The 60,948-nt window shown below is 36.4% G+C and overlaps 1 protein-coding gene across 2 annotated transcripts; it reads right to left on the reverse strand.

Moving 5' to 3' along the window:
- Positions 1 to 45,285: 45,285 nt before the first annotated feature.
- Positions 45,286 to 60,743, reverse strand: LOC145673125 (uncharacterized). Of its 2 annotated transcripts, XR_014128722.1 has the most exons (7): positions 60,212 to 60,742; positions 56,478 to 56,712; positions 54,888 to 55,112; positions 53,287 to 53,517; positions 50,507 to 50,748; positions 48,918 to 49,049; positions 45,292 to 47,089 (listed from the first exon to the last, which is right to left on the reverse strand). XR_014128722.1 is itself a non-coding variant. In XM_081742510.1 (6 exons), the coding sequence occupies exons 1-6, from the start codon at positions 60,299 to 60,301 to the stop codon at positions 47,021 to 47,023; spliced, it is 1,092 nt and encodes a 363-aa protein (XP_081598636.1). In that variant the 5' UTR covers positions 60,302 to 60,743; the 3' UTR covers positions 45,286 to 47,020. The 2 variants fall into 2 exon arrangements, 1 of the variants encoding a protein (XP_081598636.1); XM_081742510.1 differs by lacking the exon at positions 48,918 to 49,049 and having other exon boundaries at positions 45,286 to 47,089; positions 60,212 to 60,743.
- Positions 60,744 to 60,948: the final 205 nt, after the last annotated feature.

Below are 60,948 nucleotides of genomic sequence, written 5' to 3' on the forward strand. Positions count from 1 at the left end.
CTTTCACCCTGGCTACATGACTTGGCCACCTGAGCCTCCTCGACTTGATGACACTAACAATGTGTAGTTCTTCGTTATAAAGTTTCCACCATTCTCTATTCCCGTTCCTCTTGGGTCCGAATATTCGTCTCAGGATCTTGTTCTTAAATACTTTCAGTCTACGTTTTCCCTTCAAAGTAAATGACCATGTTTCGCAACAATACAAAACAACAGGCCTGGTTATCGTTTTATATATTTTAAGCGTATTATATATCTTTACCACACTGAGACTGAAGATGATTGACATCGGCAAGGCTCAGATATGGACAAAAACAGGCAGGGGCAGGATGTCCTGTATAGCTGTTTCACTGCGAGGTGGAAGGACCTGGTACACCACCACTTTACTCAGTCCCTAGAGAACAACATCGAAAATTTCCATGTTGCTCACTAATTTATGGTTGAGGTGAACAAGAATAAGACCCTAATAATAATAATAATAATAATAATAATAATAATAATAATAATAATAATAATAATAATAATAATAATAATAATAATAATAATAATAATATAACATTTTAGGAGATCAACCACAGCTTCAATCGTGCTATTTCCTGCATCTGTATCTGACTTCGGCATTCCATTTTATCTCTCTGTCCTCGCATCCCTTTGCTGTTCTATCTGGAGTACATCCTCTGTTCAGTATGTGCAGTGGCGGCGATTGGACGTTAAAAGTGGGGGGGGCAAGACTTGACGGAAGGTTGTATAACTAATAGGTTAGTATCTTTTTGGTTAAAATACCGTATATCGTATTTCATATTTTATTAAGTAAATTGACAAGAGCAACGCAAGTAGATACTAGCCCTTTGTACTCTTAAACAACAAAGGTGTAAGAAGAGATTTGATTCCTTGCTCACGAACATCTTAAAATTCAAAGCGGCTGATTAATATATTGAATCCTTGTAAGAAGTGAAAGTATGCTGGAATTCTTGTGTTCCAATAGGTTAATTTTGGGGTTATTTTCCGTGGCAATTAAAACGCAATTTCTGCAGCTTTCTTAACTCTACGGGAGGATAACCATCACGTACTCACGCAACGGCGAATGTTATATGGCACCATTTTTTTCTATGAACCAGTAACACATACAAAAAGCTTACATTTCCAAATGAAACTATATACATTAATTGGTTACAAAAAAGTGGGGGGCAACTGCCCCCTAATCGCCGCCCATGAGTATGTGTCTTCGGCGTGGGAAGACGCGGGCTCAATTCCCGGTGGAAGTTCATATGGTTTATATCCCACGTTAAGCTATAGGTCTACCTGGATGTTAAATGGATTGCTGAACTCCAAATCAACTAACTACTGTTTAGCAACCAACTCTTTTAGTCCTTATTGTAGAGTAAATTTTCGTATTTGTACTTTATTTTCTCAATTTTAAATTTTATAATTTTGTACTTTCATTTTATTTATTTTTAATACGATACTTTTCCCATATTATATTTTTACATTTCATGTCTTCGTTTTATAGATGCAAAAAACTTGACGCGTTTTTTTCGGGACGGAGGGTTTTTTTATAAGTATTTTTTTAAAAAACTGAATTTTCGTACTTTTGACTTATGATTTTTCTTATTTAATCTAGTACCATATTTTTTTTCCTGTGGTGGATTCTAGAATATAAAAAAGTACTTTTACAACATTCATTACTTATGTGATGTGTGTGCGAGGGCTGACTATCTTTATTGATTTTCGAACTGGTATTTCATTGCTGTCCAGCAAGTGTAAGGTATACAACCCAACATACCACAACTTCATGTTAAAGTTATACATCTTGATATACCATGTATGTTTTACCGATTGCCTAAACTCAAACGACAGACAAGAAAAAAATGATCATAAACCAAAGAAACAGTTGCTGACTCATGTTTGTTTTGCTATAGAATATGGCTTACGTCTCGTTCTCCGTTCGGAAAACACTTTATTGTGGAGTTCAAATATTATATTAGATCCTTATATCAGTTCAGTTTAAAATATTATGGCTCCATGAAGCATAGTAATAGCTTTTTCAGGCCAGCCAACTTGATTGAGGTTTTCCTCATTCATACTAGACAAATGGAGGATGATACCCAATATACAAGTCCCAGGCCGCTTCCTTCTCCCTTCCCTGGATATTGTGCTCGCCGAGGGACGTCATTTCTGATTTGTGACGAATTTAAGTCCATAGACACCGGTAATTCCCAGAAATATGTATGAATAAATAAGTAAAGGTTACAGTAATGAAGCCATAAATGGCGATGGCTTAGGTATGCTGTTAGTTTAACGATAGTAAAAGTACATTATTTATAGAATGTGCTTTGGTTATACGAAAACTGATGCAAATATCGCTGCCATTAACAGAATAATGCAAGAATAGTGGATTGCCAGAGCAAGTGAATCATGAACTTATACCTGGTGCTGTTACTTGTCAAAGTTCATAGTTCTCGAGAAATTCACATTGGCCCTTATTATGGTAATTTACCTTATCAAATGAATGATTATCTTTGATTCGTTAAACTTCTCAGACTTTTCCCTTCAGATTACAGTTATTATATGTTTTCTCGAGTTATAATAAGAAAAGAAAGGTAGAATGCGCTGTTATTTCTTCAGTAAAGTTCAACTGTTCAAAAAAAGCCCAAAATTTCGCAGGCTAAAAAGCTGTAGAAAAAACTTAAAAAAAAAAAAAAGAGTTTGTTTTTCCGAACCCTTGCATCTATACTTCCTTTTGCTAAGAATTTGTTGAGAGACCAGTCCTCAGATAAGCTTAATCTTTTAAACTAAAACAATTTAATTTAAAAAGCTAATTAAATATATATATATATATATATATTTGACATTCTGACATTCAACTTTTACTTTCTTTCTTTGAGGCTATATGCTCTCTGTATTCAGCCTTAGTTGTAATGACTTTTATATGTGTTCGAAAGAAAAATTCTAGTTAACATATTTAAAAGTAAATGAAATTCCTGCAGCATGAAAATTTGTGTGCCTAACAGTATATTAACTAACTCTATGGTCTATAGAAACTAGAGGTTCAGCAATGCTGTGTTCACAAAACCTCTTCATTGACTTCTGTCCTTAGCCAACTGGATCCAATTTCTACTATGTATTCCACGCCCACCCCTATATATATATATATATATATATATATATATATATATATATATATATATATATATATATATATATATATATATATATATATGTGTGTGTGTGTGTGTGTGTGTGTATGTGTGTGTGTGTGTGTGTGTAGCCTGTATACGTTTTCTCGAAACTACAAATTCTGACGTCCTTAAAGTGCTTCCGACCGGATGTTAGAAATTTCCTGAAAAGTCCACTTCAGTGTTTGCAATTTCCTTCTTTGGATCCACTGATAATGGGTTTTGCATTAATGTTTATGGAAATTCATCGTAGCCTTGACTTTGTTGAATTCCTGCCTGCCATGTGACAAGCCGGACAATGTCACGTTAAGGTAAATATGTTGATGACAGGAAATGCTTTTACTCGTTTACCAAGTCAACATGTACGTAGTAGTGCGTAGTAATATATATATATATATATATATATATATATATATATATATATATATATATATATATATATATATATATATATATATATATATATATATATATATATATATATATATATATATATATATATATATATATATAAAGGAAGAAAGAAAAATTCGATATTCATTTAGCCATTCAACAATTATTTGTAGGAAATCATTACCAAATTTTGTTTTAAAAGAAAGAGGAAGTTACAAATCCGTAAACTGAGATGAATATATGAAAAATAGCCCAAGTAATATATGATATATGAACTTAACTGAAACAAATAGCTGAATAATGTAAAATGTAAAAATTTTATATTCAGTTTTAATGGGAAAATTTTATGTTCAATTTTGATGTCGAATGTCACAATTCAATTTTATTTATTTTCATTTTAGAGGGGAAAAAACTATAAACTGAAAATAAAATTAGTCTGTATGGGAATATTGCTTTGCTTCCAACGATCGTTACATTAATTACTCTATTATCCCTCTCAGAGTTATTAGACTTTTATGTTTCTTTTCATGAATGAAAAAGTCAACGATCACTGTAATTGCTAACATACGGGGTGGCGCATGAAAAACCGGCCCGGTATGCCACGAGCATATACAAAAATGCATACAAAGCGCAAAAGATTTGGTTACTGAAATTCACTTACTTGACTTACTTACTTACTTTATTTATTGAAATGACCTTGTGATTTTTTTTAACAGTAAATGCTGAAAATGACCACCTTCTGTTTCAATGCATTTTTGTGCGCGCACTAACATGTTATTGTACACTTTGCGCAACTCTGCATCAACATTCAAGTCTTCTAATGTTTTTGGATTATTTGCTTACATTTTTCCCTTTAGATCATCCCACAGATAAAAGTCACAAGTGGTCAGATCTGGCGAACGCGGCGGCTACAATCCTTTGCTGACAGCTCTTTCTTCTGTGAATCTTTCATAAATTCGTGGTAGTGACTCGCGTGAAGTGTGACTTAGCTCCATCCTGTTGAAAGAAGGCATAGGAACGTTCATAGGGTGCCAACTGCACGTAAAATTACTCAAACATTTGCATATACACATCACTATTTACTGTTGTTTCAACAAATTTGGGATAAACAATCCGACTTCCTGACACAGCATACCAGACTCCTATTTTCTGATCGTTAAGAGGTTCCTCATGAAACTTATGGAGATTGGTTGTTAACCAGTATCTGCTGCTTTGAATGTTTACATGTTCTGTCAGATGAAACCAGGAGTCATCACTCATGAAATACAGCATTGGGTCCATTATGAACCATTTCAAGTAACCACATGCAGTAATTCACACGTTTTTGCTTATCTCCCTCCTTCAGTTTTTTGACACATGTTACTTTGTACGGCTTCATCCATAGATCTTTTAAGACACGTTGACAAGACCTACGTGAAATGTTCACTTGTTGCGACAATTTTCGTGTCGACATCTTTGTACTGTGGATCATTCGTGCATGAATATCCGCAATCACAGCAGGTGTATGAACAGACGGAGCTGGATTTTTTTTTTTGTTCCACAGTGTACCTGAAGTACACCACTTCCTCACCAAATCCTGTATACTGCTCTTTGCCGGTACGAAAATGTCAGGAAATTTGCTTGCTAAAATGTTCTGTTTCCTTAAATGAAACGGTAGATACGTACGTACGCCTCCGCTATTGCGATTATTTCTTGTAGAGGATATACCTCGCTGAGATTTACTTCATACGTCTCAACAAAGTCTTCACTGCTTTCGTACTGAAAACTGACAACACACTACACAAACTTTGTCGAAACAATAGACGATAAAAAAAAAAAAAAAAGTTGCAGCAACGATAGACGATAATGCACAGTCTGCCTGTCTGCTGCGGGACAAGTTTTCGTGCGCTACCCGGTATAATGTGCTAATGTATCCCTGAGGATGCTTGTGCAATAACTAGCGAAGCGATCATCGAGAACGAAAACAAAATATATCGTGATTTTCATAGTTTCTTTATGAAGAAAAAAGAGTTAACATATGATCGTCATGATTGTATCATCAAATACTTAAAGAGATAAACAGTGCAATGCTTACGTATTATTATTATTATTATTATTATTATTATTATTATTATTATTAATAATAATAATAATAATAATAATAATAATAATAATAATAATAATAATAATAATAATAATTTCTCCTACATGAGAAGAAAAAGCGGTAGAAAAAGGAAAAGGTGGGATACAAAATGAAATGAAATTAAATGAAATATTTGTTTTAAGTCCCATGGTTATGCCGGCTAGGCTAAAGGAGACGTTGATGATGATAAATGAATGAAATGGTAGAATGAAAAAAGTGGGAGGAAACGGGAGAACCACGAGGAAACCCATGCACACGGTGTTTGTCCACCACAAGGCTCACTTGTTGCCCTGGGATCGAACCAAGGACCAGAGGTAAACATTCTACCACTGAGCCACAGCGACACAGTTATTATGAGTATGCAAAACAAAATCTTCATTTCTTAACGAGAACTACGGTATTATTTATTTCTTTTGTCTTACTATTGTTATTTCAGATAGTTGTTAGTGACAAGGTTGTACCTAATGAAAGTGGATACCTAAACGATATCGGAACAGATCGGAAAGATCAGCAGAAATAAGGTGCGGTGCTATCATGAACGTAGATAAATATGCAATAAATATGCGATAATTGATAAAACTGGGTCCATCAGTGACAGTCGGGCAGAAGAATTGATGAATTGGCGGCAGGCCCGTATCCAAGGGGGTCTAGAGGGGCCCTAAATTCTGGCTGCCCCCTAAAATTTTCACGGTAGACTGGCAAATGAACTATAATATGGTTGCATCGCCTCCCCCTAACTTCAGCCGGGCACCCCCTACATTTTTGGGCTGGCTACAGGCCTGATTGGCAGCAATTGTATGATGTGACTTTGAGTGAAGAGAAAAAAAAAGACAATGACAATGGAAGAATTACATGTACCAATAAAGCTACATAATTAAAATATTAAACACTATCTTAACTATATATAAACTACATGAGCTGACATAAATTATTGAGCACTTCCTGTAGGGCTACAATGATTAAATTTGGCATGATTGTAGCTTTCCGTAACTAACCCACAGGAAAATTGCCAAAAGTGAATATTTTTAATTCTTAGGAGGTCTAAAGAGGAGATGAAAAATTTCCCCATGTTATTTAAATGGGCTTTTTTTTTTTTTTTTTACCTATAATCTCATGTTTTAGGTACTTAGAATTGGAATAAAAACTTGAAATTCGGTATGCTTGTACGTTATCGTTATCACTACCTAAGTAAATCAGTAAAAAAAAATATCCAACTTTAGAGTGGTTTTATGAGGAGCTAAAAAATCTTTCCCATGTTATTTATATGGAACACTTTTTACACTCCCAAAATGTTTAGGCACTTCCGGCAGGATTAGAATGATGAAATTTGGCATGATTGTAGCCTTCCAGGACAAACCGACAGGAAAATTGCCAAAAGTGAATATTTTTAATTTTTAAGATGTCTAAAGGAGGATGAAGAAATTTCCATGCTGTTTAAATGGGTGTTTTCTTGGAATACAAAATCTTATCTTTTAGATAGTTGAAATAGGAAAAGAAACGATAATTGTGGGTTCAAGGGGTGCGAGGCCGTAGGCCCAGCAAAGACAGTGTGTGGGGGAGAAGTCCCCGGATGGGCAGATTCGGGAAATGTGAAGAGTAAGTTCACGAAATTCACTAATGATGCAAAGGCCGATAGATAAGAAATGAGCAGACCCAGGGATCTGGGGGCGGAGCCCCCAGCTAGCCAAAGGCTAGTCAACTGCTACAAAACGCATAATATATGTATGTATCCATTATTACACAAAAACATCAATGTTACGATAGAAGACCAGCTTGAATCTGCAAGAAATTACAGTTTGAGTGGCTTTTCCGTAGTTGTGTCATTTTCCACCCTCATACAAGTGCTATTCATAAACTGTATCTTAATATACTGAGAAGCACTTTTACTATAATCGAAGACGTAACATAATAATCATGACTTTTCTTTCAACAAGACGGAGTTTCTCCACACTACGCCCAGCTATATGAGATTTTTTGGGGTACTAACAATTAGCTAGGAGTTGGACTGATTGACGACAAACAGGAAGTGACCATCACTATCACCTGACCTCACAAAACGTGTAGTATTGTTCGAGAAAAACTTGCCCCACACTTTTCTTTGGAAATACCTATATTGTTAATCACAGGTAGAATTAAATAAAAATTATACTTTTAATTAGCAGCAAGCAGTGTAGCAAACAGTCTGCAAGATTGAAAATAATGAAAATCGGCAATTTGAGCACGTGTAAGGCAGTATGAGTACACTACTGTGGTATGATATTGATTTCAATCATGAACTTGAAGGATTTACTGTATTTGGGAAGTTTTGGGAGTTCTGTGTGTCTTTATACAATAAATTGTAAACATATTTTCACTTTATTATTATTATTATTATTATTATTATTATTATTATTATTATTATTATTATTATTCAAATTACAGTATTTGGAAAGTCTTGAAAATGAACTACTACCAATGGCGGAGCATAGGGGGTCCAGGTTCTTAGGCGAAACTTGTCCTTTTCGCAGCAACTCTGAGTGGTGGTCATGTTACTACTAAATAAAATATTGAATTACGTAATTCAGGTCGATAGATACTTTGTGCTATCAAACACTGAAAACTATTTTTTAATGCATAGCAACTATTTCTAATGTTTGAAATACCAACCGTTGAGTTAACAGAAAAGACGGAAGAGTGATGTTCGATCATTCCTTTCCAGTTTGTAGAAAATGAAGTAAAGGCAACGATTGTTTCAGATTTTACATTTCGAAAGAAAAAAAAACTGACCTTGTGTAATGGAACTTAGCTATTTAACCTGAAAACCAAGCCTCAATCAGTATTATGGCCGGATATCAAACCGACAACCTTCCTGATGTTAGGAACCATGTGTACAAACTGAATCACGACTGCTCGATATATACATATATAGTATCAAGTTATTTTTCATTTTTTCTCATATGTGTTAAACACAAATGTCTCTCTCATTGCCCCTTTAAAAATCCCAGCTACGCTACTGACTGCTGGGGCCGCGGTGGCTTAGTGATAGAGCGCAAAGCTCTGGTACCTGGAGTCCCTGGTTCCATCCCAGCCCGTGCCAAGTGGTCTTCAGGGTGAACAAACATCTTGTGCGTAGGTTTTCTCGGATTCTCCCGTTTACTCTCATTTTTTCATTACACCATTATCACTCATCTCATCACCATCGTCTCGCTCAGTGTGGACCATAATCGTGGAATATTAAACTTTAAAAAAAAAAAAAAAAAAAAAAACTGAGAACTAAGTTAATATGTAAGTACAATGTTGCAGTTGGTAACATTGCTGATTCAAGATGCAGAGTGGAGAATATGAGATAATGTGGGCGTAGTCACGTGAGAGAGGTCAAGCTCAACCTCACCCATGTCCTATATTCTCAGACAACTACTACATATTTGGTTCTTCATCATCTTTTTTTCTTCCTCTTTGATTTACAGGAAACGATGATAAATACAGTATCTCTGTGTAGTGTGTTAATACGTTAATACGCTGTTAAATGTACGGAATAATGTACAGGGCGTGTATGAACTCGACTGATGAATTTTAGGTGAGATAGTACGAACACAAGAATGATTTTTTAAAATTTTTAAGTAATAAAAATGGGTCGGAAACGCTTCTTGTACGATATAAATTACTGAAAATTTTGCAAAAGTACATTTAAATATATCTTGGAATCTATTAGGTCTAGCAAAACTGATTTAATAAATTAGATGTAAATGTTCTATCTAAATAGTTTCCGTTTCAGAATAAGGCGTTATCATCATTGTTTCTTTCACGGGGGACCAGGGGTATTACCCTCCATACTTCGAGATTTACCCTTCCCCCCCCCCAGAAAAGTGTTAAGGTCTTGGATAAAAGTAAATACTTTCCAAAATAAGAATGAATAATTTGCATATAAATTTTATATACGCTTATAAAACATTTGTATTTTAATGCGATATAGTTATTTCATTCGTTTTATTCATTTCGTTAGCAATAGTTCTCTACCACATGCACTCCGCGAATGATGAAGAAAGTACTTTTCCGTTCTCGCATTCGCCGTTCCTGACCTAAATGCAGTTTTCTTCTCTCTCTCTCTCTCTCTCTCTCTCGTTGTGTAGAATGTTCTAGTTTGAATTTGCAAAGAAAAACTCCCTCTCAATTGTGTGTTCTTCCTTAGGGATGCGCACGAGACGAGTCGAGACAGGATTTTCCTGACAAAATTCGAGTCGAGACACGGCTCTTCCAATAGAAAAATATACATTTTTCGAGTCGAGACTAGGGATGGCCACATTTTTCGGAAAAACGGAAAACGGAAAATATTTTTTCCGGAAACCGGAAAATTGAAAACGGAAAACGGAAAATTTTCCGGAAAATCGGAAAACGGAAATTTTTCCGGAAAACGGAAAACGGAAAATGTGATTTCCGGAAATCGGAAAACTCTTTTTCCGGAAATGGCCATCCCTAGTCGAGACATCACTTTTACAGCACATTTTCGAGACGAGACAGCCAGAAATCTTGTCTCGTGCGCATTTCTATTCTTCATGGTGCACTTTCATGCAACCTCATTCCTGACTATATGTGTACCCTAGCCTGTTTGCTGGACGTGCAAGGATTTTGGGATGTTAGATTCATAACGTTAGTCTATTCATACATTTTGTATCTGAGGTGAGTTTCCGACCAGACATTTCATTCGCACTAACTTAATGCAAACGTTTCACCAATTTCCAAAATGATAAAACACTTTGCAAGATATTTAAAAATAAAATAATAATTACAAGGTCTTACATTGAAAATTCCAGAGTCGACAAATATACGTTGGCTAAGTCATTATAGCACCATTTCTGTCATTAAGAAAGGTTATGGGTCAATAATGATGACTTGTGTGAATTTACATTAGGATGACGCGGATATATATTCATTAGCTAGTGAAGTTGTCCTTGAAATGCAAAAGGCTACTTTCTTTTAACCTTTTGCCTAATGGTTGGGACAGAGCAACGAAACAAGAAACAAGTGTTCTTACCGAAAATTACAAAGGTTTTAAAAAAAATAAAGTACTGATCCAAGATTATTATAATAAAAGACCGTGTAGAAGAAGGAAGTATTTGGAAATACGGTTAACTACCGAATATCCGACCTTTTTTTTTTTTTTTTTTTTTTTTTTTTTAATCTTTGCAAGAAAATCGATCTTCTCGACTTTTAATTCCTTCATAAAAAGGAAGTAAGTATCTATCAAGCACTTTTTCAAACACTAAATACTAAACACTAGTGACTCTTTTATCTTAAGCCTACCTTTTCACGTTTGTATAATAATTTATGAATAAACAATAAGTTAAAAAAAAACTAGGTATACGTTTTGGGTTAATGCTTTGTTTATTATAAATTGGATCCGTTCATATTGTACAATGTTTTTCCTGTACTTAAGTAAGATGTTATAAGATGTATTTTAAATGTGACAATATTGTTATTCTTCGGATTTTTTTTTAATAAGTAGAAACAGAAATACTAAAAAATGTAACTTTCTTTATCTGTAATATTTTATGGAGTTTCAGTAAAATGAAACTCTCCTCTCAACTTCATTATATAAAGAAACTCAGTAACACAAACTCAGTAACTCAGTAACTTAAGGAAAATAAACTCACAAGTAAACCTTACGTTTGGGTGAATCGAGTTGCTGACTGAGACACATATGAGAAAGTAGTACTAAATGTGGTCAGTATTTCAGTGAAGTTGTAGGTGCGAAGCTCCAGGGGTTTAGGAGATACAGCTACCAGAACATCACAAGGAAGTACAGAATAGTCTTCATACAGTTGGAGGTAAAAAGCTCTGTAAGACCTGTTGTAACGACAAAAGGTGAATAACAAATATATGGGTATATATTAGTACTAGGGGGAAGTCATACAGTAAGGGTATACCTGACGGCGGCCATCTTGAAATCAGCCATTTTGAATTAAAGTTAAGTTTTTAAAATAGGAATAGGGTCATGTAATACATGATTTAAGGCTCAAATTTAATCAGAAGAACAATGGTGACGTTAGTTTTGATTTACGCGCAATTGGTAAAAAGTTACAGGGAAATTAAATATTTTTACAGCATATGTATTAGTCCTTTACCCCACCTTGTAAATTTTGTGTTAATGATAATAATTAAATAAAAAGCAGGCGTATAAATATTAGGTCTATGGTAAGAGTTGCCTTGATGGCGGCCATGTTCAAATCCGCCATTTTGAATCAGACATTTTTTTTAAAATGCATAACATTGACACGTTATAAATAGCAAATTTTACTATAAATCCAACGTGTCACTGTTATGTGTTTTGTTTAAAACTTTTGTAAAATGGCGGATTTGAACATGGCCGCCATCAAGGCAACTCTTACCATAGACCTAATATTTATACACCTGCTTTTTATTTAATTATTATCATTAACACAAAATTTACAAGGTGGGGTAAAGGACTAATACATATGCTGCAACAATATTAAATTTCCCTGTAACTTTTTACCAATTGCGCGTAAATCAAAATTAACGTCACCATTGTTCTTCTGATTAAATTTGCGCCTTAAATCATGTATCACATGACCCTATTCCTATTTTAAAAACTTAACCTTAATTTAAAATGGCTGATTTCAAGATGGCCGCCGTCAGGTATACCCTTACTATATGACTTCCCCCTAGTACTAATATATACCCATATATTTGTTATTCACCTTTTGTCGTTACAAGAGGTCTTACAGAGCTTTTTACCTCCAACTGTATGAAGACTATTCTGTACTTCCATGTGATGTTCTGGTAGCTGTATCTCCTAAACCCCTGAAGCTTCGCACCTACAACTTCACTGAAATACTGACCACATTTAGTACTTCTTTCTCATATGTGTCTCAGTCAGCAACTCGATTCACCCAAACGTAAGGTTTACTTGTCAGTAACTCATAGATTAAATTACATGAACTTCAGATTTTTTTTCTGTTTCTTGTCTAATTGAAGAGTGTTTCAAAATACTTTGGCCAAGCCTTTCCAAAGACACGGAGTCCTATTCCAGCGGTGTACGGACAAAATCTCGCGGCCGAAACATCGCCGCCCAAAATCTCGCCGGCCAAAACCTCGCGGGACAAAATCTCGCCGGGCCAAAACATCGCGTGGCCAAAACCTCGCCGCCCAAAACCTCGCGGGACAAAATCTCGCCGGGCCAAAACCTCGCCTGGCCAAAACCTCGCCTCCCAAAACCTCGCGGCCCAAAATCTCGCCAGACCGAAACCTCGCCTGGCCAAAACCTCGCCGCCCAAAACCGCGAGGTTTTGTCCCGCGAGGTTTTGGGCGGCGAGGTTTTGGCCAGGCGAGGTTTTGGGCGGCGAGGTTTTGGCCACGCGAGGTTTTGGGCGGCGAGGTTTTGGCCACGCGAGGTTTTGGCCCGACGAGATTTTGTCCTGCGAGGTTTTGGGCGGCGAGGTTTTGGCCAGGCGAGATTTTGGTCCGCGAGGTTGTCGCCGCGAGGTTCTGGCCGCGAGGTTTTGTACCCAAACCATTCCAGCTCACGGTTAAGTTAAAGAATGTATTAGTTGACTCTTTATTCTAACATCAGTTCTGACTCTTCCACTTTACTCAACTTCAACATGACAATACTTTCTGACTTTTAAAGCTCACTCATCCTTCTGATCTTCCATAACTTACCTCAACATTAGTAACATCATAACTTGCAAACTTTACTCACTCTCACGTCAAGCCATTGACACAGACCTCACTCAATCTGAATATAATACCAACTCATGATTCCAGAACCTCATTCAAAAAACCTCTCTATGCTAGTCTAGTGGCTAGCGCATGTGGCTAGATTTATTTTCCGGCGAGGGTGGTTCAGATTCCACTTTAAACTCTAGATCTACGTCCCATATAGCCTCTGATGGAGAAACTTCAACAAGGAAACAAACAACAAACCTTACTCAATCTTAGCCCATGTATGTGATCCTTATAAATGATTATGGTTGAAGTCAAACTTCATTATGACTACCTTGTCTCAGAGGCCTTGCGACACACATCTACTTCCATGCGTCAATGAGAGAATGGATTATCTAAATTTTCATAATTTATTGCTAATTGTTATGGGTTGTAACTTTAACCTGAGACGTTTCAGGACAAGGAGCTTAATATAAAATGTTAAAAGGTATTCCTGAAAGTCGCCTAGAAATATCACACATAAACAGTGAATAGGGAAGTAGTAAAGTGATTTGCATTCCTGCCATTGGCATGCGAGATCCGAATTTAATTTTTAGTGAAAGTCAATATGAATCGAATTTCATTTTAAGCAGTATAATCTTTTTGCTGAATAAATTATAAAAAATTTCAGATAAATAAGCAAAACAATCTATATGCGAGTCCAATGCGAGGGACATTATACAAACCATTTATCATATAACCAACACATGAAATATTTCTTAAAAAATCTGCATCCAACCATCAGATACGACAAGTATTGACAAAGTAAAATCTATATGATAAATCCATGATATTACCGGCTGCTACGTTAAAGTAAATTACGTTAGGGAAATTCAATGAACTGAGTGATATGGAAAACTAGTGCATCTAATGTTCTGGTCAGTTTATAAAGTGAAGAGATTGGCTATTTGTAACGGGAATTACATCTGCTCTTACCGTGTACATGAATAGCATATCTAATATTTATAGAAGCAAAGCAAAAGAATCCAGAAGAGGAAAAAAGATATCTGACGAAAGCACTTATCACTTTATCTGTGTACGTCACTAACTTCCGTCACATCATTCTAATTGTTAACACTCAATTTCCTTATTCCAAAGTAAACTTCCTAACGTACGTATAAGCATAGGTACGTGATCAACAACCTGTTGTGCTTTTGTGCACACAAGTATAACTATATATACTCGTAGATAAAACTGAAAGTTTGTTTGGCTTGTCACGCTTCTAAGTAATTGTAGCGAAGAGACCGTAGGCTATTTAAAATATTTGAAAGGGGCAACGAGGTTCAAAATTTATGACAAAAATTGAGTATCTCAGAAGCCCTTCAAGTTAGGAAAATCAAACTCGACATATAAAACCATAAAAAAAAAAAAAAAGAATATAAGTCCTGATGAGAAATGCGTGAAGAGAGCAATTTATAGCTATACAACATTTTAATATGTTTGTTTGCTATACAAATGCACATAATTGAACCGTTTGAAATGAATTCTGGCACACAATACCTACCTCGAACTTTTTTAAAATGCCAATTTAAAATGCGTCTCTTGAGGGGAAGGGAGATTCAATATTTATGCCAAACATAAAGTACACTCATGTCCAAAATTATTGTCGCATATCTATAAATATGTTGTTGTAGGAATATAATTTGATAACGAATTCGCCCGGTATTTCTTATAATGTTAGTATGTGTATAATCGGAAAAGACATGTATGTGGAAAATTTCATGTCAAAAGAAATGAAATGAAATCTTTGAGTTTTACGTCCCACGATTATGCCGGTTAGGCTAAAGGAGACGGTGATTATGAGAAATGAATGAAATGGTGGAATGAAGTAAGTGGGAGGAAACGGGAGAACCCCGAGAAAACCCACGCACACGGTGTTTGTCCACCACAAAGTTCACTTGGCGGGAGCAGGGTTTGAACCCGAGACCCCATGCATCAGAGGTGAACGCTCTACCACTGAGCCTAGTGTTGTAAATAGAAAAAAAAAACGGTTCGTATTTTTTCAGAAATGTACGTTTTTTTTAGAAAAAATACATTGCCTCTCGTTTTTTTTCTAAATTTCGTTTTTTTTCAAATAGTCATTTGTAATGTATCTTACGTCTATTTAAGCATGAAATATTTTTATGTAGGTATAATCACCGTAAAATGCAACATAAATTAAACGCTAGATACTGATACGCTACAAATATTTTACAATTTACATGAATATCATATCTATTAACAAGTCGGGTTTCAGCAGTTTTCATCAATATCAACTAAGAAATAAAAGTAGAAATGAAATTTTGTTTTTTCGTGAAAGCAGGCCTTTAATAAGTACGAAAATAATGTCACGAACAGTATAAAATTCCAATAACTTGTCTAAAGGTAAAAACTAATACTAATTTGCCTAATAGTATTTTTCTAAATGTCTGATATAAATAATTTGTCGACTAGATATATATGATATGCAGAGCCGGCTCTACCATATATGCAGTGGCGTATTTACGATTTTGTTTCGGGAGGGGCTTTGCTAACTTTCGGGGGGGCCTTGCCTGAAAATGTGAAAATTCTGCAAGATATTTATTATACTTTACTACAGTAAGTAAGATTTCGGGGGGAGGGCTTAAGCCCGGAAGCCCCCCCCTAAATACGCCACTGCATATATGCAATACGTGCATTTGCGTGGAACGGTAAACTTGGATGGTCCGGCAAAATCTGCCATAAGTATATTATTTAAATTAAATATTTCTTGTTGGAAACAGACTTCATGATGATGGTAGTTACATTTACTAAGCTGACCTTCTATTTGAATACTACATTCATAAATTATGTTTAGGTTGCAGTAGTTTAAGGCCACATGGACAATTCTAAAGCAAATGGTCGAATAAATCCGAGCACAAATTGCTTGATTGTTGTCAAATGCAAAAATTCAATTCTCGAATAGTAGTAAATATCTGTTCCCTATAGTAAGTTATCACAGTTTTGATATGAAACTAGTCTTGTTTTTGTCAGAAACAAGTTCCTTATCATTGAAGATAGAAACAAGTTTTTTTTTAAAAAAAAATGTTAGAAGATGTAGAAGAAAAATCAAGAAATAAAGATAAAAGAGCTAGTTGCACTGGAATTGCAAACTGACACAACGGAATTGCATTTTTAGTGAGTATTTAAGCCTTTCTGAGTGCAACTGCACTTAACCTCACCTTTGTTGTTCATGCTGGAGTAGCATACTTAAAATCATGACTTTTAAGATTTGTTCTTTCTGGAGAAAGGGGGAGGCGGCAAATTATCCCATTGCACGAGGCGACAAATTGACTAGGACCGGCCCTGATGATATGTATATAAAAGACATGAATATAAGATGACTCAATTTGGAGTAATGCAGGGTGTTTGAAAATTAATATTAGGGTTTTGAAACTTTGTAGTATCTATTACAATTAACTTACAATTATAAATATATCAAATGAAAGAGCAACTAAAACAGTTTTGTACGCACGCATGTACATGCATTGTTTCTTCTGTCTGCCGTTAGAAAGACCAAGTAGCAAAGATGGAGACTAGAGAGCAGAAAGCTTTTTGTGTTTTAATAAAGTCTGAATCTGTACAGTGCAACTATCTGTGTGAAGAATATTAAGGAGACGCTTTCAACTACGTCTTTATCGTTTGCAGTTGCTACAGGTCTAAAGCCCACAGACTAAGGTTTACGTGAAAATTTCGCAAGTGAAATATTCCTGCATAACAATTAAGATTTTCTGGATCGTGTCGTCTTCAGTGATAAATCGACAATTCACCTAAGAGCTAATGTGAACACTCATAATGTTTGCATCTGGCCGTCAGCAAATCCTCAGAGACGGTACAATTGAAACGAGACTCCCCTAAATTGAATGTGTTTTGTGCCATATGGCGGAAAGTTTATGGGCCTTTCTCACCTATCGACTAGATGTGTGCTGTGTGACGAATGATTCTCACATAGAACACTTGTAGCAAAGACTTTTTGAGGTGCTCTTTTACTTGATACATTGCTTATAATTGTACGTAAAATGTAATAAGTACTACGAAGACTTAAAACCCCGATATTCCTTTTGAAACACCCTGCATTTCTCACCAACAGTGTTGGAACTAAGATGTAAAAATGAAAGAAAATTTTCCTTATAAAGTTATTGTTTACAACGATATTATTAGTAGTCGAGACTATAACTACAACAACAACACGAGTTAGTAGTCAAAAAAAAATGTAATCAAATGTGTACTCGGTGGCTCAGGTGGCCAAAGTGGCACACACAGGTGTGTCACTTGTTTAATCCGCTCCTGTGTGGACACTAATTAAGATATCGGGATATTATTCTTGCAAAGTATGGTTGAACTATAGTTTATCATATTAATTTCTTTTTCTTCTGGTGTCGAATTCCCTTCTCAAATTTCACCCCAGTCAAAAATTCGAGAATTTTCTAATTTCGAATTTCCTTTACTTTTTTTCCTTGTAGCTTCCTTCGTTGTAGAAAGACATCCTAAAGACTTGCCAGGTAGATACCTCGGATGGATACCTAACTGTTGATATCAATTGGACGGGCCTGCGCACAGTGTTGCCAATTAGGGAAATTAAAATTCTCCTATATTTGGGCAAACAATTAAAAATTTTTGTTTATAAATCCGCACCTATACGTCCGAGTGCAAGTCAACTTACGTCAATCGAACATTTGTCCTTACTTAACAAACGAAAGTACAGATCGTTACAATGGGGTATTTAGGGGGCGCACGTAAAATTCGTATTTAGGTTCTAACCCTTGATTTTTCTAGTTTTTCCTTACTTTTCTGTTTACCGTAAATATATTTTTGGTAATTAGAAGCTTTGTTCCTTAAATATCGCCATAATACTTGTAAGATATATTAGTGGTATACCAATGTTTAATTTGAGATAGTTTGCATCTGTTTGGTAGCAGTGTTGCTAGCTACAGAAAATTTTAATTCCAGATTTTAGGGGGAAATTTTGGAAAAAATATATGTTTTGTCCCTATTATTTCCCTCTTGTTGGCTATATCGGAAGAAACGTACCAGTATCTGGAAGTCTCATCTTTGCTCTACACAGCGCACCATAAAAAGTTTCACTAGAATAATTAGAAGAAGTACAGTTGAGGTTTATAATAAACCATGTTCTGGAAATGGTAAGAAAATGGTGAACTTCTGAGGTTGAATGAGATTTTTTTTAAAATTTCATGCTTACTTTGTTATATATCGCCATGATACTTGTAGGATATATTCTTGAAGTACTATGGTTTATTTTCAGATAGTTTTCGTCTGTCTGATGGCAGCGTTTCCAGCCAAAACAATTAATTCCCGCTATTAGGTGAAAAAATCGGAAAATTTCCCTTTTCCCCTCTATTATTACCCTCTTACTAGCTACATTGAAACAAACATACCACTACCTAAAAGCTTCCTCTTTGCCCTATAGAACGCGCCATGAAAAGTTTCAATAGGATAATTAGAGAAGCTGTACTTCGGCATATTTGATTTTTGCTTCTGAGGCGTAAAAAGTGTCAAAAATTCATGTGTATGACAGAATTTTTTCTTTCCCTCTTTGAATGAAAGCCAGCGACTTCAGGATTTCACTGTACCTTGTCAACACACCAAAGATTTGTTTAAGTGACTTGACCCACATAGCAGCACTGGTGCTAGATACAAAAAATTTTGAATTTCGGTTAGGGAATTTTTTGTAAATTTTCACCCCTACATTTCCCTCAATAATTTTCCACCCGTTGGCAACTGCAATACAACTTACACCAAAAAATAGCCACATCCATTTTCTAAAAAAACAAGGCATTAACCATATCAATCGAATGAATAGTTTTTGAGCAATAAGTCACTAACTGGAAATGTAGGAAAACGCCAAAAATGACCTGGGGCCGAAAGGAATAATCACACAATTTTGCTTGTATAGGTACAAAGAAACAAACGATTTGTAACTTACGAGGGCTTCGACTCAAGTTCTGTTGATTATTTCAATAATCTGCAAGATAAATCAATAAATAATAGTTGCCAGAAAAAAAACAGACATTTGAAAAAAAACATGAAAAAGAACGATGTTTTTTATTGAAAAAAAACTTCACAGAAAAAAAAAACGTTTTTTTACAACACTAACTGAGCCACCGCGGCCCCATTCATGTCAAAAGAGCCGTAAATAAGAACAATAAAACGAAAATAAAACTTTCTTGACCATTTAGCAACATTTTGTTTTACTTAATCTAATTTTTGTATTTATTATTCTTTTTCTATGAAATTTACCACAAATATACATTTCCCGATTATACACATAGTATCAGTAGTAAAAGTACCTTGAAAAATTATTATCAAATTATATTCTTACAAGAAGACAGTTATAGATATGCGACAATCATTTTGGACATGAGTGTACCTCAGGGGCCTCTCACGTTAAGAAATAGAAACTCTTTATATAAACTTCTCATTAAAAATAATTGGGTAAGTGTACAGATGTTTTCAAAATTTGGGGTTCTAAAGAAGCAATTTCTACAATATTTTAGTTTCCCATTTCGTATTCACAGGAAAAAACAACAAAACAGATAACCCATTTAAATTAATTTTTGTAATAGTTAGCACTTGGGTCGACCTATTCTAAAGCGGGGGATAAAAGGGGAATGGAATTTAAAGTTTTCACAAAAAATAACAGCAGTACCCTTTGAAAAAAAGAAATGAACATGTATAGCACTTGGACGAAGGTCGGGTTTTATAATTTCGATTTAACTACCCACTCTGAAAACGGAAGGAGAGTTCAAATGTACGTACGTTTCAAATATTTCCCATAAGCCTTTCTTCCTGTGCGAAGAACCGGCACTCAGTTAATTTATTTAAATTAAAAGGTGCTATGAATGCATTGAAGAGGGATTATATAGGGGACACCGTTTCTCAGTGGTAGAGCGCTAACCTCTAGTGCGTGAGGTCCCCAATTCGATTACCGGCCAAATAAGTTTGTGGTGGATAACATCGTGTCCGTTTGTTTTCTCGAGGCACCCCTGTTTCCTTCTACATTCTCATTCCACAAATTCTTCCATCATCATTCACTTTGCCTTAATCATCCGTCTCCCTTAGCCTAAATGGCATAATCATGGGACGTTAAACATATATATTCCTAACCAGTGTGCGAATTGAAAAATTTTCCCAGGGGGGGATGAATTTCACCTATATGCGCACCGTCCTCCCACACACACACACACACACACACACACATATATATATATATATATATATATATATATATATATATATATATATATATATATATATATATATATATATATATATATATATATACTAACAAGTACCAAAACAGTTGAGATGTGAGATGTTTCTACGCAAAGTAAGATTTGTTCCCTTTTTCTATCTTCATATCCATTTAAAAATACTCCAGAGGGGAAAAAGTTATCCCTGCCAGGGATAAAATTTTTCTTCTCCAGGGGGGTAAAGATTTTTGTCAGGGGGGAAATCCCTGGCATCCCCCCCGCCAATTCGCACCCTGTTCCTAACGTTGGAACACATACTACTAGTAAAATATATAGAAATATTGAACTATGTACAATTAAAGAACGAGTTAGAAGTCTCGGGTCCGATTCTCGGAAGATTATCTAGTTCTGATTCCATTTAGAGCCTCTGAGTGAGTATGGCTTCCATGGATCTGTCAACCACTTGTTTGGCCGCAAATTTCACCTTACGTATTTCCAATTTCCATATCCTTTCTAGTAACGAAAAACACTCCACACATTTCAACTCTGAAGTGGGCGTTGTTACATTGATCTCATTTGTGAGCACACACAATTATGAATTCAAATTATTCAAATAAACTTCTCATTAAGAAAATAATAACAATAATAATAGAAACATAACTCTGTTCCAGCATGTTGGAGGTCAGTATCTACTGTACCACTCCCACAACCAGAAGTAAACAGAACAGGTTCGGTATCATCGATAAGTATCTCATTTCGCTTGGGTTAATGATCTGTCTACAACGTAAATGACATACCAAAACTAGTTCGCTTCACTGCACACAAGAAAAACAAACAAATAAAAAGAACCATTGATTGACGTGCATCTATTCTACAAATAGGATTACTTCGTTTCTTCGTTTGTTTGTAAGTTACTTCCCAGTTTCATTACTATGTCATTCATTTACATTTAGCTGATATACATTTTTTTTTTTTTTTAAATAAGAATTAAATTTGGGATTACTGATCATCTCTGTAACTTGATTGATCACCTAAGTTGGGATATTTCTGAGGAACTAAAAACATTAATCTCCATACACCTTTATAAAAGTTCTCAGTGAGTGAGTGACTGTTCAACGCCCAGGCCACACTGCTTAAGTCTTCATCCCGGCGAAATTAAAATACCGCTAATTTTACAGTAATTATGTGATATCTTCAAATAGATAAAAGATAATTGAAATATGGAACAAGAGCGCCCTAGACAATATTATTTTGCGTGAGGTACCGTTATCACAAGTCACCTAGTGGCTTTCCATTTCAGCTGTTTAAAAACGCGAAAATAAATGCCGATTTTCAAAATGGCTCGAAATCGAAAGCAGATAAGTGAGTCGTGATAACGGTTTCTAATGTAAAATAATATTGTCTAGGGCGCTCTTGTTCCGCATTTCGATTATCTTTTATCCATTTGAAGATATCACATTATTATTGTAAAATTAGCGGTATTTTAATTTTGCCGGGATGAAGACTCTTAAGCTTGAAACTTGAAATTCTGACAGTGCATAGAATTTGTAACATACGGCACCATTAAGGAAGGATTTTTGAAAATTCAACGAGGAAAGAGGAAATAGGGGTCGCAATTATTATAGTAATCTCTGAAGAGTAGAAACATGATATTTTGGTATATGGACTTTCCATTTAAAATAACACAGCCACACAAAAAATGAAAGTTCTGTGCATTGGACCCCAGGGTATGGATTCGATGTATTTTGTTACACAGAATCCGAATTTCGAAAAGCCAGAACGATTAACCGTGTCAATTTTTGTTATGGGCGAAAAATTTGATCGATTTTGGATAGGGAGGGTACACCTTTTTCGCCCATATAACAAAATTGCCACGGTCAATCGACCTGGGGTTTCGTAATTTGGATTCTGTGTAACAAAATACATCGAATCCATACCCCGGGGTCCACTGTACAGAACGTTTTTTTTTTTTTTTTTTGTATGGCTGTGTTACATTGTTTTTTCCGTATCCGAAATTTTTCAGCCATAAAAATTGATATGATCAATCGTCCTGGGGTTTCGAAATTTGGATTCTTTGTAACAAAATACATCGAATCCATACCCTGAAGTCCGGTAACACAGAACTTTAATTTTTTATGTGTGGCTGTACGTACAATTAGACGTGTGTTTCAGCGTATTTTGATATTTTCCTTATAAAGAAAAAAAGGGAGGAAAAAAACATGAGGTTACAACTGATATAACAAGATGGCCATATCTCTAAATTCTCTGTAGAACTCTAGAGCTATAGAATTCTAAATCGTAACCAGTCAGTGAATGCCCGTTTCGATCAATAAATTAGAAAAACGAAATTTGGTACTGAAACTCTTCATTTAAAATAACTGTAGATGTGTTTTTAGCGTTTTATTTTAAATTTCCCCTACAAAGGAAGAAAATGGAGGTGGGAGGTTGCAAATGTTAAAATAAGATAGCCATATCTCGAAATCCTTTAAGGTTCGAAGCATGAAAATTGGTATTCAGGCTTGTAATTCAAAATAAATAAAGATGTGTATATATTCCTTAAAAAGGAAGAAAAAAGGTGGGAACTAAATAGAGTGAGGGTTGCAGATGTTATAATAAGAATGCCAATCTCTAAATCCCGTAAGATAAGAGACATGTTCTGAAAATGAACGAACTTGGTATATGAACTCCTCATTCAAAACAAGTGGACGTATACAACAGCATTTTCGGAAATTCCGTTTCTAGCGAGAGAAAGGAGTCAACTTCCATTTTCTCTTCCAGTGTATAAAAATGACTTCAAAGTTACCAGTCTCATCAGTTACAAATACCTCAGCAATGTTGGAGCGTACGCTCAGGCACCAAGGAGAGATAACCTCTGCTTTGATGTGGAGAGCGGTCATGTCGAACTGCTGTGGTTTCGTTGACTTACAATGTCTTACTTGATATTATAAACACTTCATTTGAAGTCAAGTGTTCCTTGGCCTTCCTCGAAATGGTTAGAGGCTTTTTCGAGCATCCTATATATAAGTGATTAACTTCCTTCAAGAACCATCACTCCTTTCAATAAAGTCGTATTATCAAACAACACAAGTCAAGTCGATTATATTATTGAGAGTTTTGATGATCTCTATGGGAAACCTCTACACGAGTTACTAAAAGAAGTTCCGAATAAGTAACGAAGTACGAATATTACATTTCTTTCTTGGTGAAACAAATCTGAGCTCTCTTGAGGCTATATGAATAGCGCACAAGCCTTCGGCATGGGAAATCTGGGTTCGATTCCCGATGAGAGCTAATTAGTTCTGATCCCACGTTAACCTTTAAGTCCACGTTTCTCGAGCCTTCGGTGCTGTAAGGGGCACTAAAATCCAACCCAAATATTTTTTTTGGCTAAACTTTACAGAATTTATAAGTCATACTTAATTTATATACTATCAATGATGTCACAAGGCAGCAGCATTTTAATAATAATAAGCCCTAATAATAATAATAATAATAATAATAATAATAATAATAATAATAATAATAATAATAATAATAATAATAATAATAATAATAATAATAACAGCACCTACCCACCCACCCACCCAATATCTCACGACGACTACGTACGAGATGGCAAATTATAACTACAAAAGAACATTACACATGTTTTCTCTGGCAAACTTTTCAATACAAACTAAACCGTGAAGTGGTTGACATTTCTTTCTTAGCGATGAAGTGCGAGCAATATGGATAGCCAGAGACTACGCAGGAATTTATTTCGGGAGGGGTCCTAAGCTTTTCGGGGGTCCAAATAAATTTGAAGCTAAATTATATTAAAATTTGTAAAATTACACCTGAAATTAGACTAAATTTACAAACAAGTCGGGGTGTCAAGACTCGCAGGATCCACCCCTGTGTATGTCCCTGAGGATAGCAATGAAACTAAACGTCAAACAATGGAAGTTTGTTGAAATAAGTAGACAGCTCCTGTTGCCACGAACCCTTAATTTGCCCAGCAGAGCACATCGGGTGATAACTTATTTCTTTGAAACCCGAACCAATCTTCAAAAACTAATTTCATATTCGTTATCAGCACTCTACAATTAGTAAGAATTTGTTAGTTTTATCTCCGAAGCATTTTCAGTGTTGACCAGTGTAATTTATGATATCATTTTACGGACGGAAATAGTGGACCAAAAATTTAGTACTCTGAAACCAGCCATTTCCAACTGGATAATCAGTAACGTCACAAACTACACAAAGAGAACAATGAGAAGACAAGAAACTTAGCGTTGATAAGACAGGCAAATAAGAACATTGGTGGCGTAGTTGATTGTTCTGCAGATGCAAGATTCATGGATCCAGATTCTTCGTACACTGCCAACACTTGTTTTAGCTCATTCTCCTATTTCGTCTCCTTTCCCTCATTTGCTCCACCTGTAATCTCTCTCCTGGTTCATACGTAAGTCATTTATACTGCATACTCCAATAATAAATATGGTTTAAATGTTGTTATATCATACCATTCGCATACCTTTCGAGACGTGGAAGGATTCTGATAACTTCTAAATGAAATAAAGAAGAAAACCAAAACATACATTTTGTATATAAATTTACAAAACGAGGTGAGAGAAATTTTAAAACGAGACAAGCTTTTCGAGATAATTACAATAATAATTATTACAATTGTGCCTAATTATTTTTAAAAAATGTCCATGAATACGACATTTTAAGCAATAAGTTATATTAAATTTTACCATTTTTCAAATATATCTCAAATAGTTTGACATATCAAATTGTATCCCTCTTCTTGAAATATATTTTCGGAGTTGGCCAACAATTTCCATCCCTCTTCTGGAGGTACATTTTTGGAGTTGGCAACAACTTCCATCTCTCTTCTGGAAGTATATTTTCGGAGTTGGCCAACAACTTCCATCCCTCTTCTGGAGGTATATTTTCTGAGTTGGCCAACAACTTCCATCCCTCTTCTGGAAGTATATTTTCGGAGTTGGCCAAATATTTCCACCCCTCTTCTGGAGGTATATTTTTGGAGTTGGCAACAATTTTCATCTCTCTTCTGGAGGTATATTTTTGGAGTTGGCCAACAATTTCCATCCCTCTTCTGGAGGTACATTTTTGGAGTTGGCAACAACTTCCATCTCTCTTCTGGAAGTATATTTTCGGAGTTGGTCAACAACTTCCATCCCTCTTCTGGAAGTATATTTTCGGAGTTGGCCAACAACTTCCATCCCTCTTCCGGAAGTATATTTTCGGAGTTGGCCAACAATTTCCACCCCTCTTCTGGAGGTACATTTTTGGAGTTGGCAACAACTTCCATCTCTCTTCTGGAGGTATATTTTTGGAGTTGGCCAACAATTTCCACCTCTCTACTGGAGGTATATTTTTAGAGTTGGCCAACTACTTAAACCCCTTTTCTGCAGGTATATTTTTGGAGTTGACCAACAATTTCCACTCCTCTTCTGGAAGTACAAGTTAAATTAAATAGTGACTACATATCATACTCGTGCAAGGTAGCCTAAAACAATTAGCAAATAGTGTCCAGTGCAATCTTATTATCTGTTCTGTTATATAATTTTGATTCTGCACTCTTGGTCAAAATTTTCTGAAAAATAGTCTAAACAGAACGTTTGGACACAAGGTGTAACAGGTTAGTATTTTCAGTTCAATGAAGTATGAGTTTATTTACGATACTTTATTAATTATTATTAATAATATTTATGTTAATTTATTTAAATGGGTCTACTTTGTTCCGTGGTATTACTCTTTGCCATTAAAGATCATAAATACAAAAATGTAGAATTACGTACATATATTTGTTTTTCGAAGGAAGTATATCGAGGAATAACTATAGAAGCAAACAACTATCTTCATCTGTACCAAGTAACAGAATGTAAATGACATATAAATGTATGTACTCCAGAACAGCATTAACAAATAAGAACGATTGAAGAAGACTTTCCATTAAAGAAGATCTAATCTTTTCATAATGGTCAGCAAAGATAACGTTATCAGGAACAAATACTTTAGTAAAAGGACATTGTACAGTACCTGTATTACAAAGTACATACAACAGAAAATATATAGAAATGAAATGAAATCTTTAAGTTTTACGTCCCACGATTATGCTGGTTAGACTAAAGGAGACGGTGAAGATGAGAAATGAATGAAATGGTGGAATGAATAAAGTGGGAGGAAACGGGAGAATCTCGAGAAAACCCACGAGCAGGGTGTTTGTCCAGCACAAAGTCCACACCGCGCGAGCTGGAATCAAACCAGGGACCCCAAGAACCGGAGGTGAACGCTCTACCACTGAGCCACCAAACTTTATTTATAGAATGTCTAAATATATTTATGAAAATTTTCTGAAACCCACCTCAGAGAACGAAAAACCAATTTTACGGAAGTTCATGTGTTTCATAAATTGTTTCAACGCAAGTAAAAACGCTCTTTTAGTTTTGCTGCACAAAGTCAAATTCATTCCCTGTTTCTATCTTCAAGACCACTTGTAAGAGTTCTATAGAGGAGGGTGGTGAGAAAAAAAATCTTCCTGGATCTGTATAAGTATTTGTCAGGGGGAAATCTTTGGGATTCCTCCGTCAATTTGCACGCTAGGTTGAAATTGAATTAGCACATGATGTAATTGGATGTCCGCCCTAAATAGTTTATACATGGCGGAGGAGAATACCATTATGCAGAAATTGTGCTCTATTGACTGGATAACATGTTTCCGAGATTGTGAGAAAGGAATATGTGAAATGGGCATCACAGCCACCTGACCTTAATTCCATAAACCTTGCTATATGAGGAACACGGTCTATGGTTCGATCCCTGATCCCTGAAGGGGAAGAGAGTGAAATTTTTCTCGTTTTACTTTTGTTCCAATGAGAGACTGAGGTTGAATTCCTGAACTTTTTAAAAATGGGTACCTGGGGCAAGCTAGGGAAGTAAAGGTACCAAAGTGTAATGTTGACTGTACTGTATTATCTCAACGAATGCCGTAGTCAAGGAAAGTTTGCAGTCTCTCGCTCTACACCCAGCAGTTAGCCTTCACAGCTTCCCTGAAAACGGAGTGGGAGACTTTTATTTAATTTACTTTTATCTGTCTCTTCTAGTCTACAGGCCTTAACTTGTGAGATGTTAAACAAAGACTTCGTTTCGTTTTACACGATAATCACGACAACAGGTGCTCCATAACACCTCATATCACATTGAGGATGCGCACAAAATAAAGTTGAGTTTGTCTTATCTTGAAAATGCGTAGTGAAAATGACGTCTCTGGGACGTAATGAAAATTATGTTTCTAATAAAAGAATTCTCGTCACGAAAATTAACCCATCTCGTTTCCTGTGCAACTCTACTAGTTAGAACGTTGGAGGAATAGTGCCGTCCGTATCTGTAGTGTGCACTATAGATGTCGAAACTTGCGAGCCTGAAGCTCGCGAGTTCAACACTCGCGCTTAATCGGGCTCGGACTCAATAATTGAGCACGACCGCGAGTGAGTCCGAGCCCCAATGAAATACGTGAGTACGAGTCCAATTGAGAGAACTGAGCCCGAGCGCAAGTGAGTGCGAACCCAATTAAGGGAACTGAGCCCGAGCACGAGTGAGTGCGAGAACAATTGAGAGAAATGAGTCCGAGTGAGCGCTAGCCCAGTGTAGAGAAGTGAGCGTGAGCCCGAGTGATCGCAAGCCCAGTTGGAAGTGAGCGCGAGCGCGAGCGAGCCTAGTGCAAAATGGTCATCTATGGTGTGCGCTGTTAGTAAATTCTCCAATTGATTCCAGACTTTATAGACATCCTGTGTTCCATGGCCAACAAGAGTATGGAGCAATTTTGTGAATTTAATGTGGAATTACAAGAGCCTGACTGGTTCCTTTCTCTAACTTCAACATCGTATGACCTCAGTGACTTCTGTCATCTTCCACCCACTCGTGTATTCTTAAAAGAAATAGGATTTGGAAGGCGTGACCTGAATAAACAATTCAATGATAAGCTTTTTTTATTCTTTTTTAATCCTTTCCACAACAGGTACATCACATTTAACAAAGAAAGCTGTTTTTTTTTTTTTTTTTTTTTAATTCTCTTGGCCAGTACAACTACAAGATTTGTAAATTTGTTTCTTGTGAAGACCAGATATATGTATATTATCCAGCAAAATAAGCTCCCAAGTTCAACAATCCTATCAAAAAAGATAATACGCGCCCCAGAATAAGATTATCGTTCTCTGAAATGTCAATTTTACAAGTACGTAAGTAATTAAAATAAAATGTTTTATTTATAAGATGGTATTATCGTTTCTGCCTTTGTAAAATTGTTTTACTACATATAGAATGAATTATTATAGAGCAAATCTTTCTTCATTAAATATTTTCCTTGACTTAGTTGTAATCAGAATACTGAAATTTTACACTTATAGTGACACATATCTCTACAGGTTATGAGGAAAATTCCATCTTTCAATTCCTAATATTTTCTGTGTTAGGGGCACTAGCTGAACGAAAGTATAAAGATGGATTCAATTTAATCCCGAGCAGTGATCAAATTTCTGTACTTAAGATTCCGAACACCAAAGGAAACATTTAAGGAGATGAACGAGACTTATAAAGAGGAAGCTCTATCATCGTCAGTTCAAATTCAAATGTGATCGAATTTTCGTAGAAACAGTACCGATTCCAGGGAGATCGCCGTCCGCTATTAATGAAGACACCACTGAGCAAATAGAAACCTCCATCTTGGAGGATCGCTGCATTCACCAATTAACTAAAAATGTCAAGATAAGTAGTATTTGTGGAAAAAATAATCCATGAGTACTTGCACATGTGTGTCTGCCCGATGGGCTCTACGGCTACTGACACCTTTTCAAAAGCAGGAACGAGTCACTTGCTTCCAGGAAATTTTACGCTGTACCACCAGGAGAACTTTTTAACAGACTAATAGCTCAGGATGAAACGTGGGTCCATCACTATGACCCAGAGACTAAATAAAGCCCAGTCAAAGCAATGGACACATACGTACTCATCAACTACAAAGAAGGCCCGTGTCCAACTGTCAGCGGGTAAGGTTATACTGACAGTATTTTTTTTTTTGGGGGGGGGAAGGGACCAACACGGAGTGATAGATTTCGAAGGATACAACAATCACAGGAACATACTATGCTTCACTGCTGCATTAATTACGAGATTCCATCAAAACCAAGAGGCGTGGGATGTTGACCAAAGTTGTCTGTATCCTTTAAGACAACGCTTCAGTTCACAACTTGCATGTTGCCTAGATAGAATCACAATCCTGCAGGTATGAAATTATGAGCGGAGTTAGGAATTGTCTGCTTGGTGGGGGAAGGGGCAGACCTTTTGGTCGGTCTCGGATCTGTGGAATACTTCCTAGACAGTATTGGTAGGTGGCTATCTTATAGATAGCATTTTTATTTTTTGTCAAAATGTTGGGAGTGCAATGCCCCTCCATGCTCATGTATGAAAATCTTCCCCATCCATCATACTCTCTTGATTTTGTATCATTTAATTTCTTAACCATGAAGTCATTTCTTAAGAAACAGCGTTTTAAAAACGTGAAACGTTAATTTCTGAGGTCAAGTCATGGCTTCTGGGACAATCTGCGGACTTCTACAAACAAGTGCATAAAGCGATAGGAAAAGTGTGTGGCTATTGGAGGTTCCTATGTAGTGAAGGACTAATGTCCTCATGTAAGTAATGGGATGTACTAATGTAAGTGGAAATATTTAATGAACACGTATGTAAATACAAATTGCAACTATTGCACATTGAAAAAATGATAAAAATTTAAAATCGATTTTGAGTTACGACAGTCTTATTCTGAAAGGGCGAACAGTATAATCAGAATTTTGCAAAATGTATTTCTTAAAAGAAAAAGAAAGTTCTATTAGAATGTTTTTATTTTACTTTTTTGTTGCTTTTTCTTATTTTTTCTATCAGAATGTTGTTCTCAGTGGCGTATTTACGATTTTGTTTTGGAAGGGGCTTTGCCAGGAAATGTGAAAATTCTGCAAGATATTTCATTTACTTTACTATACTAAGTAAGATTTCGGGGGGAGGGCTTAAGCACGGAAGCCACCCCCCTAAAAACGCCACTGGTTGTTCTATATTATCTAATGTGAAAAGGATAATTATTTCATTACTTACCTTTGACGTAACAGTGGATATTGGATGGTAGAGAAAAACTAGTACAACAAAGGTTCCTCTATGCTAACACACAACGCCCCCAAAAATAAGCAATCGACACTGTTAATGGAGGGAAAGTAGGCACATGTGTTGGCACCGTCTGGTACCATCAGTGTTGTCGTATTAACCATAATGCCTTAAAACAGGTGTTTTTACGGCACGTCGTTATTATGGCCGTGTAATGTCTGTACTTGGTGTCAACGTCGTTCTTAATACCTTCCCAACAAATCTACCCATTAGCATTCCCATTTGCTTACAAATAGGAATGGGCACGAGTAGAGCTAAAACTCGACTCGACTCGAATTGCCTTCGGGTTTCGAGGCGAATCAAAGCTAATTTTCTCGAGTCGAGTTTCGAGCCGAGTCACTGTTCTGAGGTCGAGTTTCGAGTGGAGTCGAGTTTGAAAAATGTCTCGCTCGTTTAGCTCGTTTTAACTCGTTTTGAAATCATTGCCTGATTAGACTGGAAAGCGAAAGCTATGAGAAAGTAAGCAGTAAGGTGGAATATTTTTAGTGTTGCTTACGAGGCGAGACACTGCTCACATCTCGCCTCGTCTCGATTAACAAGACGACAATGGATTTTTATAACGAGACAGCCTCAAATGTCGTGAGCACTAACGTAAGTATATACTGTAGTTATCACCATCAAGGCACAGTGAGACTTGCACGGTGAAAGTTTTAAACCGAAGCAGAAGCCCAACCTATGTAGGGATGTTAACCAGCTTAGCTCGGTTCAACTGAGCGAACAGCTCGAGCCGGCTTGGTTGAGATGAGGCACCGACTCGGCTCAGGTGAGCCATCGTCTCGAGCCGGCTCGGTTGGGGTGAGCCATCAGCTCGTTTGTTTCGGCTCGTGTAGGTTTGGGTGGGTGAGCTGTTGGCTCGGCTCGATAGGGAATGAGCTGTCAGCCGAGTCATTGAGAACCCTAAACCCGGACCAAGCAGTTTTGAACATGTGTGGCCGGCGCCCTATAACTTTTAACGATTTTTAATTCGAACCCGGATACTTGCTCCGCCGGAACTCAAAACCAGAACCTCGTGAACGATGTCCTTGCCTTCTAAAATTCACGACTACCAAGGTCAGCAGTCAACTAGTTTTTAGTATTCAGATACAAACCACCTACCTTTCATGTTTATACACGGTGTTGTTATAATAATAATAATAATATAACCATAATAATAATAATGTTACAGTAGTAGTAGTATCATTGAGAATAATTATAGCCTACTGTATATGTAGGATACTTGAAGAAAGTACTTGAAACTACACACAGCATTTGGCTCGATTTGGCTCGACTCGACTCGAAACTCGAGTCAAATTCGAGTCGAGTTTCGAGTCGAGTTGGAGGAAATTTTTCGAGTCGAGTTTTAATGAAAACTCACTCGAACTCGCTCGTGCTCATCCCTACTTACAAACAATGTCACACCTGTCCCCAATTCATGTTTTTTTTTTTCACGTTGCTTAAATAAACAAACAAAAAAAGTCATCACCTTCATATGTTTCTGGCAGTCGTGAGGACGAATATCTAACCCTTTCCTTATGGTTTATACCTCAAAAATATCTATACAGACAAACCTTTCTTGGATTGCAGTGTAATTTTATTTGCACTTACGGCTCAAAACTTCCAATGCTCCAAAGTTGGGTTGTGCGATTTTCTAGACACCTTGCACTCCGCCCCAAAATTGAGGCAGTAAACACTAGAGGTCAAATTGTTATTTTATGCATTAAATTACAGTGGTAGGCAGATTAAACGAGTAGTTCCTAAAATTGCAGAACTTCTCCCTGACAGAACATTGAAGGCTACGGTACAGGATATTGATTGTATATACCATATAGGGTAAAAGAGATTACGAGAAAAAATTTCATCTCCGTCTGAAATCGAACCTGGGATCACAAGCACTAAAGGCACGTATGGCCCTGGTCAAATAAAGGAGACCGAAGTTTGCAAGATTTACAAAGGGAGAGAGACGCAGGATAATTCCACATATCAAGCGTAGTTTTCTCATTTCGGTAACATCCAACCTTTTTTCATGCTATATTTCTTTACTATTTGAAGATTTAAAACGATCGAATTCCCTATCCTTACTTCAATCTTAAGATCTACTTTCTGATTAGGCATCCTGGTAAGGCCCGGTATTAACAGTAGTGATTAAAATATCCGAGTTGTGTACATATGTTCATGAAATGAATTGAAATCTTTCAGTTTTACGTCCCACTCTTAAGCCATATAGGGTAATGGAGACGGTGATTATGAGAATGAGTGAAATGGCGGAGTGAAGAAAATGTAAGAAAACTGGAGAACTCCGAGAAAACCCCCACACACGATGTTCGTCCACCACAATGTTCACTTGACTAAAGCTGAGATCAAACCAGAGACACCAAGCACCAGAGGTGAACGCTCTACCACTGACACTGCGGCTCCTGAACACATGTTCATATGCAGGCCCGCAACCAGAGGGGGCTAGGGAGCCAAACCCCCCTAAACTTTTCGTGGCCCCTCCAAACCTTATCACAAAATGCTATTATTAATACAAAAACACAACTTAGCTATTGGTAAGAGAATGTTTAATGACTTGGTCCTCCTAACATATTCATACCCCCCCCCACAAACCTCTGAGGCTGGTTGCGGACCTGTTCAAATGTTATAGATAGTGAGAAAAGGTTTTCTGCAATCAATTAAGCGTCCCAAGAATTCCATCTACTTTCTAATCTCTCTACGAAAACCGGAAAACTGGTTGAAATCCTCTACCACCTGTGGTTTCAATATTGGCAAGATATCACGCCATACAAACCATTCTCCTTCACGTACTGTACACATGAAATTGTTCTTTGTTTTACTTACAACAATCAGAGAGGTACATTGTAAATAAGGGTAAAGGATATACCCTTCCCATTCGAGACAGGCCATATGCAGCCCGAGGATTGTGTAGTGATAAGGCTTGACCTTTGTAGACTTCGGCGCATACAAGAGGTAAATGAAGTTAGAACCACTGGATGAACCTCTGAATTACATTGAAACAAGGATATAACAAAAAATCTCGCACCACCGAAAATCGAATTTAGGCCTCCTAGTTGATAAACGCCTTACCGACTACACCATCAAGGTTCTATACTGTAAAAACCACGTCTCAGCCTATACGCGTTCGTAGGAATTTAGCAAGCTGAAAAGATTTCCCGGATTTACCGATATATTTTCGCTTTTCTACTAACTTTCCCAGTGTCTCGAGAACATTTTAAATGTTCCGAGTATATATATATATATATATATATATATATATATATATATATATATATATATATATATATATATATATATATATATACTAGCAGCGTTCACCCCGCTTCGCTGCGGTCACCCCGGAACGCAATAAACTTTGTTACTTAGATAATTTTTACTTTTTCGCTTTCAAGTGATATGATAAAAACCATAGAAGATTGCAGTAAATCTTAACATTATATCGCCTGTCATTTATGTTAACCCGCCCCGCTTCGCTGCGGTCATCCCGGAAGTTTTCGCTTTCAAGTGATATGATAAAAACCATAGTAGATTGCAGTAAATGTTAACATTATATCGCCTGTCATTTATGTTAACCCGCCGAGTGACACGGTCATGCGGGTTGCATATAAATACGTTTATTTTTACCTATGATGAACTAACAAAGGATTTGTACGTTATGGACACTTGAATGGTCAATTATCTCAAGACACTGGTAATTAAAAATTAAAGTGATATGATAAAAACCATCTAGGGTCCAAATCCTAATAACCCCCCAAAAATAAAAGAAATTGGTTCAGCCGTATTAGCGTGATGAGGGAACAAAGGATTTGTGCGTTCTCTTTTATATATATATATATATATATATATATATATATATATATATATATATATATATATATATAGAGAGAGAGAGAGAGAGAGAGAGAGAGAGAGAGAGAGAGAGTATATAAGCCACTTTCATTGAAATTCTTAAATATTTTTTGCGAGAAACTTGGTTTTGGGTAAATCCATATCAAGTGGTCCAAGAAAGGAATAAATCATTGCTCAACAAATTTTTAAAAGTCTGATTTTTTTATGTGCAGTTACCAAGTTGTTAGTTCAAAACGACCACTATTTTAATTTTAGTAACTTTAAGTTTCGAGTGGCAGCCATATTTGTTTCCGAAAATGCCCCATTTGGCGTTTAAAGGGTTACCGATTCGAAGTTTCAAGCTACACACACTAAAACTAGATGGATGTCTCTACTTTCTGCTCTTCAGAGAGTTCTAAGCACGTTTGATGGTTTGAAACTGCATTCTGCATTCCCAATAGAGAAATATCCAGTCATTTTGACTTTCCTTTACTCCAACCCAACTTTACTGTGGCTGAAATTTCTGACTGACCAATTTGTGTACAGCAAAACAACAAGACAACTGCAAGCAGAAGAGTGTACGTACATTGACCGAATTTTTTCAATTTAATTCAATTTCGATGAATTTTCGGAGGTGTTTTGTTTTTTTCAGTTTGCGAACGTGATTAAGCTGGATTTGAAGATTAAACTTGTAGAGTTCTCACACCACATCTTAAGCAGTAACTTTTCTGAAGCATAACGTGGTGGAACGCGATTGCACTTGCTAGTGAAATTATAATAATAAAAGTTAAAAGGGCTTTCATAATGCACAGCTTGAGTAAAGTTCATTGTTTGTTGTGACTCTAATAAAAAAATAAATAAAAGAGTTTATTTAGTTATGTCATGTGCGTACTGTAGGTTATAATGTAGTTGCTTTTTATTATCTATCAAATAACTTCTTTCATAATGTTTAATTATATCATTTCACAATTGTTCATAATGTTTTTGTACATGGAAGATAAATAATAAATTTATTTTGTTTCCCAAGATAAGATTTCACCATTATTCTTCGGTGTTTATTTCTGATTGTATTTCCACATAAAACTATCAAATCTGCTTACATCACAGTCTTGCAATTTCTAGCTTCCCGTCTTCCAGTCTATTCCCAAGGCCTTAACTATTGTACTTTACGATCATACAAAGGGGATATGATTCTAAAGACTATAGTCAGCGCTTTATCTTGGCTAACTGTTTAACGTTATTGACTGTTTTTGGAGAGCCGGGTTCAATTTCCAATGGGAGCTCATGAGGTTCGGAGATTTAGATAGCACATCTACTGAAACGGGACGCTAAACTAAAAATCAGTAGGAATCTAGTACTTCCCTTTGAAATATGATGTAAAATTTAGGATAAGTATTTAAAAAGAATAGCGTATCCAGAATGGTCGTATCAACAATAATAAAAATTTAAACGACATAAGAAATGATATACCGGTACATAATTTCTTGTATTTTTGTTAGTAGCTTTTATATAGCTATTATAGACTATAATAATTACGAGGTAATAAGATGATAAATATAGCACACAGTGTTCAAAATGGCCAAGAAATGTACGAGAACAGTTCTTACTAGGGATGGCCAGGCCAGGTTTTCGGGTCTGAACGGATCCGGTTCTAGAAGATCCGGTTCCGGAACCAGTTTTTGGGATCCAGGTCTAGAACCGGTTCTTCGGATCCAGATCTGAAACCGGTTCCCATGATCCGGTTCTGGAACCGGGTTTTCGGATCCAGGTCTGGAACCGGTTCTGAAAACCAGATCTCCAAGAACCGGTTCCGCTGGAACCGAAACTTTGAGACCATCCCTACGCTAAACCCGAACTGCTGGCAGGTTGTGAACAGTGTGCTAATGAAATGGTGGAAGCGACAGGCAGGCGCCCAGGCGGCGGCCGCTTCTCTCATTTGGCTAAATAAAGTGGGTAACTGACCAACTCATTGGCGAAACAGGCAAACTGGCCAACTCATCTGGCTAAACACCCACTGGTGGACCAAATTTTTTTTCTGGGGGCACAAGCGGGTCTGGGCGGGGAGGGCACAAACACATGGTCCTCTTTGCACTGTTTTGAAGGTGAACTTTGTGCCTCCTTTACGGGTCTTTGGGGGCTTTCGGATCCAGGTCTGGAACCAGTTTCTAAGATCCGGTTCTGGGACCGGGTTTTCGGATCCAGGTCCGGAACCGGTTCTGAAAACAGGATCTCCGAGAACCGGTTCCTCTCGGAACCAGAACTTTGTGGCCATCCCTAGTTCTTACATCTTTCTATCATTACTGTGTATACCAGGATATAACTCAGCACAATTGAAAAGAAAAGAAAGAAATATAGTATCCAACTGTATTTCTCCTTTACTACGAGCACTTACCACGTGAATCAAATTAACTAACTATTGTGTATAACGTATTTGAATGACAGAGGTACATACAGTACATGTGAGGTAAAATCTTACAACGTGAAATGTCTGTACAATATGTAGAGAAGTCTATTAAACTACGTTAGTATTAGTTGGGAATGGGACACGTAGGCTCGCAAAACCAACTCAGCTTAGAAGAAAACTTGGGGTAAGCGGGTAGTTGCCCCACCGCCCTTTCCACGAATCTACCTCAGCTTCTGTATCTTACCTAAATTAAATGTAAAATCGGTTTAAGACATTATTATAAGAAGTTATTAAATTTTTCAATAAATAAGACGACATGACTGGGTTTGTGAGTGTAACTGAGAAGAAAATTTGCAGCCTATATCATTTACTAACAATAGTGTGCAATGGTGATATTCAGTGGGTTCGCTAGAACCGGTTGTTAAAACATTTCCAGTTCACAGAACCGTTTATTATACCCAGACACAACAGTAAATTTTACCGTTATACCCAGGTACAGTAAATCTTAGTTTAATTATCTTTTTTTTTTTTCAGGTACAAGGTTAAACATATGATTCTTCAGAACAAGGTATAATCTCAAATGCTCAAATATCAAGAATGAGAACTGGGATCACATAAGTGAAGTGGTGAGGGTTATTAATTATATATTTGAAACGCATGTACTGTATACCATTATCAACAATTGTTGATCCATTGTTGGATTAAGTATTTCCAATACTTTCTGACAAGCATCTATCTTGGGTAATTCTTTTCAAAGATATTTGCAATCTACCTAATTTCGTGACACCACCTTGTATTAGGATGCTGTGTAGGTTTCTACTTGTCACTTGTGGTTTCAGTTAAAAAAAAAAAAAAAAAAAAAATGCTCTTGTCTACCTAGTATGTTTCCTAAGACAGTAATATCTACCTATCCATCTACTCTCTCTCTTATAAACTTTTATATATATATATATATATATATATATATATATATATATATATATATATATATATATATATATATATATATATATATATATATATATATATATATATAAAATGCTTTACTTTTCGTAAATTATCGTACATTTTAGAACGTCTACAGAATATTCAGGTTGTTCCAAACCATCAACGTGACACTGGATATCAGGCTTTCTTCAAGAACAAGAATGATAAAATAAATTACAAAAAAATGGGTCAAAAGGTTGCGATCTTGGAAAAGAATTAGTTTTTGGATCCTGGGCCACAAAAGTTTTGAATGGCCCCTAAATCGAATTTTCGTAATATCTATGGAATAAGCACATCATATTCAGTTAAGTGATAGTCTGGATTTGGCTATACTATATGTAGTTCTCTAGATATAAAGCATAGAAGAAAATTTTTGATTGAAATATATTGGATCTTCTGATGCAACTTTGGATCAGAGGCCACGAATTTTCTTTAACGGCTCCTATCGAGTTTTCTTTTTCTTTCTTTCTTTCTTTTTCTTTTCTTTTCTTCTTTCTTTTTAACGGAATAAGCACATCATACTGAGTTAAATGATAGTTCGGGTTAGGTACACTATATGTAGTTCTCCAAATATAAGGCCTACAAGAAATTTTTGCCTGAAATTAGATCTTTTGATCCAAAAATTTGTTCGACGACGGGAGGGATTAAAATGTGACGCTACACTGGGCCATCGTTTACTAATGGACGTGCCTTGCAGAAGTTGAGTTGATTTTGAGTTTAACGCCTCGTTCAGCAGCGAGGCTATATGAAACGTGGACCTACCGATTAACGTGGAATCCGAACCACATGACCCCTGCCGGGAATCGAACTCGGGTCTCACACGCCAGAGGCGCGTACGCTAATCGCTTAGCCACGAATGAGCTCAGAAGAGACAAGTAACCGCAATTTATCTTAGTTTCGGAAGGGTGTGAGGGAACAAAGTATGTCTTGAAGAAACACTGTTAGCTAATGTTCTACATTGTAGCACGGTGACCTCTGAGTCCAACAACTACTTTAATGTTGCGACTAAAGCGTAAATGTTTTGCAATTTGTAATTCGATTAAACCTCTTCATTTTACCAACGAACACATAAAAGATCCGTTACTAATGTTTTAATTGACCCATGCTGTCTCTACTATTATTTGATACGACACTTGGATGAAGCAACACTTTTCACGTTAAAAGTGAGAAACGACAAGAATAGGAGTGTGCAACTAAAACGTCCAACTAAAAGGTACAGTACATAGTGAAAGGTACTTTGAAAGAGCTAAAAGGCCCCTGACCTAGTCTAGACTAAGCACTGTGGCTCCCTTTATTTTATCAAGGACTCTGTGACTAGAAGGAAAGCATTTTGTTTTCTAACCTCGGTTTCCACAATACTCACCATTCGTATTACGCAACAAGCACAATAACAAAACAGATGAGAAGGAAACCGCATTGCGATTTACCGGTGTTTCAGTCAAAAACAAAACTGTAACGCTATAATGTGGCGACTGAATATATTCAATATATACATGTATGTTAAACCTAGGAAGCTTTAAAATATTTGTAGTTTCCGGATTCAATTCTCGGTGGAGGGCTGCATCATGGCGCAATTAGAAATAGTGTTTCCTATCACGAGACAAGGGTTTGGGACTTTCTCGTCTCGAAAAGGCGTTCTTAAAGCGTTGTCCCGTGTCTTATCTCAACACGAAAATTCACTCTCGTCTCGTTTCTTAGACAATACTTTGGTTGATTGATTGATTGATTTTGAGTTTTACGTCCCGTTCAGCAGCGAGGCTATATGAGACGTGGACCTACTGATTAACGTGGAATCCGAACCACATGAGCTCCCGCCGGGAATCGAACCCGGGTCTCCCACGCCAAAGGCGCGTACGCTAACCGCTTAGCCACGGAGGAGTTCAGACAATACTTTGGAAACCTACTTAAATCAAGAGGTCGATTTCCAGGCTAATGAAACAACAGAGATGGGAGTTGATGTACTGACCACACATTGTTAAAATAATGAGCTCTTTGGCATGCATAGCCCTTCGCAACAGGGGTAAAAGTATATCTGAAAAGGTAAAGGGACGACTGACGCCACGGTACCTATCATTACCTATTGTAATTTTTTAGGAAGTGGAGGGACGCCATAGATATTGTTGGAAGTGGAGAAACGGCTTACCCTTTCACTTTTACCCCCTTGCTTCGCAGACTACAACACCAGGGAAGTCACTTTAAGAGTTTGAAATCTTCGAATTTTGAAACCGGATGAGAGAATTTCTTTTTTAACATTTCAGCAAAACGAACTATTGTTTTAATTTGTTATTTGAAGGAATTCTTCACTCACATGCTAAAACAATGTAATTTCAGGGGCAGCTCGTGAGAGAAGTCACATTGGTAAGAATTAGTTCTATCATTAGAACTAAGGGAAGAGAAATCATTTAATGTACTAATGGTTGTAAAGAAGAATTAATTAGTGCATGTTTTCTTCCCTCAGTTTGAAATGCTAAAATTTTAATATTTACCGATGTGACTCCCCCTCACAAGCCGCCTCTGTGTCATTTACTTTCGTATTTATTGATGTACAGGATTCCAGATACCATAGCCGAAAGACCATTTTACTTTGAATTCTCTCTAACACGGAAGATAGAAATTAATTTTTGAAAGAAAGTCGGCCACGGCAAATTATTCATAAGTACTGTCCCGGCATTTAACTGGTAACAGGGCTAACATGAGAAATGGACCAGGGCAGGAACTTTACATGGACCAATTTTGACTTTATACTCTAATTCTGGAAATTTCAGAAATATATTATGCACGAGCATAAGGATATGAAACGAAATATTTAAATTTCTACTATCCAAGTAACAAAAATTTGCTTACTAGAGAGAAGTAATTAACATTTTAGTTATGAATTTATATTCACTATTTCCACTTCAACTTAAATATTGATTATTTATTTACTATGTTAAATTTTCTATCCAGATATTTATTGGTATGAAGGGTTTTTTTTTTTTTTTCTTATAGTTCGAGGCGGCTAAAACATACCGAGTTGCCTGGTAAGGTTGAGGAAATCCCTGGAAAAATCTTAGGTTGACCACTTGGAGTTTGAACGAGAAAACTTTAAATTAATAGAAAAATATGTAAAATTTTCAATAGTTTTGTAATAACTTGCGCAAGCTATTTCTTCGTTCTGCGAAAGAACTGTAAGGAGAGCATATTTTCTAAAGCAAAGTTTTAAAATTGTTATGTTTATTGTGTTTCGTTATTAACAAATTTCCAGAAACCACTGGCGTCGCTAGAGTTAGTATTGCCCAGCGCAGTAACTCATGGCGTTACACACTTCTACGGACCCATCGCACAAATTGTTATTTGTTATACAGAATTGTCCTGCTGTGAAAACAAGGACGGCACTGTTAAGCAGGCCGTATGGCCTCAACCTCTCTGCGGTAGCCCACGGGACAAGACAAGACAGCGCTCTTCCAATTGAAACAGATACATTTCCCGAGACATCATTTCCACCATTTTTTTTTTCGAGACAAAAAAAAAAAGTCTCAGTTTTGTCTCGTAGACTACTCTAAACAAAATGGTAAGTTCCCAAAATTGCTTAGTTCGAATTACTAGGTCTAGGTCTGATATTATTGAGGAAACATTAGCTTATTTTGTTGGAAATTGAGGACGTATAAAAATTAGAAACCTGAATAATGATTGAACCCTCATACTTTTCATGTACCAGAGTTCGCGAGGTAGTTTTAATTCTATACAAACTGACGCCTCATCTCATTTGATGAAGTTACCTCACAGAGCCAAACAATTCATTAATATGACATCGCTACCTATCGCAGTTTTTTTTTTTTTTTTTTAACTTTATACCGATCAATGTTAAAACCTGAAGTGGTTGGTTTCTGCCACTTCCTGTTTGAATAGCAGCTTAAAAGAGAAGATAGTACCTACTTTTGGAATGTTAAATCGATTAAAAATAAACTTTCCTCGCTTTACAGGCTGCAACCAGAGGGGGCTAGGGTGGCCTGGACCCCCTAAACTTTTAGTGGCCCCTCCAGTCCTTAACACAAAATGCTATTATTAATACAAAAAACACAATTTAGTTATTTGTAAGAGAATCTTTAATGACTTGCCCCCTTATCTCCCCCGAACGGGCTCCTCAAACCTCTGTGGCTGATTGCGGGCCTATCGCTTTATATAGATCACTCTCGAACAAGACAAGAACAGCTATTGGAACTTGGGATACTTAATGCAAAACTTTTTTTTTTTTTTTTAATGAACTTCGTAGCTTTTGGTTGCGTGTGTGCTGTGAGTATGAAGAAAAGGCGTTGCAACATTTGATGCCTTTCCCTAACACTTGCTTATGTGAACAGACCTTTTCTGCTCTTTGCAGTATTAAAACCTTAAAGCGAAATCGTCTTAATGTGGAATCAGACCTAAGATTAATGGTGACAAAACTTATTCCAGATTCCAATGCAATTATGGAAAAACACAATTTAATTCCTCACATTAGTGACCCCACATTTAAGAACATTGTTTATCAAGTGGATTTCCTAAATAAAAAAAAAAAAAAAAAAACTGAAAGTTACTGCATTTTCAATTGGAATTTCGTTTACTAGTAAACAATCATGTATCTTTAGAATAAATTACAGCATTAGTTTTCTTGTCAATGGTAATGCTAATTAGTATATTTTTTATACCATTTGAAATTTCAGATAACATTGCAAGGGAGTCCGTAGATCCCTTTCCGAACGAAGAGGGGGTTCGCATAATCTTAAAGTTTGAGAACCACTGTTATAGAGTTTTACTAACATATATATATATATGTATGTATATAGTACTCTCGAACTGTGGTATGATTATTCTAATTATTCCATTAGCGTTACCCAATGATAATGGAAAACATTGATTCTGATATTTTACATACTACTTGTAGATAATTAGGTCACAGAGATTACAATTACTGCTTGAATACAGTCCTTTGCACAAACTCTACAATAGGCTGTTGCTACTTTCCTAAGAATGAATATAGGTTACTCATTTTTCTGAAAATAATTACATCCAGTTCTGTATTTTTATTTTACTCTTTCTTTGTACAAAAGTCATTTATCATAGGCCTAACTTTCACCTCATACTTGTACTTTTAATATAAAAATGTTTAATAATTATTCAGGAAACCACATTGCTAATATTATGATGTTGACAGTAAATGTTTTCACAGAACGGGACTTGGAATACGCAAAACCCCGCCCGCCCCCTTTCACGAAATCAAACTTTTTCGCTGTAAATTCTCTTCGGAAGTTAGGCACGTACGCAGGAATTTATTTCGGAAGGGGTCCAAATGTTTCCGAGGGTCAACATCCAACACGAGGAGAGATTATATTAATTAAATATACAGAAAAGTCGGGATTTCGGGAGAGATCCGCACCCCCGGGACCCATCTCCGAATAAATCCTTGTCGGAAGTGTCCTAGCTGACGTTTGTGAACGTGTCCCCGACCTGTCCCCTCTTCAAGCAAGAACGTCTTAAATACTGTCATTCGTTAGTGCTCACAAGGGATACATTTTTCCTCCTTTCCATAAAACTTACTGCACTCTGAATTAGTGGTGGGGACAAAAACAGGTTTTTCGGTTTTTCACCGAAACCGGTTATCGGTTTTCTCCAAAACCGGTTCGGTTTTTTACCTGGTTCGGTTTTCTTCAAAACCGATTCCGTTTTTTTTAAAAATTTGTTCTATTTCTGACCAGAATGGTCTTTCTTTGTTCTCCGGAAACCGAATCCATTTCCACAGAAATAGTTTTATGTGTTTTCGAAAAGTTTTCGCCGAAACCAGTTTCGGTGAAAACCGAACCGGTTTTGGAGAAAACCGAAATGTCGGCTTTTCGGGTTTCGGTTTTTATAGAAATCGGTTTTCGGTTTTTATAAAAACCGGTTTTGCCCATCCCTACTCTTCTGAATATTGTTTGTAAGAATAATTTAAATTTATAGAATATATATATATATTTAAATGTCCTACTACGCATTTAGACTATTATCTTTTTTAAAGTTTAAAATCTCGCTCAACGACTCATTTCGTATTGCAGGCCTTCGATTACTTAACCAACAATTCTTAAAGAATTTACAGTGTTTTGGGAATGTATACCAACGGAAATAAAGTAAATCTTCAATTCTTTTTCCTAAATCTTTCTGTCTAACTTAGGATAAGAAAAAGCACCCGGTCTTATGCCTCAAGGAGAAAGATGAATCTGGAATAATTTTTTCACATTATCAAAAAAAAAAAAAAAGTTCGTATAATCCCCAGTAGCACAGTTGATGGGCCGATGTCGATCAACATGGGAATTTTTGGTGGGATCGATGTCGCTGTCGATGACGATCGATGCAGAATGGCAAACATTTTTTCGACATTGGCCAATATCGGCAAATCTATGTCGATCGACATCGGCGTCGATGTTGATCTATGTGGGTCCCATGTGGATTCTTCCAGATCAATGTTGGCCCCACATTAATCCATGTAGCCCCATCTAGATCTGCCTTATATCAACATAATCGATCTTGGTCCCTGGTTGAACAATACCGGCCTATGTGGGATCAATGTCGGCCCATCTAGATCTGCCCCATACCCACATCGTCGTTCGAGCTCCCTAGTTGACCTATGTGGGATCTATGTTGAACCACCCAGATCTTCACTGAACCCATATCTTCGTTCTAGCTCCCATAGTTGATCGATGTGGATCTATGTGGGATCCATGTCGGCCCATCTAGACCTTCCCTATACCCACATCGTCGTTCTAGCTCCCTGGTTGACCGATGTGGAATCTATGTTGAACCACCCAGATCTCCTCCATACCCACATCGTCGTTCTAGCTCCCATGGTTAACCGATGTAGCTCTATATGTTCATTGTAAAAAGAACGGAGCTATTCAAATGTATTTGAATCGCCCAGTACTTTTCACAAGGAACATAGAATAGGCGACATTTCTGATCGTCCAGCTTCTATACACAATTGCGAAACGTACGAGCTCAGCCTATTTCTTTTCACACTAAATGATTAAATATGAAAAGTTTTATTCAAACCTGAGTGCGGATATGTTCTTTTGTATTGCATGTTGTAGATCTGGGTTGGACCCATATAGAGCTACATCGGTTAACCATGGAAGCTAAAATGACAATGTGGGTATGGGGAAGATCTGGGTGGGAGATCTCACCCACATCGGTAAACCAGATGTGACCATATAATTTTTACAGATTTAACACCAGATGGATATGTCACCATATCAGATTTGAATAGGGCCATGTACTGCATCTCTGGCGCACGCTACATGCTTGTCCACCATTTTGGATTCAAGTTATGTTTTTCTAATGAAAATAATAGAAAATGACATCGGATACATCTGACATTTTTTCAAAATGTCACTGGTGCAAGTAGTTTTGCCGCACTTCTATCTATGGCGGATCCAAGAGGGCGGTCGGACATTTAGCGTGTTTCAGAGATGCAGTATTTAGACTAAACAAAACAGTATATAATAAAAACATTTTCAGATTGAAGTATTCACATTTTTATTTTTTAAAAAAATAATTAAAATAAAATTTACACAAAACATATTCCCTAACTTTTTTTATTTATCGTGAACTTCACTCATTGCATAGAGGTATATATTGTACAATTGTTTTGCTGTTTCCAACATAACGAATGGAAATAAATACTTTTAAACACGTAACTTATTATCATTAATATAGAAACAACATAAAAAATGAGTGAATCTTCTCTTGCATCAACTTAATAGTTACCAAACGTTGACACTGTCTTCACCATTTTGTTTCATTCCATATGAAGAGTTCGCAGGAAGGACTATGAAGGGCACGTTTTAAAATGCTCAGAAAATTCTTTCTCAGCACCAAAATGTATAATTAAGATGGTGAAAACACGTCGTAATTCGCTCACGTGTACATTCGCGAGTGGACTACGCCCTGTTTTCACCAACTATTTTGCATCTTTTGGTGTGGAGAAAATATTTTTTGAGCATATTCAAAATGTGACCTTCACTGTTCTTAACGCGTACTCTTCATATACATCATTGTTTCCTTCCACTGAAGAAGGAACCAGCTCTTGTTCCGCGACGTGTGGAAACTATTTAGTTTATTCAAAAAAGGGTTCACTGATAAGTGGCTATTTTCCTGACCCTTATGTCAATATATCATATGTATAATAAAATTAAACACGTAAAAATCATATACACTCTACGTCAACAAAAGCCACTGTAAATAAATTTATTTCAAACATTGAATTTTTCCGCTACACATCCCGACTAGGGAAACTAATATATAATTAAAGAAACTATGCAGATAATATTTATCTTTCTACTTAACCTGAAATAATTTAGAGAAAATTTAGGAAGTTCTTTTCTTCTGTAAATTATTAGTTTCCCATAAATTTTAACTTCTCAAAAGTTTTTTTTTTTAATCCCACTGTAAAATATCCGTTAATTCGCACACTGGTCTGTAGTGTGGACTCATCCCTTACACTTACACAGACAGCACGGAAGTTCGGAAAGCTCATTATATTCAGTAAAATATGCATGCCACTATAAAGTTTTAATTTGGATAGGTTCTTTGCAGTAAAATACAACATAAAACTTATAAAAATGTATCACTAGGAAATATTTCTGCAAATTAGCGAACTGAAAGTTACTGTGATAAATTAAAAAAAAAAACTATTAATAACGGTTACTTTCATGAAGTTTATAATTCTCTTGTACTTTAACATATTATTGTCTACTATTTTATTTACAATAAGACATTTCGTTCATAAAAGTTTGTTTATATCGGACACGCTGCTGAGGGTTGACCACAACTAGCCGCGGGACCGATCACCCCACGGCTTTCTCTGCGGGGCGACTCTGCAAGGTGAATTCAAGTGGTCCTTGGACTCTTGCGGGTTCCCCGCGGAACGACTGTGCATCTTCCCCTAAGTCTTGAGCCTGTTCTCTTCTCCGATTACATCTATAGCCATCCCAATCTCGTGAACCACTTAAGACTTTCCCAATCCGTCGGACAATGTCGCTAGTTTGTATATCAGGAAATCGGAGTTGTACTGCTCCTGAAGAAGAAAAAATGGTAAAAACTCAATGCAATAATACTGTATCACCAGAAGGGACTACACATTTAAATAGCAAATGTCATCATTGAGAAATAACAGATTAATTTTGAAGTTACATAAATAAAATTCGAACGAAAATATAACTTTCTCCTAAAATAGAAAGAAACCTTTTATACATTGCACAAAAAACATCCATTGTACGCATGAGCGCATTATTACGTGCTCGAAAGGCTAATCTAACAGGACATTGTCGTTCGGTGTCAAACAGAGGAAGTAGGGAGTGGAAAACGATATGTGGATGGCTCAGAATATCCACTCGTTTCAAGTCAAAAATTGAAAATTCACTTGCACGGTGCGATTGACAGAAAATTACAACTTCTTTCAGAGGCATAAACAAGGAAAACAATGATACCAGAGTTACGAGGACGGGGTATGGGAGATATTACCGCAAGCTTTACTTTTACTAGGATAATGCGAGAATGGCACCTAAACAAAGGATTTCACTGGTAGTAATCCCCCTCCAAAATTCCTAAAAATATATACTAAAAAACGCCATACATCCGAAAGATGAAATTAGACTCTAGTATATATATATATATATAACAAAATTCTTTAGGAACTCAGATCCTGCACAGGCGAATCAGCGACACCATCGCGAATAGGGCTTTTCCTCAGTCTCATCCGTGAACGGCAGAATGCTAGGACCTAAAATTATTAGGGGCCCCGAACTACATCGTGGCGTGAATCTAGTGCACATATCTTGAAGTGAGGTCACTTTACTACCTGTTTAAACCATTCCATATTCGTCGCACGACAAAAATCGAAGGATAAATGTGTTGTTTCGACTTCATTAGACTTTTATACGACGTATAGAAATTATATTTACAGTAAAATTTCTAACGGACATCTCAAAATAACGGACAGTTTTCAATTTCCTGGCAGAAATACATTGGGTGCAATGTGAAAATTACTTCTGAATAGCTGACATTCTCAATAACGGACGCGGATACTGAAAACTATTCCCCAGCGTCTATGTAGAACTTCCAACTAACGGACAGCCTGAAATAAAGCTTTGTTATTTTCTTGAATTTCAAGCAATAATAGGCAGGATCGTTAATGTATCGCGCATTGTTGGATGTGATAATCGAACGCAAATGTCTCCATTTATTTGTTTTCAACATGCATTTAGTTTAGTATCCATTTTCAGCAAAAGTTTGTTTAATCTTTGTCTATTTGCCTTGCTGCAAGTTGTTAATTTCGAAGAGAGAAAGAGTATTCTGTCCGAACATAATACTATAGAAAAAAAAAAAAAAACTGTATTAGCTCATTATTAAACAGAAAGACATTTTGCCTACGTTATGTTGCTTATACGAGTAGTACGTTAAGTTTATACTGTAATTTTTTTTTAATAGCGGACATTTCCCAATAATAGGACAGTTATATTCCCTATTTGTGTCCGCTATACAAAAGTTTCACTGAACTAAATCAAACTTAGTAATTCTTCTGTCAGTCTCGTTCGATCCCTAATCGTAATCAAATGCACAGGAACAGGCTGATTTAAATCATTGTATAACCATGTCGTATGTCTATTATCGAGCGATAAAAATCGAATGGTGTATTCAGGCACTTATACCGTACTTTCTCAATAAATAAATAAATAAATAAAAACGCCTGGGCCCACGTAGACTAGGACTTTTCATTAAATACACATTCCTAATGAGACTTTTCCAGCGATTTTACTCTTACACAAAGAAATCCTGGGATACTACTTTTAAAACTAGACCTGGATGACTTTTGCCCAATGAAATACAATTTGTACATGACGTACCTATAACTACATGGAACAGTTGTAATCCACAAAATTTTTCCTTCCCACGTAATCCGTCAATGCTAAATTTCATTGCGACGTCCCTCGAAAATACTGTCTTCAGAATGGACAATGTCAGTTTTTTGTAGTCCTCTCCACGCCCATTGGAAAGATAATGACAAAAAAAAAAAAAAAAAAAAAAAAAAAACATAGTTAGTACATTACCATATGAAATACAACAGCAATATGAAATAAAATTTTATTTTGTCATCAAGCATTAAAAATTATGTAACATTCGTTCATGCAGTTCTCCATTCTGAACAATCTTCTATATTTTCTGCACAGGTCACTAAAATACACTAAGACTACTTTAAATGATTGCAGATGAAGTCGAGAATTGCTGAGATCGTATTGCCCGTTTGTCTTACAAGTTCGCTTCCTGCAAAACCGTGACATCATCATAGTCACTGATTCCACTTACCAAGGTGGAGATGGGTGCTAGAGAACTTCAAAGAAAGTATCCAGGACTTCCCGAATTCCCGAAAAGTGAAGGGACTTCTCAATTATTTGCAAAGCGAAGGCTTGGAGAATCCATGCACCTGTGGAAGTTGCCCTTCAACACTTAATTTTTATGAGAACCCGCGGATGGTTGGAAAGGTTGTAGAAGATGGTACCGGTATTGCCAAACAAGGCATAACTGTAGACATGTCTACGACACGAGGAAACCGTATACCATCCTACCTTATGATTTTGTTGTTGAAACACGAAGGTGCTATACAGTGAAAGCAAGATTTTCGAACTAGTATTGGATTGCATTATTATTGGTAGTAGTAGTAGTATTTAAGATCCAATATGGACACCTAAATTATAAGTCCTAAGAATTCACAGTCCAAACTGCTACCGCTAGAGAAATAGTTGATTCGATTTTATTTGATTTGAAAGTGTATTATTAAGAATACGTCACAATCAGCTTTGGATTAAAAAATAAATAAAATACATAAAAATAAAAAAAATACGTCATCTCCAATCCAGTTTGGCTGATGTACCGTACATGTACGCAGCAATGTTATAGGCTCATGACATATCTCATAAAAGAAGTCATACCTGTTCTATATAAAAATGCATGTTAAAAGAATGTGCATTGCGTGCGAAAGGACTCTTCAAAGGCACCGAAAAGCCGAAGTGTAAGTCATTGTCGGCTTACCATCACCTTGTAAAATTAATTTTGTATGCATTGCTGAATTTTGAAACATGCATTTTTGCAATAGAACACCAACGACTTCCTTTATGAGATATGAAGCTGCACTCTCTACGTTGATTGGACAGTGTTTGAATTTTAGGCTTCTGAAATTTATTTTCCCACGCTTTCGACGGCCTGCATCTCCCAACCTATTGATCGGTATGCACATGTCACAAAGCATTTTCTTGTTTCCATGTCAGGTACCCACCCCTACATTGTTTGGTACGCATAATTTTAACAACCTGTACATCCGAAAAAGCATCTGGCCACGAGATCTATTTTTAAAGAATAAAAGTTTTCTTTTTCAAACAATACCTGAAGGATATTTACAAATACTTCGTGTCAATACGAACTTAAGAATACCACTCACCAATTTTGAAGCCATCTCTCTGTCTTTTAAATCTTCTTCTAAATTGTGAACCATAGACAAACTGCGTAAAGGGAGCTTGTCAGCTAGCAGGTTTGCATTTTCTATAGATTGCAAAGCTTCTTTACCACTACAGGGAACTTGGTGCAGCTCATGTATTTTGGCTTCCATTTTATCAACTTTACATTTGAGATGTTTCATATCTAGCTGGATTCTCTGCAGTAACTGGAATATTTTTTCAACGGCTGAAATATCAAAAGAAAGAAAAAAAAGTAAATTAATACAAGACCAAGGAGGCAATGGTACACATTGTTTGAAATATTTTTTATTCTACATTAAGATAGTGTGTGCCGCAACTACCATTAACAAAAGTCATCTAGGTTCTGACCGGCACATAGCTCATATTGACCCTGAAGTCGATACCCACAGCAACATACGGGATGAATTTTAAATCACATATTGATAAAAGCTTCATAATCAATGCATAAACAGTTTTATTTTTATTTTATTTTTTTAAGTCTATTGCAAGAAAACTACTAATTGCTATTTGAGGGCTTTCCTAATCATTACACCACATTTGGGTCAATTTTATATGTCTGTAGAGCATTTCAAGTGTCTTAATGGAATAAAATAGCCTGCTCGTGTCAATATCTAGGCATTCTACCGTATACGGAAGTTCTGCTGAAAAAGGTTACTGCAAAAACTCCTGTTGCGAGAGAATGCAGTTACATTTGATATTTCAACTTTCAACTTAATGTAGTATAAGAATGATATGCTCCAATGTTTCTCTGCAGAGCCTCCGTATATGGAACAATGTCTAAATATCGATACTAGCAGAGTAACGGTTTCAAATGGGGTGCGAGGAATGCTTAACATTCAAAGAACGTTGATCGCGTCTCTGTGGTGTGACAATTAAGACACCTGAACGGAATTTGCCTAATTTGGGTTCCTTCGAATCTCAGCCAGAGCAACAATAAAAACTTGAGTGTGTGTTGGTAAGCAAGCGAAGAAACCAGGAGCGCCACGAGAGGGCGTATCAGTGTTGCCAGACCGATCAGTTGATAAAGCAGAAGACTCGAAGATAAAAAACAGGAGAAAGCAGTAGACAAATAAAGCGGCGGCATTTGAGTTCAAATCCAGGGAGAGAAAAATTTTGTCATTATTAAGGGGACAGTGGTCAAAACAAGCAGTCCAGAATTCATTATTACTTCCATTTCAAAATAAAACAATACATGCAAAACATAAATATGAATTGTAATTACTTCAAAATGTTTTCCAATGATAAGGTAATCTTTTGGAGATAGAAAGACCCTCATGCCCCCTTTAGATATATTAATAATGTTTGATACAAACGTGTGTGAAGTAAGACGTAGTGTAAGAACAAAGTGGGGTGGGAAAATGTCTTATCATACACCTAACTATAGTATAGCTATATGATACAGTCACACGTAAACGTAACATAAGACGGTGTTTCGCTGACGATCGTGGAGAGGTGATCTAAGCTACTTTTCCAACCAGGGGTAAAAGTGGTTCTGAAAAGGTAGGGTGACGCACCATCCCTTGTGCCTATCTTTGCCTATTATAATTTTTTTAGGAAATGGGGGGACGCTATAGATATTTTTTGGAATTGGAGTAACGACGTTCAAACACTTCCAACCCAAGTACCAATCTAAACAGCACGTACTCGTAAATCTTACAGTAAGAATTAAAGAACGCCTACCATCATGCATATAGAAGATGAGCAAAGCCCAATAACTATATGCTGTACAGAGCTTTGTGGATGCATACAGAAAAATTTCCTCCTTTCATATAAGGAAAAAAATGAAAATTCTATATTAATAATAATATATTTCTTTAACTTCTCGAAATAAGGAAAAAGCAGGAGATTGTTCACTTTTAATTTTCTTTCGCAGTAGATCAGTAGAACGTAGAAAAAGCAGGAGATCTCCTGCAAAATCAGTAACTCTGGCAACACTGGGGCGTATCGGTGTCGACTTGACAATTTTGTCTGCTACCTGCGCACAGGCAGTAAGAAAAAACAAATGACTAACAAGACGCTGTTTTGTACAAAAATATAAATTTTTCTGTTTCATAGTACAAACTTTATATCGTCAGCCCGTCGGTTTAGCATTCAAAAGGTTGGGAGTTTAATCGCTCCTAACATACGCTTGCCCACAAGCCTCCTCTAATATGGAACAGAATAGTTCCAAAGCAACCATTCCAACAGGATGCGCTGCAAAACAAAATGTGATAAAACTAGAATTACAGATTATATGTTCTGAATTTTAAAGCCAAGAAGTACTTCCATTACGAAAGGAACGCCGGATCTAGAAATACTTTCGGAGGAGATCTTAAACACTAAAGGTTTCACTGTAAAAAGTAAATCTTATTATGATATATATGTTTTAAAATGTAATTAGTACGAAATTTATATTAGTTACACAAAAATCTATTTTTGAGGAAGAGAAGGGTCCGGACTCCCCCCCCCCCTTCCTTCGCACGGCTTGGAACATAACAATTTCAATTTCCAAGCATAAGTTTTACCATAATTTCGTTTTTCATTAACAAAAATTGGTGATAATCTCGGAGACTACTAGGTCAAGGCGGCCACACTAAGTGGTCGGAGAATATCGATGCATTGACTACGTGCTACCACACTCTCGAGCTAGCAGGGTTCAAAATGTCTCTAAAGAAGCAATATAGTCTTCATTTTGTTTGGTTATTTAATAATGACGACACACGTAACTAAGCTTAGCAATACAGTTTAATCTTTGGATACTTACTACTGCCAATTCCTAAACGAGCTGATGTGAAGGTACTGTCTGTATCTGCACATGAAGTAGTGGCAACTGACGACGCTGACATTCTGCATGGAGTTTGGATTTGGGAGTGGGATGGTGAAGGTCCGTTTGGACTTTTACGATGTGATGCAGACGAGCAACCTCCGTTTGAATTGTGCACCATAGATGATACGTTTACCTCCGCAGTTCCTCCTATAGATACTCCAAGCGACTCTGAAAGCAAGTAATGAAATTATACAAACATCCAGTTTTTACTAGACTGTTAGGTATACAATAAGCAGGTGACAACTTATGGTTTTAAAAGCATGTTTAAAATGTTACAATGATTACATCCAGTATTCTATCTGTAGGGGGATGGCTGGAACTTCCTCCTCTCTGTTTCTCGAAATACCTCTCAACCTTGGATATGGTGGAAATAAAACCCACTTTTTTGAGCTATTGACGAATTTATCCCCCTCTCCGGAAATCGCAGAAATCGTACATTGACTACATTAACTCACAACGTTAAAAGATACTAACGCTGTTTATCTGCTTGTTTGATCTTGTCCTAAATAGACTCCCTATCATAATTAAATGAATATTTAATGTGTACGTTATTTTTCATTTATTTATTTATTTATTGATGTATACTCATAATAGAACCAATTTAACGACACAGTTTGCATTACGAGCCCGGTTTTTCTGTAGTTAACCATCATGAGAAGATAGCATTTATCCGATAAAAGGGGAAAGTATTAACAACCTCGTTAAAAAAAAAAGAACAAAAACAACTAGCAAGCCTTTTCATAGAAATAAATTACTTGAGACTAGATCTGAGTCTGAATGATTTGTTACGTAAGACTTGCTTGAATATAGCAAGTAGCCAATTTTGGACGCCAAATTGAAAAACTTGTTTATAAAAATAAACAAACTAGACATCTTATTTTTAGTTGTTAGGGCTTCTCACTCCAAGCTTGTTGTACACATTACAACAACTACTCTGCACATCTAACGAATAAATTGTTTTCAAGAGGTTCATAAAACATTGTAGGTTACTTCTATCTGTCTACTATTTCAGCCAGCCTTACTTTTGAATGTTTTTCAGACGAAGTAGCAATAAACTTTCTCCAAAATAGTATATAGTTTCACATTTAAGTAACGTCTGCACTGGCATAGTAATACGAAAGAACAGTGTTTCTTTCAGGCCTGTTTTTTTTTGCCCCCCCTCCCCCCGGACGTAATGGTTAAAACGTACTGGAATAGAACCAGCAGAGGGAAATATATGGTTTCAGTCCCTCCGAATACTAAGAGTAACCCCCGGAACATTTTTTTCTGAAACAAACACTGCGAAAGAAGGTCAACTCTCTGGCAATAAAGAATCGCCCACGAAATCTTGATAATTTTAACTTTCACACATTTAAAAATATATATATTTAAAACGCGATTCAATACATAGTCCTATGAAACAAATCAGCTACGAGCTAAACTTTTAATTTGCGTTGAAATTACTATCAAGAGAGATATATATATGAGGAGACAAGCAGTGTTCTTGAACGAAATTATGAATATAAAATATATTTAGCATGAATATAAAATATAATTACCTTTCCGAATAGGTGCTGGGGGACTTGGAACACTACATTCGTTAAAAGTTTCATATGGTCTTTTCTTAGTTCCTGGATATGAGTCATCACTGTCCTCTTCAGACAAATATCTTTGTGGCTTTCTGCGACATCTTCTTGAATAAATTTCTTCGTCAGAAGAATCACTACTAACGTTTGAAGTCAGTAAAGCTTTGTCAGCCTTTGCTGCAGCTTTTTGAAATGAATCTGAAATGTTAAAAAATACATATATTCTGCAGTTACTGATAAGGGAAAGTAGCTGCGAAATTATTCTTGGCATGAAAACCATACACGATAAGAAAGCAACATGGTTATGGATCTACCCTCAGTTGTGATTTCTTTGCTAACTGTAAAACATTAAATATTAGAATATCCCAAATAAAACAAATCTGTTTACGAACTAAATACTCTTGTTTATGTAAAGTTATTCACGACTGAAATTCGAGAGTAAGAAAGCCTGTAACAGAACTAAGAATAGAAGGCCTAAGAATACTAGCATTTTTATTTTATTTATTTATTTTTTAACTTTATTTAACGTACCTTTGACATTTCCTGCTCACGATAAGATAGTGCAAGGCTGGATTTGGAGAGAGTTATCCAGGCCTTGTCTTTAAGGTACTATATTCAGCATTTGCCTGATTTGACTGAGTATAAGATCCCGGAAAAAACTCTAGCATAGTTAACACAAACACAAACACAAACACACACACACACACACACAAAGAAAAAATCCTTCTTATTTCTCTGACTGGAGTTGCTACTTTTCCCTGACTTCTTTATTTTCTTCCATATACTATTTACTTTATTTAACGTTATTTCAAAAGCACTTTGGGAATCCTATAAGAAACGTCATGGATTCTAAAAGCTAATTTAGTATATAAGGTCCTAACATAAAAAGTTCATTTTAGGTCATACAAATATATATCAACTCATACCAACTTGTAATGTAGAGGACACCATTTTTTCTTTTTTCTTCAATAAGACTGTATTCCAGCAATGTATTAAAATAGAAGACATTTTTTAAGCATATTTGTCACGAAACAACTGGTGACAGGAAGCTATGAATTTGAACAAGCTTACTTTATGAGTTTTATTTACCAACTAAGCTTCTCGAACTGTAGTCACAAGTATACAAATTACAATGGAATTAAACCTTTAAACTTTTCCTTGTTTTGACGAAAATATCCTCACAAATTTCGACCTGTAACGCTGGAGCGTCGAACAGGTGAGTTCACCGTTAGTAACCGTTATAAACGAATAAAACAGGAACAAACGTAATCCGAAACAACCTCTTGCAATTTCCCTGGCATTTATGTTTATTTCTTGTTTTCCTGATTTTCCAGAATGCGGACATGGTGTCTAGTCAGGATGGCCAGCCACCGGGCTGAAATCTGCGACCTACCAAATACTAAGATAACGCGCTACCAACTGAATCACGGCTGCTCCGTATGATAGATCTTGCTATTCAATGCAGAAAATAGTGAAATAATATTACATTTTGACTCAAAATTGAGGTATAAATACTCAAAAACACAACGAGACAGATAAAAAGAAAATACAAATAGTACTCACTGGATTGTCCATAGATTTTTATGTTCACAACTGTCCAATCAGCAGATGGCTCCTTACAGTCCCTGATAAAATTTTGAATACGCGTAACGGATGATGTCTTAGGCCAAAGGCATTCATTTTCGTTTTTAAGCCATTTACTAGGTATAACTTCTAATGCTCCGTCCTCGTCAGTGAAAGCTGCTACGCAAAACTTTTTTCTTCCTGAGCTCATGTTGATTCTGTCCACAGATATGCTCTTAAAAAAAAAAAAAAAAAAAAAAAAAAAAAAAAAAAAAAAAAAAAACTGAATGAGAAAACACTGCAGCGTATTTCTCTTCCAAACACACAATACATTTTGATGTCACAGAGGTAAGGGAAGCACGGGATATCTTATTCGACAGTTTGCCACACATAAACAAATACCAACTGCGAACTGCATGGGAAGGAATAATAGTCACCTTCTATCGGAACATCCAAATATATCAACCAAATGGATGGGTGATCATTCGAACTATTTGTCTCAATAATATTAGTAACTTTGCCTATTTTCCCTGTAGTGACTTGAACAAAACTGTCCTTATCAACAGAGATACCAATCATGAATCCACTGTAACTCACTGCTCTATATTCTTCACCCACAACCGCTAAACATATGGTCCTCCGCTATACGGTGTTTTCAAAGCTAATTTGCGGTATTCCTGGAAGTGAACTCACGAATAGATCAGGGTTGGCAAAAACCATGGTTTTTATTGAAAAAAAAACTTTTTTTTTGGTTTAAACCAGTTTTTTTTATTTAAACCAGGTTTTTTGGTTTAAATAATTTGCTCCATATATTCATATCATATATGGACAGAAATAAGTTTGTTTCGCCTTGATGTTATTATGCAACAACCGGGTTATACTGGAAGGGGTCACATAAGCTTAAAGCGGAATAAAAACCGCTTCTCGAGTTACATCCGAGAGAAATTGTCCTCCATTTGAACTCGGAACCAGGACTAATTGGCCACAAATGCAATACGTCTGCCGACGCACTCACGAAGGAATCCTGATAAAAATACGTTGTACTGATCTTTACATGCTTCTTAATATAACTGTCAAGAGTCATTTCAGAAGAACAAAAAGATAAACAGTTGCACAAGTGAAACCATTATACAGAATTACATATGGACAATTTCAAAGTAGTACGGAGTACAGTAATTTAGTTCAAGTTAGTTAACAACGACTTTTATTGGTCGAAATTAAAGAAATACAACGACTTAATTTGCATATCAATAAGAAAAGTGATTAAAGATACGAATTATTTGAGTCCACTTTGGCTCAGACTCATTTATACATAAATAGATATCAAAGATACTTCTCATTTCACTAAATGCCTCTCGTGAGGTCTGTATGACCCCCCTCCCACACACACACACACAAAGTACGGCATTTCGATGTATTTTATCAATAGTAAACATTGAAACGAAACAATATTTAGAATTTTTCTTTGATTGCAATTACATAACAATAACAACAACTACATAAAAAATCACAAAACAAACATACATAAACTTACTTTAAAAAAGTTGCTTTTGTAGTATAATCTTTTTGAGTAATGAATGGGGAATTTAGGTCTGAATATAATACGAATAATATACGGGAGTGAAACGTAATAACCCACAAATGTGTGTTTATCAAGATTTTACAAACACTTACACTTTTACGAACATTTTTCGTTTTTTGGTTTAAACCAGTTGGTTTTTTTGAAAAAGAAAAAAAACAGCTAGTTTAAACCTTGGTTTAAACCAGCCAACCCTGGAATAGACACAATCATATTATCTTCGTAGCTTTCGCTTAAACATCCGCAGCGTTGTGGACGGAAAATGCACATAGATGAAACAGTAAAAAAAAAAAAAAAAAAAAAAAAAAAAAAAGTCACGTTCGTTTTTCTTCTCTACTGTTTCATCTATGTGCATTTTCCAATCATAACGTCGAGGATGCTTATTATTTAAGATAATCTGATTGTCTATTCGTGAGTACATTTCCTATTTTCCTTATTTTGGACCATTTTTGTCATTAGGCTCCGGTTTTATCCATGTGATATATCCACTCTACTCCTTATCTTCCCTTCTTAGGCAATGAAGTAAATTTTAATTCAACGACATCGAACGTCTAAAATTGTTATGACCAGACTTGCCCCGCTTTTTATTCGCATAAAAAATATAGCATCTCTAGTATCTAACCCTTATACACTATATTAACTGTGTTTCGACCTTAACAATGTATTTATACGGCCTACTGTTTCTCTCATACAATATCTGGAATATGTTTGCTACCTGTACATGATGTATAAAAGGTTTGCGGTAACCACTGAAGCACCGTAGCTCAATGGTAGAGCGTGGGTAGCATTCAGGAGGTTCTGGGCTTGATCCCAGGGGTTGTTCCCCGTAGATAAGTGGTAACACTTGCTACCTTATAATCCATGATTCCGGGTTAGATTCCTGTGGGGATAAAGGTAATTTGTATCCCACGTAAAACTGTAGGTCCCGTCCTTGGAAGCTCAACAACTCGTTCAAAACGTTAACTTGAATCCACTCACACTCAATTACCATGGTCCACTATTCAAACAGTTTTCTCACTTATTTGCCAAGATCAAATTCAATGACTTTTCCAAGTTTTACACGTCACTACAAAGAACTTCACTGTACTGTTTCCTTAACTTGTTTCATGGTTGGCACATCATCCTGTAAGTTATTTCAGAAGAGATCTAACCAACCTAGCTAGTTTTTAGGCAAATCTAGTTCCTGAGTGACAATCATAGGCTAAGTAACCTACGTGTGAATCTGTATTTTCATGGCCAATTCTAGTTTTCAAATGGCGGTTACAGGCAAACCAACGTAGTGGCAGACATAAACTAACCTAATATGACCTAATCGGCAAGACCTTATTTTGATTATTTATTTACTCATGGGAAGGACAAAAAGGGATCGATCCTTCAGGTAAAACTAGGATTTGGACAGGAAGTGGCCCTGGCCTTTCAAGAGAACGTACTTCGCATTGTGGGAGGGAGGAAAGCCTCAGGCAGGCCTGCGCAGGATTCCAACCCACGTTCGAACTACCCAAGTGCTGCGTGACAGGCGGATGCTCTTCCCCTAGACCAACAGCTGGGTTCAAGATCTTACGTTGCGCAGAACAGCGAAAGTATGCGCTCACCTAAAGTTTATTAAGTACAAGGAGCAAAATAGTAAATTAACTTACTTAAAATTGAGTTACAAGTTATATTTATCAACACTGTGTCCCTTGTACTTAACACAAATCAGTTGTGATGCGTGTGCATCTACCACTGTTTTATACAAAGTAAAATCTTGCTGATCTTAACCTAACCTGAAACTATGCGAAAATGTGCCAATTCGGTAGTGAATAACTCGATAGTACCTCCATTTGTCATAATCTCTCAATTTAAAGTACTTTTTAACGCATTTTTAAGTAGTAAATAAACTTGTTCCAATATTTGGCCGTCTCGGCCTGAGCCTCCTATGCCTGAAGACTATAAATCAAAATTATTCACGACTAAGTATAGTGATATCTACACATGTTTGCACCTGTAACAACAAAACCAGTACCAGATTTGTTGCATCGAGCGTGGACTATAAACTAACCAAAATTTATTTGGAACAGTTTATGTGGATCTCTTAATCTATAGTCGACATCGTTCATGCAAATCAAAGATAAAATATGCATTCTATTAATGGAAGAAAAATAATTTTAATACTCACCTTCAATAATAAATACGAATTGATGGTAAAACCACAACAAACAACAGTCATTCCTGCTTTTCCCTCGCTTCGCACCGCTTGTGGCGCCATACGGTGTTATGGTTTTAAAACTGTGAACAGTTGACAAACAATCTGCGTACTCCGATCGACATCGATTCGACATAGATCGAGGCCGAATCGAAAAATTACTTTTTCAAATAATTGCCACAGAACCATCAAAATGTTAATTTCATGTGTTTCAAATTTATTCATTGTAAAAAGAAAATGTTTCCATGCTTTTTTCTTTTTGGTGGGCAAGCCTATTTATATCCCACGTGGGACCTATATCGGTAAATCAACATCGGCAAGCCCACCAAATTCCCACGTGGGACCCATATCAGTAAATCAACCTCGGCAAGCCCACCAAGTTCCCATGTGGGACCCATATGGGAACTTGGTGGGTTATTGTGGGCCAGTTTAGATCCACGACGCCGACATTGGCCGATGTCGCACAAATATGGGTCCCACGTCGGCGTGCTACTGGGGATTACTCTTGTGTCATGTTTTTACCATCTGAAAGTGGAGGGGCAAGACGAGTATCTTGCCCTCCATACAAATTTCAGGGGGGGCAGCTGCCCCCTTACCCCCCGGTTCCGACACCCATGCTCACCACTACACTAATGTGAACTCAGTTCTCATTTTTGATACCTGAGCATTTCAGATTAGGAAATAGACACTTATACCTTGTTCTGGAAAAT

This window comes from Thermobia domestica, chromosome 16 (assembly GCF_964235325.1).
Source record: "Thermobia domestica chromosome 16, izTheDome1.hap1.1, whole genome shotgun sequence".
Classification (NCBI taxonomy): Eukaryota; Metazoa; Arthropoda; class Insecta; order Zygentoma; family Lepismatidae; genus Thermobia; species Thermobia domestica.

Coding starts and splice junctions, on each gene's coding strand:
- LOC145673125 (XM_081742510.1), bottom strand. CDS start 60,301: ATGGCGCCACAAGCGGTGCGAAGCGAGGGAAAAGCAGGAATGACTGTT. Junction 55,113..56,477: donor AAAAATCTATGGACAATCCA/GTGAGTACTATT, acceptor TTAACATTTCAG/ATTCATTTCAAAAAGCTGCA. Junction 47,090..50,506: donor GAGAGATGGCTTCAAAATTG/GTGAGTGGTATT, acceptor TTTCTTCTTCAG/GAGCAGTACAACTCCGATTT.